The sequence below is a fragment of the Oncorhynchus masou genome, chromosome 3 (genome assembly GCF_036934945.1).
Source record: "Oncorhynchus masou masou isolate Uvic2021 chromosome 3, UVic_Omas_1.1, whole genome shotgun sequence".
In the NCBI taxonomy this organism is placed as follows: domain Eukaryota; kingdom Metazoa; phylum Chordata; class Actinopteri; order Salmoniformes; family Salmonidae; genus Oncorhynchus; species Oncorhynchus masou.
The window spans coordinates 7,924,668-7,996,756 of NC_088214.1; the positions used below are offsets into that span (position 1 = coordinate 7,924,668).

The following is a 72,089-nucleotide window of genomic DNA, read 5'->3' on the forward strand; positions in this document are numbered from 1 at the left end:
AGGAAAGGATGTGACTGACTATCAGGCCTTGAACAGGATTTAAGGGGTTTCAGGGAGACTCTGAGGGCAGCTGTCCATCAATTGTTAACCCGAGGTTAATCGCTTTAAAAACTGTTAATTAGGTGTTAAGTGGTACGGTTGTCCGACCAAATTAGCAGGCGTGACAGATTACCCAAGATAGAGGATTTTCTCAACTCAACCTCGATCTGCCAGGACTGAGTCTTCTGAGAACATTTTAGGAGTCACTGCCTCAGCTCATACTACCTCATCTAGGCCAGGAGATTTCTCAGGTCAAGTCATAATATTGCCTCATCTAGGCCAGGAGAATTTCTTATTGTAGTCAGCTCACATGGTCAGGAAAACTCCTGGCCCTAATATGGAATTCCGCAGTAATAGATGCCTCTCCTGTCCCTTTCCACTGATAGGGGGACATATTGGTCAACAATCCAGCCTGCCATCGCAAGACCACTACAGTGCGAGTTCAATTGAATCCGGAGTATAAATCGATCATCAAAGCTTGATGATAAATTGATCATCAGTTCTGTTTTCACAAGTCACTCAACAAGTTGACAAGGTGCCACATATCCTCTCCATCAGGATGTGTGCCCCCCCCCTATTCAATTGATATCCAGGAAAATAGAGACCATCTTTATACAGAACGTCGTTGTTTTTGTGATTACAATCATACGTGTTGAAGTTGACCATCCTTTATACAGAACGTCTTTGTTTTTGTGATTACAATCACGTGTTGACAGCCTTCATACAGAACATCTTCTCTCCAATGGATCACATGTGCTGCCAGGTTTTATCCAATGAATGAAGGTGCTCCTTAGCCTTCATCCTCAGCGCTGTGATGCTGGAGCTACGTTCCATTTCCTCATGCATAGGGTAGTTATCATTGAAGCTAGGGTGACACTGGTAGGGAGGCGGAGCCATTGACTGCATGCTTTGCCTCCCTTGCATTCCTTGCACCATCCCCTGGTGCACCACACTATGTACTGGGGGGCTGTTGAGGAAGCTGTGGGAGTGGCTGGGGTAGGCAGGCTGAAGGTGAGGGCCCTGCCCTGGAGCCCGGTAGCCAGGGATAGTATGCATGGGGGTGGCACTGGACATGGGCGAGGCCAGCCAGGGATCCAGGGGTAATGGGTTGGACATGGGCCCCATGTTGGAGGGCATGGGCGGCCGGTTGAAGGACAGCATGGGGGAGTCGTGGAGCTTCAAGGAGCTGGAGTCCATCTTTTCCTGACGTCTCCACTTAGCCCGACGGTTCTGGAACCATACCTGGACACGGACAAGATATAGTAATATTAGTCTACGGTAGTCTCCAAGGTAACATAATTACGCTTTAACTTGAAAAGGCCAAACAACGTTTAACAAACCATACAACTATACAGGGCCTTCAGAAAGTATTCATACATCTTAACTTATTCCACATTTTGTTGTGTGACAAGACTGTAACTACCAATTGGATACCACGAAATTAGGGAGAAAATAAAAAATAAATAGATTTAAGTCAAAACTGTATCTCGGCCACTCAGAAACATTCATTGACTTCATTGGTAGCAACTCCAGTGTAGATTGTAGGTCATTGTCTTGCCGAAAGGTGAATTTATCTCCCAGTGTCTGGTGGAAAGCAGACTGAACCAGGTTTTTCTCTAGGATTTTGCCTGTGCTTAGCTCCATTTCAGTTATTTTTTATCCTGAAAAAAACTCCCTAGATCTTAACGATTACAAGTATACCCGAACTCTTTTCACCGTTGTTTAGGTTCGTATTGTGGAGTAACGACAATGTTGTTGATCCATCCTGAATTTTCTCCTATCACAGTCATTAAACTTTGTCACTGTTTTAAAGTCACTATTGGCCTCATGGTGAAATCCCTGAGCGGTTTCCTTCCTCTTCAGCAACTGAGTTAGAAAGTACGCCAGTATCTTTGTAGTGACTGGGTGTATAAATACATTTCAGCTTTTTATTTTTAAATTAATTTGTAAACATTTCTAAAAACATAATTCCACTTTGACATTATGGGGTACTGTAGTTAGGCCAGTAGAAAAACATCTCAATTGTAACACAACAAAATGTGGAAAAAGTAAATGGGTGTGATACTTTTTGAAGTCACTGTACGCACAAGGACATCTTTTTCCCACACAAAAAAGGTACAAACACAAATTTAGTGGAATAACTGTGCAGATGGAAACTTTGGTAAGGGAATTATGGTGAAATATCCATCAGGTTTTTATTGTTACGGTTTTCTTCCTGGGAAGGAGAGAAGGACCAAAATGCAGCGTGGTTATGGTTGAACATCTTTAATAAGAACATGAACAATATACATATACAAACAGTGGCAAAACCGAAACAGTCCAAAGATATCAGTTTGTCTCTGTGAATGGTTTGTCCTTCTAAATTTCGGTGTTCCTCAAGGTTCCGTTTTAGGACCACTATTGTTTTCACTATATATTTTACCTCTTGAGGATGTCATTCGAAAACATAATGTTAACTTTCACTGCTATGCAGATGACACACAGCTGTACATTTCAATGACACATGGTGAAGCCCCAAAATTGCCCTCGCTAGAAGCATGTGTTTCAGACATAAGGAAGTGGATGGCTGCAAACTTTCTACTTTTAAACTCGGACAAAACAGAGATGCTTGTTCTCGGTCCCAAGAAACAAAGAGATCTTCTGTTGAATCTGACAATTCATCTTAATGGTTTTACAGTCGTCTCAAATAAAACTGTGAAGGACCTCGGCGTTACTCTGGACCCTGATCTCTCTTTTGAAGAACATATCAAGACCATTTCAAGGACAGCTTTTTTCCATCTACGTAGCATTGCAAAAATCAGAAACTTTCTGTCCAAAAATGATGCAGAAAAAATAATCCATGCTTTTGTGACTTCTAGGTTAGACTACTGCAATGCCCTATTTTCCGGCTACCCGGATAAAGCACTAAATAAACTTCAGTTAGTGCTAAATACGGCTGCTAGAATCCTGACTATAACCAAAACATTTGATCATATTAATCCAGTGCTAGCCTCCCTACACTGGCTTCCTGTCACATTAAGGGCTGATTTCAAGGTTTTACTGCTAACCTACAAAGCATTACATGGGCTTGCTCCTACCTATCTCTCTGATTTGGTCCTGCCGTACATACCTACACGTACGCTACGGTCACAAGACGCAGGCCTCCTAATTGTTTTCTAAGCAAACAGCTGGAGGCAGGGCTTTCTCCTATAGAGCTCCATTTTTATGGAACGGTCTGCCTACCCATGTCAGGGACGCAAACCTGGTCTCAACCTTTAAGTCTCTACTGAAGACTCATCTCTTCAGTGGGTCATATGATTGAGTGTAGTCTGGCGCAGGAGTGCGAAGGTGAACGGAAAGGCTTTGGAGCAACGAACCGCCCTTGCTGTCTCTGCCTGGCCGGTTCCCCTCTTTCCACTCGGATTCTCTGCCTCTAACCCTATTGCAGGGGCTGAGTCACTGGCTTACTGGGGCTCTCTCATACCGTCCCTGGGAGGGGTGCGTCACCTGAGTGGGTTGAGTCACTGATGTGGTCCTCCTGTCTGGGTTGGCGCCCCCCCCCCTTGGGTTGTGCCGTGGCGGAGATCTTTGTGGGCTATACTCAGCCTTGTCTCAGGATGGTAAGTTGGTGGTTGAAGATATCCCTCTAGTGGTGTGGGGGCTAAGCTTTGGCAAAGTGGGTGGGGTTATATCCTTCCTGTTTGGCCCTGTCCGGGGGTGTCCTCGGATGGGGTCACAGTGTCTCCTGACCCCTCCTGTCTCAGCCTCCAGTATTTATGCTGCAGTAGTTTATGTGTCGGGGGCTAGGGTCAGTTTGTTATATCTGGAGTACTTCTCCTGTCCTATTCGGTGTCCTGTGTGAATTTAAGTGTGCTCTCTCTAATTCTCTCTTTCTCTCTTTCTTTCTCTCTCTCGGAGGACCTGAGCCCAAGGACCATGCCTCAGGACTACCTGACATGATGACTCCTTGCTGTACCCAGTCCACCTGGCCGTGCTGCTGCTCCAGTTTCAACTGTTCTGCCTTATTATTATTGGACCATGCTGGTCATTTTATGAACATTTGAACATCTTGGCCATGTTCTGTTATAATCTCCACCCGGCACAGCCAGAAGAGGACTGGCCACCCCACATAGCCTGGTTCCTCTCTAGGTTTCTTCCTAGGTTTTGGCCTTTCTAGGGAGTTTTTCCTAGCCACCATGCTTCTACACCTGCATTGCTTGCTGTTTGGGGTTTTAGGCTGGGTTTTTGTACAGCACTTTGAGATATCAGCTGATGTACGAAGGGCTATATACATACATTTGATTTGATTTGATTTGAGGTGACACAAAATCTTATTGGAAATTGCTAATTTTATAGGATAATCTATTTTTTTAGGAGAGAGAGAGAGAGAGAGAGAGAAAGAGGGAGTGGTCATCCAGACCCTATGAGCTGAATATAACAGTATGCCAGTGGAACGGAGGACAGTAGCAGGAGACACTATGAGCTGAACATAACAGGAGACACTATGAGCTGACCATAACAGTATGTCACTGGAAGGGAGGACAGTAGCAGGTGACCGTAAATGCGATTGAGCCAATCAGTTGTGTTGTGACTAGGTAGGGGTGGTATACAGAATATGGCCCTATTTGGTAAAAGACCAAGTCCAGATTATATCAAGAACAGCTCAAATAAGTAAAGAGAAACTACTGTCCATCATTAAGACATTAAGACATGAAGGTCAGTAAATCCGGAAAATGTCAAGAACTTTGAAAGTTTCTTCAAGTGCAGTCGCAAAAAACATCAAGCGCTATGATGAAACTGGCTCTCATGAGGACCGCCACAGGAATGGAAGACCCAGAGTTACCTCTGCTGCAGAGGATAAGTTCATTAGAGTTAACTGTACCTTAGATTGCAACCCAAATAAATGCTTCAGTTCAAGTAACAGATACAGTTCATCTCAACATCAACTGTTCAGAGGAAACTGTGTGAATCAGGCCTTTATGGTCAAATTGCTGCCAAGGAACCACTACTAAATGACATAAATAAGAAGAAGACACTTGACTGGGCCAAGAAACATGAGCAATGGACATTGGCTGGTGGAAATCTGTCCTTTGGTCTGATGAGTCCAAATTTGAGCTTTTTGGTAGAGAGACGTAGAGTAGGTGAACAGATGATCTCTGCATGTGTGGTTCCCACCGTGAATCATGGAGGGGGAGGTGTGATGGTGTGGGTGTGCTTTGCTGGTGACACTGTCTGTGATTTATTTAGAATTCAAGGCACACTTAACCAGCATGGCCATTGCAGCAGATGTAACTCTGGGTCTTCCTTTCCTGTGGTGGTCCTCATGAGAGCCAGTTTCATCATTGCGCTTGATGGCAGTAGTAGTAGTAGTAGTAGTAATAATAATAGTATTAATAGTAGTAACTTTAGTAGTGGTAGTAGTAATAACTTTAGCAGTAGTAGCAGTAGTTTTAGTAGTAGTCGTAACTTTAGTAGTAGTAATCGTAACTTTAGTAGTAGTAGTAACTTTAGTAATGGTAGCAGTAGTAGTAGTAACTTTAGTAGTAGTAGTCGTAGTAGTTGTAACTTTAGTAGTAGTAGTTGTGGTAGCAGTATCTTTAGTAGTAGTAGTAGTAGTAGTAGTAGTAATAATAACTTTAGTAGTAGTAACTTTAGTAGTAGTAGTAGTAGTAGTACCTTTAGTAGTAGTGGTAGTAGTAGAAGTAGTAGTAACTTTAGTAGTAGTGCCAGTGCTAATGCTAGTGCTTGCTGTTTGGGGTTTTAGGCTGGGTTTCTGTATAGCACTTTGTGACATCGGCTGATGTAAAAAGGGCTTTATTAATACATTTTATTGATTGACTAATAGTATAGTGATAGTAGACAGCAGGAGGCACCATACCTGGACAGTATTATTAGTGTATTGTACTAGACAGGCAAAGGCAACTGTTCATGCAATATAATTAGTACTCATTAATTGGTACTGGTAGGAGTTGTTAATTGGTACTGGTAATAGTAGTTAATTGGTACTGGTAATAGCAGTTAATTGGTACTGGTAGCAGTTGTTAATTTGTACTGGTAGTAGTTAATTGGTACTGGTAGTAGTCGTTAATTGGTACTGGTAGTAGTTCATTGGTACTGGTAGTAGTCGTTAATTGGTACTGGTATTAGTCGTTAATTGGTACTGGTAGTAGTTAATTGGTACTGGTAGTAGTAGTTAATTGGTACTGGTAGTAGTAGTTAATTGGTACTGGTAGTAGTAGTTAATTGGTATTGGTAATAGTAGTTAATTGGTACTGGTATTAGTTGTTAATTAGTACTGGTAATAGTAGTTAATTGGTACTGGTAATAGTAGTTAATTGGTACTGATAGTAGTAGTTAATTGGTACTGGTATTAGTCGTTAATTGGTACTGGTAATAGTAGTTAATTGGTAATAGTAGTTAATTGGTACTGGTAATAGTAGTTAATTGGTACTGGTAATAGTTGTTAATTGGTACTGGTATTAGTCGTTAATTGGTACTGGTAATAGTAGTTAATTGTTACTGGTAATAGTAGTTAATTGGTACTGGTAATAGTAGTTCATTGTTCCTGGTAATAGTAGTTAATTGGTACTGGTAGAAGTAGTTAATTGGTACTGGTAGTAGTAGTTAATTGGTACTGGTAGTAGTAGTTAATTGGTACTGGTAGTAGTAGTTAATTTGTACTGGTAGTGGTCGTTAATTGGTACTGGTAGTAGTATTTAATTGGTACTGGTAGTAGTAGTTAATTGGTACTGGTAGTAGTCATTAGCTGGTACTGGTAGTAGTATTTAATTGGTACTGGTAGTAGTAGTTAATTGGTACTGGTAGTAGTAGTTAATTGGTACTGGTAGTAGTAGTTAATTGGTCCTGGTAGTAGTTGTTAATTGTTACTGGTAGTTAATTGGTACTGGTAGTAGTAGTTAATTGGTACTGGTAGTAGTAGTTAATTGGTACTGGTAGTAGTAGTTAATTGGTACTGGTTGTAGTAGTTAATTGGTACTGGTAGTAGTCATTAACTGGTACTGGTAGTAGTATTTAATTGGTACTGGTAGTAGTAGTTCATTGGTACTGGTAGTAGTAATTAATTGGTACTGGTATTAGTCGTTAATTGGTACTGGTAGTAGTAGTTAATTGGTACTGGTAGTAGTAGTTAATTGGTACTGGTAGTAGTAGTTAATTGGTCCTAGTAGTAGTCGTTAATTGTTACTGGTAGTTAATTGGTACTGGTAGTAGTAGTTAATTGGTACTGGTAGTAGTAGTTAATTGGTACTGATAGTAGTCGTTAATTGGTACTGGTAGTAGTCGTTAATTGGTACTGGTAGTCGTAGTTAATTGGTACTGGTAGTAGTAGTTAATTGGTACTGGTAGTAGTCATTAATTGGTACTGGTAGTAGTCGTTAATTGGTACTGGTAGTCGTAGTTAAATGGTACTGGTAGTAGTAGTTAATTGGTACTGGTAGTAGTAGTTAATTGGTACTGGTAGTAGTAGTTAATTGGTACTGGTAATAGTAGTTAATTGGTACTGGTATTAGTCGTTAATTGGTACTGGTATTAGTTGTTAATTGGTACTGGTAATAGTAGTTAATTGGTACTGGTAATAGTAGTTCATTGTTCCTGGTAATAGTAGTTAATTGGTACTGGTAATAGTATTTAATTGGTACTGGTATTAGTTGTTAATTGGTACTGGTAATAGTAGTTAATTGGTACTGGTAGTAGTCATTTACTGGTACTGGTAGTAGTATTTAATTGGTACTGGTAGTAGTAGTTCATTGGTACTGGTAGTAGTAGTTAATTGGTCCTGGTATTAGTCGTTAATTGTTACTGGTAGTAGTAGTTAATTGGTACTGGTAGTAGTAGTTAATTGGTACTGGTAGTAGCAGTCAATTGGTACTGGTAGTAGTCGTTAATTGGTACTGGTAGTAATCGTTAATTGGTACTGGTAGTAGTAGTTAATTGGTACTGGTAGTAGTAGTTAATTGGTACTGGTAGTAGTAGTTAATTGATACTGGTAGTAGTAGTTAGCCGGATGTGCCATACCTGTACGCGAACCTCTGGGAGGTTAACCTTCATGGCCAGCTCTTCTCTGCTGTAGACGTCAGGGTAGTGGGACTTCTCGAAGGCCCGCTCCAGCTCGTGGAGTTGATAGGTGGTGAAGGTGGTGCGGTTACGCCGGTGCTTCTTCCTGGGGTGGTCTTCCTCTGGTGGCTCAGGTGACTTCCCCCTGTCGCTGTCCAACCCCTTCTGGAGGTCCCCCAGGTCCCCATCACACTTATCACTGGAGAAGAGGCCTGACTCTGCAGGCAAACAGTAAAAGAGGATGTTTGTCATGAGCCTTTCTGTTAATCCGACAGTGCCAGTTCTACTTACTGTACCAAACGTGGTCTTCCACATGGCTAACATTCCATGTTTAAAGAAAGGCCTCTCTTTAACATGGTTAGAAAGGTGGACTATATGCTATTTTGTTTTCATTTAGTGTAAATGGTGAAAGGTATTGAATATACTGTGTATTTCAGCACTAGCATGCTACTTAAGATATACAGTTGAAGTCAGAAGTTTACATACACCTTAAGCCAAATACATTTTAACACAGTTTTTCACAATTCCTGACATTTAATCCTAGTAAAAGTTAGGATCACCACTTTATTTTAAGAATGTGAAATGTCAGAATAATAGTGGAGAGAATGATTTATTTAATATTTTATTTCTTTCATCACATTCCCAGTGGGTCAGAAGTTTACATACACTCAAATAGTATTTGGTAGCATTGCCTTTAAATTGTTTAACTTGGGTCAAACATTTTGGGTAGCCTTCCACAAGCTTCCCACAATAAGTTGGGTGAATTATGGCCCATTCCTCCAGACAGAGCTGGTGTAACTGAGCCAGGTTTGTAGGCCTCCTTGCTCGCACACGCTTTTTCAGTTCTGCCCACAAATGTTCTATAGGATTGAGGTCAGGGCTTTGTGATGGCCACTCCAATACCTTGACTTGGTTGTCCTTAAGCCATTTTGCCACAACTTTGGAAGTGTGCTTGGGGTCAAGACCATTTGCGACCAAGCTTTAACTTCCTGACTGATGTCTTGAGATGTTGCCTCAATCTATCCACACAATTTTCCTACCTCATGATGCCATCTAATTTGTGAAGTGCACCAGTCCCTCCTGCAGCAAAGCACCCCCACAACATGATGCTTCCACCCCCATGCTTCACGGTTGGGACGGTGTTCTTCGGCTTGCAAGCCTCCCCCTTTTTTCTCCAAACATAACAATGGTCATTATGGCCAAACAGTTCTATTTTTGTTTCATCAGACCAGAGGACATTTCTCCAAAATGTACGATCTTTGCCCCCATGTGCAGTTGCAAACTGTAGTCTGGCTTTTTTATAGCGGTTTTGAAGCAGTGGCTTCTTCCTTGCTGAGCGGCATTTTAGGATATGTTGATTAAGGACGTGTTTTACTGTGGCTATAGATCCAGTATCTTCACAAGGCCCTTCGCTGTTGTTCTGGGATTGATTTGCACTTTTCGCACCAAAGTATGTTCATCTTTAGGAGACAGAACGCGTCTCCTTCCTGAGTGGTACGACAGCTGCATGGTCCCATGGTGTTTATACTTGCGTACTATTGTTTGTACAGATGAATGCGGTACCTTCAGGCTTTTGGAAATTGTTCCCAAGGATGAACCAGACTTGTGGTGGTCTACAATTGTTTTATGAGGTTTTGGCTGATTTCTTTTGATTTTCCCATGATGTGAAGCAAAGAGGCGCTGAGTTTGAAAGTAGGCCTTGAAATACATCCACAGATACACCTCCAATTGACTCAAATGATGTTAAATAACCTATCAGAAGCTTCTAAAGCCATGACATCATTTTCTGGAATTTTCCAAGCTGTTTTCCCAAACCCGCATGCGGGAGCGCAATCATCGCCTGAAACTAATTAGCATAACGCAGCAGACATAAATATCCCTAGAAAATATTCCTATACATGAAAATCACAAATGAAATATATTTAGACACAGCTTAGCCTTTTGTTAATCACACTGTCATCTCAGATCTTCAAAATATGCTTTACAGCCAACGCTAGACAAGCATTTGTATAAGTTTATCATAGCCTAGCATAGCATTATGCCTTGCTAGCAGCAGGCAACCTTGTCACGGAAATCAGAAAAGCAATCAAATTAAATCGTTTCCCTTTGATGAACTTCGGATGTTTTCACTCACGAGACTCCCAGGTAGATAGCCAAAGTTCATTTTTCCCCAAAAGATGATTTTTGTAGGCGAAACAGCTCCGTTTGTTCTTCACGTTTGGTTGCGAAATCGCCCAGAAATTGTGGTCACCACAACGCCGAAAAATATTCCAAATTAGCTCCATAATATCGACAGAAACATGGTAAACGTTGTTTAGAATCCATCCTCAAGGTGTTTTTCTAATATCTATTCGATAATATATCCGTCGGGACAATTCCTTTTTCTCTAGGACCGTTTGGAGTAATGGCTACCTCTGCACTTTACGTGAGAATCTCTCTCGGAGCTACCATGTGATCACTTACGCAATGTGCCCGCATACGGCTATTCTTCAACAGAAATGCGTAAAACTACGTCACAATGTTGTAGACACCTTGGGGAATACGTAGAAAGCATAAGCTCATTGATGGTACATTCACAGCTGAATAGGGAGTCATTGGAACACAGCGCTTTCAAAACCTGGGGCACTTCCAGATTGGATTTTTCTCAGGCTTTCACTTGCAACATCAGTTCTGTTATACTCACAGACAATATCTTTACAGTTTTGGAAACATTAGAGTGTTTTCTATCAAACACCTTCAATTATATGCATATTCTAGCATCTTTTCCTGACAAAATATCCCGTTTAAAACGAGAACATTTTTTTTCCAAAAATGAAAAAATACTGCCACTAGAGTTCCTAGAGGTTAAGGCACAGTCAACTTGGTGTATGTGTACTTCCGACCCACTGGAATTGTGATACAGTGAATTGTAAGTGAAATCATTTGTCTGTAAACAATTGTTGGAAAAATACTTGTGTCATGCACAAAGTAGATGTCCTAACCGACTTGCCATAACTATAGTTTGTTTACAATAAATGTGTGGAGGGGTTGAAAAACGAGTTTTAATGACTCCAACCTAAGTGTATGTAAACTTTCGACTTCAACTGTATATTGCAACAGAGCCTAAAGGCAATGCAAGCTGCAGGCCTCTTCTTTCTCGGCGGGTGATGTCATATTGTCTTCACTGCATTCCTCAGGCCCAGTAATCCCATGAGGACAGATGCCACCTGTTAAACCTGAGTATCCACGTGTGCCTTAGGCTGGCCAGTTCTAATCTACACAGAGACTTTACTTGGCTTCTCCACTCACCCAAGTACCAGATCTAATTTTGTCAGAAAACAGGGTGAGGTTGAAACCCCACTTCACGTGGTTGACAGATGGTAGATCCCATCAGAGTTTGTTAATTCATTAATCCAAATCAATTGAGGCTCAATTGAGATTATCTTCAGATCATTGGCTTGGTAACAAGCGTGCGAGGAAGGCAGCAAAAGTGGTCTCCTTAATTCACTATGCTGTAATGTTAATGTGATAGATAATTGTTGTCATGCCAGTATAGTTCCGGGAGAAATACTCAGTACAACAAATATAAAAGTAGCTAGAAATGTAAAGTCCAGCATTGTAGTTGTACTGTAGTGTTCTAGTCTCTGAATCTTTGCCAAAAATAAGAACCTGAGCAAAGTGTGCTTTCAAATATCCCTGCCTTTCCTCCTGGATGAGGTTACCACAGTGTGCTTTCAACTGTCTCTGCCTTTCCTCCTGGATGAGGTTACCACAGTGTGCTTTCAACTGTCCCTGCCTTTCCTCCTGGATGAGGTTACCACAGTGTGCTTTCAACTGTCCCTGCCTTTCCTCCTGGATGAGGTTACCACAGTGTGCTTTCAACTGTCTCTGCCTTTCCTCCTGGATGAGGTTACCACAGTGTGCTTTCAACTGTCTCTGCCTTTCCTCCTGGATGAGGTTACCACAGTGTGCTTTCAACTGTCCCTGCCTTTCCTCCTGGATGAGGTTACCACAGTGTGCTTTCAACTGTCCCTGGACTTTGCCTTTCCTCCTGGATGAGGTTACCACAGTGTGCTTTCAACTGTCCCTGGACTTTGCCTTTCCTCCTGGATGAGGTTACCACAGTGTGCTTTCAATTGTCCCTGCCTTTCCTCCTGGATGAGGTTACCACAGTGTGCTTTCAACTGTCCCTGCCTTTCCTCCTGGATGAGGTTACCACAGTGTGCTTTCAACTGTCCCTGGACTTTGCCTTTCCTCCTGGATGAGGTTACCATAGTGTGCTTTCAACTGCCCCTGGACTTTGCCTTTCCTCCTGGATGAGGTTACCACAGTGTGTTTTCAACTGCCCCTGGACTTTGCCTTTCCTCCTGGATGAGGTTACCACAGTGTGCTTTCAACTGTCCCTGGACTTTGCCTTTCCTCCTGGATGAGGTTACCACAGTGTGTTTTCAACTGTCCCTGGACTTTGCCTTTCCTCCTGGATGAGGTTACCACAGTGTGCTTTCAACTGTCCCTGGACTTTGCCTTTCCTCCTGGATGAGGTTATCTAAGCAAACATTATGACTATTCCTTCGACTGGAGAAAAGGGAACGTCTTTACTGGTCCAACTATTGTTTTCCAATCTGTGACCAACATATATTCCCCATTAACCCCCCCCATGTCATTGTCCTTGTACTGTTATAGTTTGTCTCTCGTGACACGTCAGATGCCACATCAATATCACATCATTATCACATCAATATCACATCATTATCACGTCAATATCACATCATTATCACATCATTATCACATCATTATCATATCAATATCACACCATTATCACATCAACATCACATCATTATTGCCTCAATATCACATCATTATCACAGCAATATCACATCATTATCATATCGATATCACACCATTATCATATCGATATCACACCATTATCATATCGATATCACATCATTATCATATCGATATCACATTACCACGTCAATATCGCATCATTTTCACGTCAATATCACATCAGTATCGCATCAATATCACATCATTATCATATCAATATCACACCATTATCATATCAATATCATACAATTTTCACGTCAATATCACATCATTATCACACCATTATCATATCAATATCACATCATTATCACGTCAATATCACACCATTATCATATCAATATCACATCATTATCACATCATTATCGCATCATTATCACATCAATATCACATCATTATCACATCAATATCACATCAACGAAAATTGACATAAGTCTCTGAATATGTGAATTCAATGATGTAATAAATGCAATCATTCAATTAAAACCAGTGTACTGACCGTGGAAGTCAGAGTGCTGTGTGCTGTCCCCCAGGCTGGCCAGCTGTCCGTAGGGGTCTGACTTGACCTGCTTCCCCTGGTGGTCCTCCAGGCCCTCAGTGGCCACATTATGGGCCCCCATGTCCCCCACAGGGGTCAGCAGAGGGTCCTGGTCCTTACTGAAGCCCAAGATCACATCGATGCTGTGGACCCGGCCTCCTCCGCTAGACCCCCCTCCCTTCAGCATGTCATGGTAGTTGTCTGGTGACAGGCAGCCGTCGCCCACCATTCCCAAGGTATCCATCGACAAATGTATCCAGAGGACCTCTTCCTACTGCTGAGGGGCCACCCTCAGATATAGTTGGACACGTGACAGACAGCACTACAGGTTGTCATTTGTCACATAGGGATTATATCAAGAGAGAGAAAGCCAGAGCAGATCGTGTCCTTGAATTTCCTGTCAGTCTGCAAAACAGAGTTTGGAGAATTAGACATGTTGGTATCATCAACACACTACTTGCTGAACTGTCAGTTTGGTTGTGAATGTGCATATATGCCACTTGTTAGTATTGTGCAAATGCAATGATATAATGGTTAGAACGTTACTCCAGTAACAAGTAATTAGCCTTTAATTGGAAAACTGGATATATTTGTCGTTGATATGCTTAATTCACATCTGAAATTCCTTATTCATTATGATACATGCATGACTGAAATAAACCAAATCTGAATTTTTTTTCTGTATTGTTTTCATGCAAAAGTTATTTTTCAGCAGAATATTTTTACTTAAGGGTCAAAATCTGACTCATGCATCAGTAAAGAATTGGGTGTTTTTTTAAATGAAAAAGCATATATTAAAATAATGTAATTTCTTTAAATAAATATGTTTAAAAACAATACACATTTTCTGGTTAGTTAAAAAAATATGATCTGAAATGAATTTTTTTAAATGAACTTGTTTTTAACAAGGCAAGTCTGTTAAGAACAAATTCTTATTTTACAATGATGGCCTACCCCCCCCCCGGCCAAACCCTCCCCTAATCTGGACGGCGCTGGGCCAATTGTGCACCGCCGTAAAGGACTCCTGAACATGGTTGGTTGTGATAATGCCCGGAATCGAACCAGGGTCTGTGGCAATGCCTCTAGCACTGAGATGCAGCGCCTTAGACCTCTGTGCCACTCAGGCTAGCTACATTTATCAGCAAAACGGATATAAAATGACTAGATTATATAATACATTATATTTAATATTTGGTTCTATGAATAAATATGATAATTAATTCCACCCCAAAAATGTATTTGTAGGACAAGCAATTTTTTTAATTTAACTAGGCAAGTCAGTTAAGAACAAATTCTTATATATAATGACGGCCTAGGAACAGTGGGTTAACTGCCTTTGTTCAGGGGCAGAATAACAGATTTTTACCTTGTCAGCTCGGGGATTCAATCTAGCGAACCTTTCGGTTCCTGGCCCAACGCTTTAACCACTAGGCTACCTGCCGCTCCACAATATATGCATTCAGATAAAGTACTCTTTATGAAATTGGAAAAACATGAGGCAATGAAATAAAATTCAGAAATATCTTAACAATAATGGCATCTTTAACAACAAGTAGTTGTAACTAAGTAGTAATAGTACTATCAACTCAAAATAAACAGCAATAATCACTAGCAACATTTATAAATGTACTTACCTCTCTACAGGTAGCTTAGTTATACTACACACATCCTCTTTCAATGCTGAGCCGTGAGTTGTGGCTCCTCTGTCCGACAAGTTGCAAATGACAGCGGATGGGAGTTCCGTTTGCTGTGCACCTGCTCCTCCCAACCTCCCCGGATAAAGTCCTTCAAAGTCTTCAACGATAACTACTAAGTAGGAACACTCAATGGAGTTCCTCCCCTCCGGCTATAGTCACTGTCTGTTTGACTGTTCACTAGATACTGAGGGAAACCAAAGTATTTAAGAGGTTTATTAATTGGAATCCTTCCCCTTTAAGAATGATTGGCAGTTGTTTTCTGGTCAAGTAATTGCTGTAAAATGTGGCCTGTATTCAGACCACAGAGGGAGGCCTCGGCTAATGAAGGCTTTGACAAAACTTTCTTTCAGAAAATCTATTGTTTAAAAGATAATGGCTCTTGTAATCCCTTCATTACACACAATATATGAGAGAATATACAGAGATATACAGCGATGTAGTATGCTTTGGCTGGACACATTTGCCCTGCACAGGAAAGACATGAAGCAAATGTATTCTAATAAACCCTTGTTTTAGTGCTTGTGGAATGTGAAAAGAAAGCTGGGTTATAAGAGAAATTAACAATGACTATGTATACATGTGCATTTATAATTGTATATTTCATTGAAAATGATTATACTCTTGAGTACGGCCCTTGTCATGTAAACACAATATAAATATATAATGTTTAATGGAACCTGGGATAAATTAAGTCTAAGGTTAGCCGTTTCAACTTAAAAATAGATACCCCATTGATGTAAAAATGTTAAGTTTTAAAAGCTTAAAACAATGTATGGAATATTGTGTTACCTAGAGTTAATAGCTCACTTACCACGACACAAGTCAGTGTTCAGTTAACATCAGTAATGAATTGAATCATCTTATGTTCATGGCACCAAAGTGACATGATGCATGTTTTAGAAACACGACACCCTCTCTATCACGTCTCACACTCTAATCCAAGGCTCTTCATTTTGGCACAGCTTTTTGAACCCTGATATGGCTTGCTTCCATTATGGTTTGTATAAATTGGCTTTGTTCTCCTCTAGCCAGGCTGGTTTCTTTGACCCTAACCAGGATAGAGTTGCTCAGCCCTTGTTTGAGTACTTGTGCATTTTGAAAAGAATGTTAGGATATAAGAGAAATGAGCAATGCCTGCTTGCATTTACTGCCACACTAATAATGATATATTATATTGAATACGGCAATACTCTGACTAAGGCAAGAGTCATTTAAACATAAAATGAAATGTTTTTGTTGCTTTTTTTATACAGTACCAGTCAAAAGTTTGAACACACCTACTCATTCAAGGGTGAGTCAAAACTATGAAAAAATACATATGGAATCATGTAGTAACCAAAAATGTGTTAAACAAATCAAAATATATTTAACATTTTAGATTCTTCAAAGTAGCCACCCTTTGCCTTATTGTACGTGTATGTACATAGTTATGTTTTTAAATAACCAGAGTTACCTTGCTAATGTGACATGTGAAGTTGTATGAGCTTGTATTTTATTGTATGGAATATTATTACCTAGCTTTGTTAACTAAATTTCCTGAGTTGAGATGAAATAAGTCAGTGTTAAATTAGCATCATTAGGTTATATTTAGCATCAGTAACTTATATTTGAGATCATATCTATCTATGTAGGTAAGTAGCAATGTAAATACTAACTATGTATGTAAGCAAATAACAGATCATATATTTGAATAACAATGCATATATTTTAATAACACTGTATATACTTATCTTGACCACCAACGCCGCCTTAACACAGTCAGGTGGCATGTAATAATGTCATTTCACCATAGTAACCCATGTTTGGCCTCCCAGCCCTGGTACCTTGTCAAAGGTGGAATGGGCTGGACCTATATTGTTCCTAAGGCCTATCTCTTTCTGGCCCCTGCTATGGGTTTCCCTGCAGCCAGCTGGTTGGCCTAAAGCTGAGGAAGCTAAGTGTCACAAAGATCAACCCTCACCTTAATGAGCCTAAGGACTTCACCGGAGATGTTCTCTTATGTCAGAAGTTCAAAACAGAAAATCCAGCATGGAGAAACACACAGGATCATGTGAAATGTGCATCCCTATGCCTGACCACTGACCAATGTCATGTTTTGGTAAAGAAAGGTATATTTATGACAACTCTTTTTATTTATTTTTTATTTTTTTATTTTACCTGGCAAGTCAGTTAAGAACATATTCTTATTTTCAATGACGGCCTAGGAACAGTGGGTTAACTTGGGGGTTTGAACTCCAATGCTCTAACCACTAGGCTACCCTGCCACCCCCTCTCTTGCTGCTGTATGTTTACGGTTGATCTCAAACCCTAAACCTCAACTAAATCTTGTAATAAATAATGTGAAAATTGAGCAAGTTGAGGTGTCTAAACTGCTTGGAGTAACCCTGGACTGTAAACTGTCATGGTCAAAACATATTGATACAACAGCAGCTAAGATGGGGAGAAGTCTGTCCATAATAAAGCACTGCTCTGCCTTCTTGTGTGTTACCTTGATTTAACTAGGCAAGTCAGTTAAGAACAAATTGGGTTAACTGCCTGTTCAGGGACAGAACGACAGATTTGTACCTTATCAGCTTGGGGGTTTGAACTTGCAACCTTTCAATTACTAGTCCAACACTCTAACCACTAGGCTACCCTGCCACCACAGCACTATCATCAAGGCAGGTCCTACGGGCCCTAGTTTAGTCGCACTTGGACTAATGTTCAGTCAGTTGCCACAAAAAGGGATTTAGGAACATTGCAATTGGCTCAGAACAGGGCAGCCTGACAGGCCCCTGGATGTACATAGAGAGCTAATATTAATGTCAATCTCTCCTGGCTGAAAGTGAAGGAGAGATTAACTTCATCACTACTTGTATTTATGAGAGGTATTGACATGTTGAATGCACCGAGCTGACTGTTTGAACTACTGGCACACAGCTCAGACACCCATTCATACCCCACAAGACATGTCACCAGAGATCCAAAATAAATACAAATACAAACAGCTCTGCAATGACTTTAATTATGGGTGTAATTTAATTAGTAGACAATTAAATCAAGATATTGTTAATGGTTCAGTGATATAGAAAGTATGAATATCTTAAACGAGGAGGTGACTGAATGCATGAAATAAAATGTTTGATTGGACAAATAACGTTCATTACTAGTCCTGGATGAGAGATAACGTTTGCCAGGGTCAGTCGGGGACAAGTCTCCTGGGTTTCCTAGATCCCACTTAAATTCTATTATTAGATTCCAGGTACTGTAAGGACATTCAATTACATTGAACAAAAATATAAATGCAACATATAAAATGTGGGTCCCATGTTTCATGAGCTGAAATAAAAGATACCAGAAATGTTTCATACGCACAACAACAACAAAAACATGCTTGTTTCTCTCAAATGTTATGCACAAATTTGTTTACATCCCTGTTCGTGAGCATTTCTCATTTGCCAAGATACAGGTAATCCATCCACCTGACAGGTGTGGCATATGAAGAATCTGATTAAACAGCACGATCTTTACACAGGTGCACCTTGTGCTGGGGACAATGGCCACTCTAAAATATGCAGTTTTGTTACACAACACAATGCCACAGATGTCTCAAGTTGTGGGAGAGTGCAATTGGCATACTAACTGCTGGAATGTCCACCAGAGCTGTTGCCAGAGAATTGAATGTTAATTTCTCTACCATAAGCCACCTCCAACGTCCTTTTTGAGAATTTAGCAGTACGTCAATCCGGCCTCACAACCGCAGACCACGTGTATGGCGTCGTTTGCTGATTGTCAATGTTGTGAACAGAGTGCCACATGGTGATGGTGGGGTTATGGTACGGGCAGGCATAAGCTATGGACAACAAACACATTTTATTGATGGCTATTTGAATGCATAGAGATACCGTGATGAGATCCTGAGGCCCATTGTGAGGCCAATTTTTTTAAAGGGATCTGTGACCAACAGATGCATATCTGTATTTACAGTCATGTAAAATCCATAGATTAGGGCCTAATGAATGTATATCAATTTACTTATTTACTTAACTGAACCTCAGTAAAATATTTGAAATTGTTGCATTTTGTGTTTATATTTTTGTTCAGTATATAATTAATCCTTTGTCTCTCATGTGGCTAGCTTTGCTGATGGTTAAAGCTAGTATGTTGTCCCCATTGACTGGTTGGGCTGGCAGGTTGACAGGGCAGTAGTAACTAGCGTTAAGCTGGGCTGGCAGGTTGACAGGGCAGGAGTAACTAGAGTTAATTAGTTGCTAATTATGTAATCAATTCTGTACAGCATTTGTAGCTAATGGGCTAAAGAGCCCGAGTGAAGTTTGCACTGATACTTTGATTGCAGAGCGCTCACCAACTATGGAAGAATAAAATCTGACCTCTAAATAATATGTTTATATATGGACTTCTATTGTCCTCCAAGAGTTTCACATTTTTTGATGTTATTGTAATTTTCCTTCTTTCAGAGTATGGATCAGCTCTAATATTGCGTGTAGATTGTTTCTTCCATCAATGTAATTGTCTACATAATTTCCAATCGCCCATATATTTTTGGGGAAAATATACATATATACTGTACGTACATATACAAATTTTTATTAGAATATACCTTTTTTAACGGCTGTCGTCGGAAGGATTAGACCAAGGCGCAGAGTTCCTTGAGTTCCACATAATATTTATTGATTGAAGTGAAACTTTTAGACAAAACAAAACAATAAAGAAACCAACAACCGAACAGCTTCGTTGGGCAAACTACCTGGTCACAAACGAAGACCAAGATCCCACATAGAAGGAGGGGAAAAAGCTACCTAAGTATGATTCCCAATCAGAGACAACGATAGACAGCTGTCCCTGATTGAGAACCATACCTGGCCAAACACAAAGAAATTGAAAACATAGAAACATGAACATAGAATGCCCACCCAAATCACACCCTGACCAAACCAAAAATAGAGACATAAAAAGCTCTCTACGGTCAGGGCGTAACAGTACCCCCCCCTCCCCCCCAAAGGTGCGGATGCAAAACCTGAACCTATAGGGGAGGGTCTGGGTGGGCATTACTCCGCGGTGGCGGCTCTGGTGAGGGACGTGGACCCCGCTCCACCTCTGGCTCGGCCCACTTAGGTGACGCCTCTAGAGCGGGGACCCTCACTGTCGACCCTGGACTGAAGGCCCTCGTAGAGAGCCCCGGACTGGAGGGCGCCACTGGACTGAGGGGCTGCACTGCAGGCTCCGGACTGGAGGACGAGTCTGGACTAAAGAGCGATTCTGGACTGAAGGGCTGCACTGCAGGCTCAGGACTGGAGGTTGAGTCTGGAGTGAAGGTTGACTCTGGTAGCTCCGGACAGGAGGCCGACTCTGGCAGCTCCGGACAGGAGGGTGACTCTGGCAGCTCCGGACAGGAGTGCGAACCTGGAAGGAGGAGACGGAGAGACCGCCTGGTGCGTGGGGCTGCCACAGGGCCCACCAGGCTAGGGAGACCTACAGGAGACCTGGTGCATGGAGGAGGCACCGGATGAATCGGGCTGTGGGGGAGCACTGGAGCTCTGGTGCGCAGCCTTGGCACCACTCCTCCAGGTTGGATGACCACTTTAGCCCGGACCCTCCAGAGTGCAGGCACAGGTCAAACCGGGCTGTGGGGGAGCACTGGAGATCTGGTGCTTACCAATCACACCTCTCCTTTAGGCTCAATGCCCACATTCGCCCGGTACGGGCGGAGCGCAGGCATAAGGCAAACTGAACCCTCTCAATGCCCCGGAGTCACAGTACGCAGAGCCGGCGTAGGATACCCTGGACCGAAACAGCGCACCGGAGACCAAACCCACTGAGCTGGCACAATCTGCCCTGGCTGGATGCCCACACTCGCATGGCACTTGCGGGGGCTGTCCTATAGCACTCCGGGCTATGAGAGCGCACTGGAGACACCGTGCGATACACCTGACCAGTATCCCGCTGCTTCTGGTATGCACAGAGAGTTGGCTCAGGTCTCTCGCCTGACTCCGCCAATCTCCCCGTGTGCCACCCCCAAAAAAATGTGGGGGCTGCCTCTCGTGCCTGCTGCGCTGCCTTGCCTCATATCGCCGCCTCTCCGCTTTAGCTGCCTCCAGCTCTTCCTTGGGGCGGCGATATTCCCCAGCCAGTCTCCAGGGTCCCTGTCCGTCTAAAATCTCCTCCCATGTCCAGGAGTCCAGTAAACACTCATTACCTGTATTAACTGCACCTGTTTGAACTCGTTACCTGTATAAAAGACATCTGTCCACACACTCAATCAAACAGACTCCAACCTCTCCACAATGGCCAAGACCAGAGAGCTGTGTAAGGACATCAGGGATAAAATTGTAGACCCGCACACGGCTGGGATGGGCTACAGGACAATAGGCAAAAAGCTTGGTGAGAAGGCAACAACTGTTGGCGCAATTATTAGAAAATGGAAGAAGTTCAAGATGACGGTCAATCACCCTCGGTCTGGGGCTCCATGCAAGATCTCACCTCATGGGGAAGGTGAGGGATCAGCCCAGAACTACACGGCAGGACCTGGTCATTGACCTGAAGAGAGCTGGGACCACATTCTCAAAGAAAACCATTAATAACACATTACGCCGTCATGGATTAAAATCCTGCAGCGCACGCAAGGTCCCCCTGCTCAAGCCAGCGCATGTCCAGGCCCGTCTGAAGTTTGCCAATGACCATCTGGATAATCCAGATGAGGAATGGGAGAAGGTCATGTGGTCTGATGAGACAAAAATAGAGCTTTTTGGTCTAAACTCCTCTCGCCGTGTTTGGAGGAAGAAGAAGGATGAGTACAACCTGGGGATGATTTTCTGCAAAGGGGACAGGACGACTGCACCGTATTGAGGGGAGGATGTATGGGGCCATGTATCGCGAGATCTTGGCCAACAATCTCCTTCCCTCAGTAAGCGCATTGAAGATGGGTCATGGCTGGTGCACTATCTGTGGCCACAGAGGTCACACTGCCGGTCGGTGCCGGCTGGGTTCCTCTGGGAATCGAGGCAGCAGGCAGTGCTCTCTCGTGTTGGTGGTTGGCCCACGTCGGGCAAGGGGCCTTCAGTACCTCGTGTACTGGGAGGGGTATGGTCCGGAGGAGAGATGCTGGGTTCCGGTGCAGGACGTGTTGGATCCTTCCATGCTGAGAAATTTCTACCGTCTCCATCCGGATCGCCCTGGGCCTCGCCCTCTTTGTCGTCCCTGAGGTCGGTACCAATGCGATGCTTGGGCCGCGCGTCGGGGGGGGTGGGGGGTACTGTCACGACTTCCGCCGAAGTCGGTCCCTCTACTTGTTTGGGCGGTGTTCGGCGGTCGACGTCTGGATTGGGCTGCGCTCAGATTATCATGCCTTGGCAAATTGCGCTATTAAGACACTGATGCCCTTTGCTACCAGGTACCTATGTGAGAGTGGATTCTCGGCCCTCACTAGCATGAAAACTAAATACAGGCACAGACTGTGTGTGGAAAATTATTTAAGACTGACACTCTCTCCAAAACAACCCAACGTTGCAGAGTTACGTGCATCCTTCAAGCACACCTTTCTCATTAACCTGTGGTGAGTTAATCACAATATTCGATGAACAAATAAGGTTTTATATGTAAGATGGTTAAATAAAGAGCAAAACTTTTGATTATATTTATATTATTATTTGTGCCCTGGTCCTATAAGAGCTCTTTGTCACTTCCCACGAGCCGGGTTGTGACAAAAACTGTTATTCTTATGTTTAATCAATGTATTGTATAGTGTGTGTGTGGCAGGCTTCCAATGATGGCGAAAAAAACTACATTTGAGAGTGCGCTGACCCTGGTGCTAGAGGGGGTACGCAGCTGGAGGTTGAATGTTTGAAGGGTTACGAGACTATAAAAAGTTCAGGATCCACTGAGCTAGAGCATTCTGTTAGGCTGCATTACCACCTGGTACGGCAACTGCACCGCCTGCAACTGCTGGGCTCTCCAGAGGGTGGTGCGGACAGCCCAACGCATCACCGGGTGCACACTGCATGGCCTCCAGGACATCTACAGCACAGGATGGCCAAGAAGATCATCAAGGACCTCAGCCACGCGAGCCACGGCTTACTCACCCCACTACCGTCTAGAAGGTGGAGATAGTTCAGGTGCATCAAAGCTGGGTCCGAGAGACTTTTAAACAGCTTCTTTCTCCAGGCCATCAGACTGCTAAACAGTCATCACTAGCCGGCCCCCGCTCGCTACCCTGCCCTGAACCCTGTGGAGAGCATTGCTGTTGTGGACGGGACAGTTGCCGTGCACAATTGAGAGCATCCTGTCGGGCTATAACACCGCCTGGTATGGCAACTGCATCGCCCACAACTGCAAGGCTCTCCAGAGAGTGGTGAGGTCTGCACAACGCATCACTGGGGGCAAACTACCTGCCCTCCAGGACACATACAGCACCCGATGTCACTTAAGGACAACAACCACCCGAGCCACTGCCTGTTCACCCCGCTACCATCCAGAAGGCGAGGTCAGTACAGATGCATCGAAGCTGGGACCGACAGACTGAAAAACAGCTTATATCTCAAGGCCATCAAACTGTTAAATAGCCATCATTAACACAGATACTTGAAATCATTGGCCACTTTAATAAATGGATCACTAGTCACTTTAATAATGCCACTTAAATAATGTTTACATATCTTGTGTTACTCATCTCATATGTATATACTGTATTTTATACCATCTATTGCCGCTTTGTCATTGCTCATCCATATATTTTTATTTATATATTCATATTCCATTCCATTACTTAGATTTGTGAGTATTAGGTAGTTGTTGAGGAATTGTTAAATTACATGTTAGATATTGTTGCACTGTTGGAACTAGAAGCACAAGCATTTCGTTACACTTGCAATAACATCTGTTAACCATGTGTATGTGACCAATACAATTTGATTTGATTTGAACTTAGTCAATGTCACTAGCCAGCTACCACACAGTACTTACTGTCTATACTGTCTATACCGTTTATACTGTCTATACTGTCCATACTGTTCATACTGTCATACTGTCTATACTGTCCATACTATCTATACTGTCTATACTGTCCATACTGTCTATACTGTCCATACTGTCTATACTGTCCATACTGTCTATACTGTCTATACTGTCCATACTGTCTATACTGTCCATACTGTCCATACTGTCCATACTGTCTATACTGTCCATACTGTACTGTCCTACTGTCCATACTGTCATACTGTCTATACTGTCCATACTGTCCATACTGTCTAGACTGTCCATTGTCTGGACACAATTTGAACCTGTTTATATAAGACCTTATATAAGGTCCCACAGTTGACAGTGCATGTCAGAGCAAAAACCAAGCTATATACTGTCCATAAGGAATACTGTCTATACTGTCCATACTGTCTATACTGATCATACTGTCTATAGGCAAGATTTTGTCTGACTGTCCATACTGTCACAGATCTGTCCATACTGGGAAGGGTACCAAAGAAAATCTGCAGCATTGAAGGTCCCCAAGAATAGTGGCCTCCATCATTCATAAATGGAAGAAGTTTGGAAAAACAAGACTCTTCCTAGAGCTGGCCGGCCGGCCATACTGTCTATACTGTCCACTGTCATCTGTATATACTGGGGAGAAGGGCCTTGGTCATACTGGGAGGTGACCATGAAACCGATGGTCACTCTGACAGAGCTCTAGAGTTCCTCTGTGGAGATGGGAGAACCTTCCAGAAGGACAACCATCTTTGCATCACTCCACCAATCAGGCCTTCATGGTAGAGTGGCCAGATGGAAGCCACTCCTCAGTAAAAGGCAAATGACAGCCTGCTGGGAGTTTGCCAAAAGGCACCTAAACACTCTCAGACCATGAGAAACAAGATTCTCTGCTCTGATGAAACCAAAATTGAACTATTTGGCCTGAATTCCAAGCTTCACATCTAGAGGAAACCTGGGACCATAACTATGGTGAAGCATGATGGTGGCAGCATCATGCAGTGGAGATGTTTTTCAGTAGTAGGGACTGGGAGACTAGTCAGGATTGAGGCAAAGATGAACAGAGCAAAGTACAGAGAGATCCTTGATGAAAACCTGCTCCAGAGTGTGCAGGGCCTCAAACTGGGGGTAAAGGTTCACCTTCCAACAGGACAACGACCCTTAGCACACAGCCAAGACAGGAGTGACTTCGGGAAAAGTCTCTGAATGTCCTTGAGTGGCTCAGCCAGTGCCCGGACTTGGACCCAATCAAACATCTCTGGAGAGACCTGACAATAGCTCTGCAGCACTGCTGCCCATCAAACCTGACATAGTTTGAAAGGATAAGAAAAGAATAAGATAAACTCTCCAAATTCAGGTGTGCTAAGCTTGTAGCGTCATACACAAGAAGACTTGAGGCTGTAATCACTGCCAAATGTGCTTCAACAAAGTACTGAGTAAAGGGTATTGTCCATTGATGAGGGGAAAAAACTATTTCATCCATTTTAGAATAAGGATGTAACTTAACAAAATGTGAAAAACGTCAAGGGGTCTGAATACTTTCTGAAGGCACTGTACGTAAAAGAACTCTTGAGGACAAAAAAATACAATAAACCCAGAAGGCTCATTTCCATTGTGATCCTCTATGACATCGAGATGGCAGGGAGGAAAAACGGACACGTTTACACTCAATTCAATGTAAAAAAAACACCAAAAAAACAAACCTTAATAAGGGAATATTTGTGTTTTTCTTAACTCTCCAATGCATGGTTTGATTAAGGTGTTTTTCTCATAAATACATTCTAATGGTTGAATCCATCCCCAACGCTTCCCCAAAGAACAGGCTCAGAAATTCCTTGCAGAGTGGCTCTCTGAACAAAGTTTCCCTGTAGAAAGTGAACCTGCATCTGAACAAGCTTACCCCCTTCCCCCCCCCCCCCCAAACACACACACACATTTGAGGAAACATTGGACAGCATACCTCCCACCCATTGCTCTGGCAGCATTGATTTTCTCAACACAGAGACCTAGCTGTTCAACGCAGGGTTTAAATAAATATATTTTCTCATCAATGCATATTTCTAACGAATGCATTTTGATGGTTAACTTCATCCCCCAAGCTTTTTCTTTACCCCTCTTCTTCGTGATGTCAGTCTTGTCCCATCGCTGCAACTCCCGTACGGACTCGGGAGAGAGGCGAAGGTCAAGAGCCATGCATCCTCCAAAACCCAGCATTGCCAAGTCGCACTGCTTACTTAACCCGAACGCAGTGGTGATAAAAGTACCCAATTGTCATACTTGAGTAAATTATTTACCTTTATTTAACTAGGCAAGTCAGTTAATTTCTTATTTTCAATGATGGCCTAGGAACAGTGGGTTTTTGTACCTTGTCAGCTCAGGGATTTAAACTTGCAACCTTCCAGTTACTAGTCCAACGCTCTAACCACTAGACTACCCTGCCTTCTGTTTAGATACCTTAACAGAAAGGTACTCAAGTAAACGTGAAAGTCACCCGGTAAAATACTACTTGAGTAAAAGTCGAAAAGTATTTGGTTTTAAATATACTTAAGAATCAAAAGTAAATTGAATTGCTATAATATACTTAAGTATCAAAAGTAAATTGACTGTCTATTGCATATATATATACTTATAGTATCAAAGTAAATTGAATTGCTATAATATACTTAAGTATCAAAAGTAAATTGAATTGCTATAATATACTTAAGTATCAAAGTAAATTGAATTGCTATAATATACTTAAGTATCAAAGTAAATTGAATTGCTATAATATACTTAAGTATCAAAAGTAAATTGAATTGCTATAATATACTTAAGTATCAAAAGTAAATTGAATTGCTATAATATACTTAAGTATCAAAGTAAATTGAATTGCTATAATATACTTAAGTATCAAAAGTCAATTGAATTGCTATAATATACTTAAGTATCAAAAGTAAATTGAATTGCTATAATATACTTAAGTATCAAAAGTAAATTGAATTGCTATAATATACTTAAGAATCAAAAGTAAATTGAATTGCTATAATATACTTAAGAATCAAAAGTAAATTGAATTGCTATAATATACTTAAGTATCAAAAGTAAATTGAATTGCTATAATATACTTAAGTATCAAAAGTAAATTGAATTGCTATAATATACTTAAGTATCAAAAGTAAATTGAATTGCTATAATATACTTAAGTATCAAAAGTAAATTGAATTGCTATAATATACTTAAGTATCAAAAGTAAAAGTATACATCATTTCAAATTCCTTGTACTGAGCAAAGCATACACCATTGTAGGCACCATTGTCTTGTTTTACAAATGTACGGATAGCCAGGGGCACACTCCGACACACAGACATTATTTACAAAAGATGCATTTGTGTTTAGTGAGTCCGCTGGAGCATAGGCAGTAAGGATGATCATGTGTTCTGTTGATAAGTGTGTGAATTTCAAAATGTTCTTCGTTCTGCTAAGCATTCAAAATTAAATGAGGACTTTTGGTTCAGGGAAAATGTATGGAGTAAAAAGTACAATATTTTCTTTCCGAGCGTTGTGAAGTTAAAGTAAAAGTTGTCAAAAATATAAATAGTAGAGTAAAGTACAGATACCGCCCCAAAACGACTTAAGTAGTACTTTAAAGTACTTTTACCGTTGTACTTTACACCACTGCCCAGGAAGCCAGCCACACCAATGTGTCGGAGGAAACACTGTACAACAAGGACATCCCGGCCGGCCAAACCCTTCCCTCACCCAGACATTTTTGCATCTCCTTATTGGTCTCCCGGTAGCGGCTGGCTGCGACACAGTCTTGGATTGAACCCAGGTCTTTAGTGACGTGCGTAGTGATGCAGTGCCTTAGACCGTTGCATCACTTGGAAGGCCCATCCCCGAAGTGGTTCTCTAAACAGAGTTTCCCATGTGAACAAGCTCATCTTTGTGCAGGTTTATCCTTGTGCAGAAAAGTAACAGCTGGGACTCTCACCACTTACCTACCACTGTTCCTAGGTTTCAGGAATCTCTTTCTGAGAAGCTGTACACTGACAAGCCATTAGAAGTGGATATGAGCGCTTAGCTTTGCATCGAGTCATGATGAAATAATTGGGTTGAATGGTGTGCACTTTGCAGACCAGGTGTACAGGGGATAATCTCCTCACCTTCTTAACCTCCTAAGTCTAGACGCCATGGTACTGTACACTGGCAATTGTTTCAGGCATTATTGCCAGTAAGTGTTTGTCTTAGTGGAATTGGTTAAGCTAGTTTCCATCTTGCATAATACATCAGACTCATGCCTTGCTGGTTACACTGTCTGAAATAAATTTTCCTCTCATGTCCTCTACAAGTCAGAATGTTGACAAAAATTACATTTGATTCTAACTTACTCTGCCAGTTGTCTGGGCTGTTGTTCCTTGCAGGTTTATCCTTGTGCAGGTTTATCCTTTTGCTTACTACATGATTCCATGTGTTATTTCATAGTTTTGATGTCTTCACTATTATTCTATAATGTAAAAAATAATAAGGACAAAGGAAAACCCTGGAATGAGTAGGTGTGTCCAAACTTTTGACTGGTACTGTACATAATGTGGTTTTGAGTGGATCTCTAACCTATATAATGTTGTATAAAGTGGATCACTAACATAAATAATGTGGATCACCAATAAAGCATCTAGTTGATCTAGTTTTCTGCTGCCTCTGAGATGCTGACTACAGCCTTGTAGGTGCCTGCCCACTAGAACAACCATTTGCTACTATGGCCTATTTATTGCCTTACCTCCTCACGCCATTTGCACACACTGCATATAGACTTTCTTTTTTTTAATATTGTGTTATTGACTGTATGCTTGTTTATTCCATGTGTAACTTTGTGCTGTCGTTTGTGTCGCACTGCTTTGCTTTATCTTGGCCAGGTCGCAGTTGTAAATGAGAACTTGTTCTCAGCTAGTTTACCTGGATAAATAAAGGTGAAATATATATATATATATATATATATATTTTTTTTTTAATACTACGATAAGTAAGATACATGAGCACAAAACAGGGTTTTAGCCTATCAGCATATTTCAAAACAAGAGATAGAATATTATAGTTTAAGCTTCAGGACATTGGGTCGTTGATTTAGTTTATTCATGGTAATTATGTGTTTTGGGGTAAATTATATATAGTAATGATTTTGGTTATTGTTAGCAATAATCTGAAGACACTGCGTTCAGTTGTCCAAAATGTTTCTGTCATGAACATCGTCAGGGAAATGACTGGACCAATGTGCAGCGTGGTGAGCGTACATTTCCTCTTTATTCAGACTGGGACCAAGGTGCAGCGTGGTGAGCGTACATTTCCTCTTTATTTAGACTGGGACCAAGGTGCAACGTGGTGAGCGTACATTCCTTTTTATTGTGAATGTCACCAACAAAAACAAACCTGAAGCTTACTAGGGCTATACAGGCCACTAACAAAGTCAACTACCCACAACTAAGGTGGAAAAACAGGCTGCCTAAGTATGATTCCCAATCAGAGACAACGATAGACAGCTGTCCCTGATTGAGAACCATAACATAGAAACAGAAAACATAGAATGCCCACCCCACATCACACCCTGACCTAACCAAATAGAGAAATAAAATGGCTCTCTAAGGTCAGGGTGTGACAGTTTCACTCTAAATGATTAGGTACATCAGGTCCTGTTTACTTCATATCATTGTAAATGTAACGGATGTGAAACGGCTAGCTTAGTTAACGGTGGTGCGCGCTAAATAGCATTTCAATCGGTGACGTCACTTGCTCTGAGACCTTGAAGTAGTAGTTCACTGACTTGCCTAGTTAAATTAAAAACCTTCTATCGCAAATGTGGAAGGTCGACATACGAGGATGCAGTGGATTGAGACGCAGACAAAGAAAAAAACGGATATCTCTATCTTAAACTGACCGATATTACGTTACTTAAATTGACGCACAGTTCCTGTTTATTAAAGGGGAAAGAACAGACCGGTGTTCTAAAGCGTTATTGAAGGGGAAAGAACAGACCGGTGTTCTAAAGCGTTATTGAAGGGGAAAGAACAGACTGGTGTTCTAAAGCGTTATTGGGGGGGAAAGAACAGGCCGGTGTTCTAAAGCATTATTGGGGGGGAAAGAACAGATCGGTGTTCTAAAGCGTTATTGGGGGAAAGAACAGACCGGTGTTCTAAAGCGTTATTGGGGGAAAGAACAGAAAGAACGTTATTGAAGGAACCAGTATTCTAAAGCGTTATTGAAGGGGAAAGAACAGACCAGTGTTCTAAAGCATTATTGAAGGGGAAAGAACAGACCGGTGGGAAAGGAAAGAACAGACCGGTGTTCTAAAGCGTTATTGAAGGGGAAAGAACAGACCAGTGTTGTTATTAAAGCCAGTATTCTGTTATTGGGGAAAGACAACAGACCAGTGTTCTAAAGCGTTATTGGGGGAAAGAACAGACCGGTGTTCTAAAGCGTTATTGAAGGGGAAAGAACAGACCGGTGTTCTAAAGCATTAGGGGAAAGAACAGATTTATTGGGGGAAAGAACAGACCGGTGTTCTAAAGCGTTATTACCGGTGTTTAAAGCGGGGGGAAAGAACAGACCGGTGTTCTAAAGCGTTATTGGGGGGAAAGAACAGACCGGTGTTCTAAAGCGTTATTGAAGGGGGAAAGTTCTAAAACATTGAAGGAGAAAGACCGGTGTTCTAAAGCGTTATTGAAGGGGAAAGAACAGACCGGTGTTCTAAAGCGTTATTGAAGGGGAAAGAACAGACCGGTGTTCTAAAGCATTATTGAAGGAGAAAGAACAGACCGGTGTTCTAAAGCGTTATTGGGGGGGAAAGAACAGACCGGTGTTCTAAAGCATTATTGAAGGGGAAAGAACAGACCGGTGTTCTAAAGCGTTATTGAAGGGGAAAGAACAGACCGGTGTTCTAAAGCGTTATTGAAGGGGAAAGAACAGACCGGTGTTCTAAAGCGTTATTGAAGGGGAAAGAACAGACCGGTGTTCTAAAGCGTTATTGGGGGGGAAAGAACAGACCGGTGTTCTAAAGCGTTATTGAAGGGGAAAGAACAGACAGGTGTTCTAAAGCGTTATTGAAGGGGAAAGAACAGACCGGTGTTCTGGGGGGAAAGAACAGAAAGCATTATTGGGGGAAAGAACAGACCGGTGTTCTAAAGCGTTATTGAAGGGGAAAGAACAAAGTGTTCGTTATTGAAGGGGGGGTGAAAGCGTTATTGGGGGAAAGAACAGACCGGTGTTCTAAAGCATCATTGAAGGAGAAAGAACAGACCGGTGTTCTAAAGCGTTATTGGGGGAAAGAACAGACCGGTGTTCTAAAGCATTATTGAAGGGTGAAAGGGGAAAACAGACCGGTGTTCTAAAGCATTATTGAAGGGGAAAGAACAGACCGGTGTTCTAAAGCGTTATTGAAGGGGAAAGAACAGACCGGTGTTCTAAAGCGTTATTGAAGGGGAAAGAACAGACCGGTGTTCTAAAGCGTTATTGAAGGGGAAAGAACAGACCGGTGTTCTAAAGCGTTATTGAAGGGGAAAGAACAGACCGGTGTTCTAAAGCGTTATTGAAGGGGAAAGAACAGACCGGTGTTCTAAAGCGTTATTGAAGGGGAAAGAACAGACCGGTGTTCTAAAGCGTTATTGAAGGGGAAAGAACAGACCGGTGTTCTAAAGCGTTATTGGGGGGGAAAGAACAGACCGGTGTTCTAAAGCGTTATTGAAGGGGAAAGAACAGACCGGTATTCTAAAGCGTTATTGGGGGGGAAAGAAGAGACCGGTGTTCTAAAGCGTTATTGAAGGGGAAAGAAGAGACCGGTGTTCTAAAGCGTTATTGGGGGGAAAGAACAGACCGGTGTTCTAAAGCGTTATTGGGGGGGAAAGAACAGACCGGTGTTCTAAAGCGTTGGGTTAATAATACTTTCCTACGGATATTTATTCAAAAAATTTCACAAACCTAAGGACCAACCTCCCAGTAAAACGGCGGAGTAAGTTTGAATCAAATGTAATTTTAGCCAACATTCTGGCATGTAGAGGTCATGAGAGGAAACTTTGTTTCAGACGGTGGAACCAGCAAGGTATGACAGTCCTGTGTACTATTTTATGCAGCATGGAAACTAGCTTAACCAATTCCACTAAGACAAACACTTAGTGGCAATAATGCCTGAAACAACTGCCAATGTACAGTACCATGGGCTCTGAACTTGGAGGTTAAGAAGCTGTGCTGGCAAGATCATCCACGGTACATCTGGTCTGCCACCATTCAACCCAGGTATTTAATCCTGTCTCAGCGCCCATATCCACTTCTAATGGCTTGTCAGTGTACAGCTTCTCAGAAAGAGATTCCTGAAACCTAGGAACAGTGGTAGGTAAGTGGTGAGAGTCCCAGCTGTTACTTTTCTATTTTCTGTTCAAGGATGAGCTTGGGCACTTGCAGGTTAACTTTCTGCAAGGTCATAATGGTTTGACCTGTGCATCAATTGATTCTAAGGGGATATTATACATATTCTAAAAGCACATTACATAGGTTAGCTATCTGGGATCCTTGGGACGTCCCTACTCTAAACCATCATCATTACTTTTACCCCTACCATAACCATAATCATTACTTTTACCCCTACCCTACCCTAACCATAATCATTACTTTTACCCTAACCATAATCATTACTTTTACCCTTACCCTAACCATAATCATTACTTTTACCCTTACCATAACCATAATCATTACTTTTACCCTTACCATAACCATAATCATTACTTTTACCCTTACCCTAACCATAACCATAATCATTACTTTTACCCTTACCCTAACCATAATCATTACTTTTACCCTTACCCTAACCATAATCATTACTTTTACCCTTACCCTAACCATAATCATTACTTTTACCCCTACCCTACCCTAACCATAATCATTACTTTTACCCTTACCATAACCATAATCATTACTTTTACCCTAACCATAATCATTACTTTTACCCTTACCCTAACCATAACCATAACCATAACCATAACCATAACCCTTACCAAACCCTAACATGAACTCTTAGCTAAAGCATTTTACATTTCACATCCAATGGGGTAGTGACGTCCCAGGGATCTCAGATAGCAAGGGCCTTATATAGAAATGGACTGTTAATTGGGCTGGCCAAGAACAATAACCATCATCACTGATTGAACTAATTATTGATTGATGAGTAATTGAATGGTTGAACCAGGTGTCCTAGTTAGTTCTGGGGGTATTCATGGAATAGCCTGGGAAACACATTGGGATATAACGTACTGTAGGCTATCATGTCAATAACCATAATCATTACTGTAGGACCTAACTGAGAAAATCAGGCTATTATGTCAAGGCCACCAAACTCCTGAGATACTGTAGGACCACTGAGAAACACTGTAACCACTCCTGAGATACTGTAGGAGCACTGAGAAACACTGTAGGCTATTATGTGAAAGTCACCAAACCTGAGATACTGTAACCATAACTGCCTATTATGTGAAAGTCACCAAACTCCTTACTGTAGGAGCACTGAGAAACACTGCAGGCAAACCCACTGAACACTTGCTATCATGTGAAAGTCACCAAACTCCTGAGATACTGTAGGAGCACTGAGAAACACTGCAGGCTATCATGTGAAATTCACCAAACTCCTGAGATACTGTAGGAGCACTGAGAAACACTGTAGGCTATCAGCTAAAGCATGATGTGAAAACAAACTCCTGAGATACTGTAGGAGCACTGAGAAACACTGTAGGCTATCATGTGAAAGTCACCAAACTCCTGAGATACTGTAGGAGCACTGACACTCCTGAGATACTGTAGGACCATGGGGTAGGAAAGTCACCAAACGTCCCAGGGATCTCAGATACCAAAGGGCACTTATACTCCTGAGAAGCACTGGCTATTATGTTAATAGGAGCACTGGGCTGGATACCACTGAGAAACAATAACCATCATCACTGATTGAACAAATTATTGATACGGACCATGAGAAAACTTAGGCTAATGTTGAACCAAACTCCTGAGTTAGGAGCACTGAGAAACACTGCAGGCTATTCATGGAATCACCAAACTCCTGAGAAACACACTGAGAAACACTGTAGGCTATCATGTCAAGGTCACCAATACTCCGGACATACTGTAGGACCACTGAGAAACACTGCAGGCTATTATGTCAAGGCCACCAAACTCCTGAGATACTGTAGGACCACTGAGAAACACTGTATGCTATCATGTGAAAGTCACCAAACTCCTGAGATACTGTCGGACCACTGAGAAACACTGCAGGCTATCATGTGAAAGTCACCAAACTCCTGAGATACTGTAGGACCACTGAGAAACACTGTAGGCTATCATGTGAAAGTCACCAAACTCCTGAGATACTGTCGGACCACTGAGAAACACTGTAGGCTATCATGTGAAAGTCACCAAACTCCTGAGATACTGTCGGACCACTGAGAAACACTGCAGGCTATCATGTGAAAGTCACCAAACTCCTGAGATACTGTAGGAGCACTGAGAAAACTGCAGGCTATCATGTGAAAGTCACCAAACTCCTGAGATACTGTAGGAGCACTGAGAAACATTGTAAAAGCACAGGCGTAAGAAACTGAATTCAGACCTAGTTGTAGCCTAGTTGTAGCCTAGCATATTATTGGGAGTCATTGAAATATTTTTATTTTTTATTTATTTAACCTTTATTTAACCAGGTAGGCCAGTTGAGAACAAGTTCTCATTTACGACTTCGACATGGCCAAGATAAAGCAGTGTGACAAAAACAACAACACAGAGTTACTCATAAACAAACGTACAGTCAATAACACAAAAGAAAAGAAAAATAGAAAAATCTATGTACAGTGTGTGCAAATGAAGAAGAATAGGGAGGTAGGCAATTTTTAAAAATAAATTATTTAACCTTTATTTAACCAGGTAGGCTAGTTGAGAACAAGTTCTCATTTGCAACTGCGACCTGGCCAAGATAAAGCATAGCAGGGTGAACAGACAACACAGAGTTACACATGGAGTAAACAATTAACAAGTCAATAACACAGTAGAACAAAAAAGAGAGTCTATATACATTGTGTGCAAAAGGCATGAGGAGGTAGGCGAATAATTACAATTTTGCAGATTAACACTGGAGTGATAAATGATCAGATGGTCATGTACAGGTAGAGATATTGGTGTGCAAAAGAGCAGAAAAGTAAATAAATAAAAACAGTATGGGGATGAGGTAGGTAAAAATGGGTGGGCTATTTACCGATAGACTATGTACAGCTGCAGCGATCGGTTAGCTGCTCAGATACCAGATGTTTGAAGTTGGTGAGGGAGATAAAAGTCTCCAACTTCAGCGATTTCTGCAATTCGTTCCAGTCACAGGCAGCAGAGAACTGGAAAAAAAGGCGGCCAAATGAGGCGTTGGCTTTAGGGATGATCAGTGAGATACACCTGCTGGAGCGCGTGCTACGGGTGGGTGTTGTCATCGTGACCAGTGAACTGAGATAAGGCGGAGCTTTACCTAGCATGGACTTGTAGATGACCTGGAGCCAGTGGGTCTGGCGACGAATATGTAGCGAGGGCCAGCCGACTAGAGCATACAGGTCGCAGTGGTGGGTGGTATAAGGTGCTTTAGTGACAAAACGGATGTCACTGTGATAAACTGCATCCAGTTTGCTGAGTAGAGTGTTCGAAGCTATTTTGTAGATGACATCGCCGAAGTCGAGGATCGGTAGGATAGTCAGTTTTACTAGGGTAAGTTTGGCGGTGTGAGTGAAGGAGGCTTTGTTGCGGAATAGAAAGCCGACTCTAGATTTGATTTTCGATTGGAGATGTTTGATATGAGTCTGGAAGGAGAGTTTACAGTCGAGCCAGACACCTAGGTACTTATAGATATCCACATATTCAAGGTCGGAACCATCCAGGGTGGTGATGCTAGTCAGGCGTGCGGGTGCACGCAGCGAACGGTTGAAAAGCATGCATTTGGTTTTACTAGCGTTTAAGAGCATTCGGAGGCCGTGGAAGGAGTGTTGTATGGCATTGAAGCTCGTTTGGAGGTTAGATAGCACAGTGTCCAAGGACGGGCCGGAAGTATATAGAATGGTGTCGTCTGCGTAGAGGTGGATCAGGGAATTGCCCGCAGCAAGAGCAATAAATAGGCCCTAGAGGTGAAAATAATTACAATTTAACAAGTGACATCAATAAGGGATCATAGCTTTCACCTGGATTCACCTGGTCAGTCCATGGAAAGAGAAGGTGTTCTTAATGTTTTATACACTCATTGTATGCCTGTGTGTCTGTTCCTGTATGTGTCTTATGCTGGTGACAAACACCATTTCTTCTCTGCAGACAGCCTGGCCTGAGAGCCATACGAAGGGTATTTTATAAGCATTTTTGTGCAACCTCTCAAACGTATGATAGCTTCTAATGGTCTAGTTACTTTAGACAGAAATTAAAGTAGAGAGGTGGGTCGGGGAGAATGGGTGGGTGTATACCTTTAACGTCTAGCAATCCAAAGGTTGCATGTTTGAGTCGTGTCAGGACAACTGTAGCATTTTAGCTAACCCTTCCCCTAAACCCTTTTCCTAATCTTAACCTAATTATCCTAATCTTTTATGCAAATTCTCCTTACCTTTGTCATTGTATACAAGCAGCCAGGTCTCAGAGAAAGACATAAAATACTATATGTTCTCCAAGATGTGTAATAAGTTATGTTATCCAATTAGTATGATATTGTACGACCGGGTAAGACGTATGATCTATACATCCTCTAATACGAATGAAAATGTACGACTACTATACCATTCATAATGTACCCTAACATAACAGAATGGAGCATACTAAACGGAATGTACGAAATGTACATTTTACATACGAATTGCCCTGAGACCAGGTTGGTGGGGATCAGGGTTGGGGTCAATTCCATTTCAATTCCAGTCAATTCAGGAAGTACACTGAAATTCCAATTCCAGTTTTCTTCAATGCTTTTCAATGTGGAACATTTGGAATTGTGATTTGGTTTTCTTTCTGAATTCACTGGAATTGAAATGGAATTGTCCCCCAACCCTGCTGGGGATCAATGAGGTGTATTAATTTGATTTCAGCCAGCAAACCAAATTTACTGTGTTGAGTGATGTGCTTTGTTGAGTGAAGTGTGACAACACCATGAAACCCCACCTGGCAGATTTAATGATTCCGTAAATAATTTAATGAAGTAACCTTTTAACATTTATCTTTGTCAAGTCAGGTAATAATCCATTTATCACGTTAATTTATTAACGCTGTCCTTCTTTACTTGTTTCTCCATTACCCTAATTGAGTACAAATTGGTTAAGAAGATGCTGCGTAGCAATCAAGCTGCTTAGTTTTTTCAGATGACAGTTTAATCCTCTGAGATCCTATTAGGAAGAAAGCAGCTAACACTTAAAGGAGCAGTGTCAGCTTACAGGGGGAAAGGAGGATAGGACAGGGAGCAAAGGAGGAGAGAAACAGAGAGATGATGATGATGATGATGAAAAGGGAGGGTTTGAAGGATGAGACAATGTCATGTGATCATCTAGTTCAAGTTACAGAGGAGAGATGTGTCGCAATCTGTGGTACTGGATCCTTCTGCTGCCACCAAATGAAAATAGGAGGGGAAGGTTTAGAATCTCCTCAGGAAAAGGTTTAGAAAACTTCAGATAGGCAACATGAATACAGTTTACTAACCTTTATTACATTTTTTTAAGTGAGGAGAATACAAACCTGCAACTTCACTCCAGCAATATGACAGCAGAAACGTTCATGCCCACTTAAAAAGCAAGTTCATCCAAATGTCCTATTCTCCATTTAACTTAGAAACCTGGTTTCATGTTTAGATTGAACTTGGCTCCAGATTGGGAAGCATGCTGGCCCAATGTCAACATACGTAAAGACATTAATGCATGTTTGTTAATATAAGTTAATTCAACTGGCCTAATGACATTATCTCATTGACATGCCTTTCATTCATCCCTCGAGCTTCCATATTTTGATGTACTTAATTATTAAGGATTCTTGCCTTTTGGCGGCAGAACGCCTGGGCATGAATGATGACATATCAGTAATTCCCACAACACACTTCTTATGAAGGAAGCATCATAACGTTTGCATGGGTACTACCACATTTGGAAGGGTCGTTTTTTTAGACTTGTGTGATTCAAATGATTAACTGTGAACACTGAGGCTGTATTCGCTTTAAGTTACAGTTTCAGACAGTGGCCAATAGGCTATTGTGGCTATTTGAGCATAATGTAGGACTATCAGAGTGGCCTATCAACAAAACCAATGGAGAAAATGCCATAACAGTTCCACATGGATATAGCTGATATAACTTCTATAATATCCCCTACAGTAGCCGAAATGTGGTGTTCAATGTAGGCCTACATTCCATGAGACGTTTTAAAACATTATGCATGGCTTGACATGAACTATTTTAGGACTGATGTTTTACTTGTCCCGAAAGCTCAAATCACATCATAAAATAATAATTAAAAAAAAGATCTGTAAGACAATTGGCCAAATAGGTGAAAATTGCACATTGTATTGTGTTACATGATGCAAGAAACCACTTTACAACATTTTATTAAGTGTTATCACGGCCTAAAATAAACGTTTTGGTCCACCAGCCACTGTGGCAGGTAGATTAAAAAATCAACGAGCCACTCTCATTTTTTATCAGCCCAAATATATTTTTTGCCCTAATTACGTTAAAAAAAAAAGAAAGGATGACGCTGCTTTCTAATGTTTCTTAAACAAGAAATGTATTAGTAAGAAGTAATGTGGTATATTATTATTTATAATTTTTTTTATGGTGAACTGAGTCATTTAACCAAAATATCAGATGAGACAAAATGTTCAGCTGCTACTTTATGAGTGGGAGGTTACCGTGGTCACCTGTGTCAAAGTGACACGTGTGTCTGTCTGTATAGACCCCTTTCTGTGCCGCACGAGGGCGATGCACGCAAGTTGGTGGCAGGAAACGGGGGAGTTCTTACAGATCGCCAGCAAAAAGAAGCCTCCATTTACATGTTGCTTATGATTGCTTTTGGATTATAATTGGATTTTAAGGCTTGTATAAATGTCCTGATTAATATAATGTTTGTGTCATCATCGCAAATCAACCGCATTATAGTTCAAATACACTTCAATTAGTAGAATGGCTCTTTGACTAGCTTTTGCTACAGCCTACGTCAATGAGCGTTAGCATAATAGCGAACAACTGCTGCATCCAAAATAGTTATTTTGCAAAGATCACAACCAAATATATTCTTAGCGACTCAAGCAATCTTTTTTTTGTTTAAACATGCAGGTCTTGACATTAGTCTGTTTATCCACTTGTCCTTCAGACAAGGAGGTGACTGAAAATGTTGTTGTGTTGTTTGATGCAAGAAACCACTTTACAAAATAAAATACATTATTTTTCCCACACCATTATTACAGAGAATCAGACAAATTATGCTCCTTCTGTCTAATGGCTTATTTTCTAATTTAAGCCTGTCTCAAAACAGGACACAGTCCCTTTAAGACAAAAAACAAGCTCTTTACCTGACTTGCTTTTTAAAAGATAGTTAGGTATGTACAAGGACACTCTCCCATTGCTGACGAAAATGAGCTATAACCGGGCTAGTAACTCACGAATTAGCACAGGGGTAGGTCCTGGACTACTGCAGGCACATCATATTTTTGATTTAACTATCTGGAAGACCAGGGGTATTGAATTTAGACAATCACTGAACTGATCAATTAGCTCAGTTGGTCAGGGGTAGTGCCTAGTGGGGAAAAAAAATCCTGCACCTGCGTTATTCCACAAACAGGGTTGCCTACCCCTGAACTAGAAACCCCCTGTATATAGCCTCCACATTGACTCTGTACCAGTACCCCTGTATATAGCCTCCACATTGACTCTGTACCAGTACCCCCTGTATATAGCCTCCACATTGACACGACCGGTACCCCCCTGTATATAGCCTCCACATTGACTCTGTACCGTAACACCCTGTATATAGCCTCCACATTGACTCTGTACCGGTACCCCCTGTATATAACCTCCACATTGACTCTGTACCGGTACCCCCCTGTATATAGCCTCCACATTGACTCTGTACCAGTACCCCCTGTATATAGCCTCCACATTGACTCTGTACCGGTACCCCCTGTATATAGCCTCCACATTGACTCTGTGCCGGTACCCCCCTGTATATAGCCTCCACATTGACTCTGTACCGTAACACCCTGTATATGTATATAGCCTCCACATTGACTCTGTACCGGTATAGCCTCCATATTGACTCTGTTCCCCCTGTATATAGCCTCCACATTGACTCTGTACCGGTCCTGTATATATACATTGACTCTGTACCGGTACCCCCTGTATATAGCCTCCACATTGACTCTGTACCGGAACCCCCTGTATATAGCCTCCACATTGACTCTGTACCGGTACCCCCTGTATATAGCCTCCACATTGACTCTGTACCGGTACCCCCTGTATATAGACTCCTCCACATTGACTCTGTACCGGTACCCCCTGTATATAGCCTCCACATTGACTCTGTACCGGTACCCCCTGTATATACATTGACCTCCACATTGACTCTGTACCGGTACCCCCTGTATATAGCCTCCACATTGACTCTGTACCGGTACCCCCTGTATATAGCCTCCACATTGACTCTGTACCGTAACACCCTGTATATAGCCTCCACATTGACTCTGTACCGGTACCCCCTGTATATAACCTCCACATTGACTCTGTACCGGTACCCCCCTGTATATAGCCTCCACATTGACTCTGTACCGGTACCCCCCTGTATATAGCCTCCATATTGACTCTGTACCGGTACCCTCTGTATATAGCCTACACATTGACTCTGTACCGGTACCCCCTGTATATAGCCTCCACATTGACTCTGTACCGGTACCCCTCTGTATATAGCCTCCACATTGACTCTGTACCGGTACCCCCCTGTATATAGCCTCCACATTGACTCTGTACCGGTACCCCCTGTATATAGCCTCCACATTGACTCTGTACCGGTACCCCCTGTATATATAGCCTTCAAATTGACTCTGTACCGTTACCCCCTGTATATACACTCCACATTGACTCTGTATCGGTACCCCCTGTATATAGCCTCCACATTGACTCTGTACCGGTACCCCCTGTATATAGCCTCCACATTGACTCTGTACCGTAACACCCTGTATATAGCCTCCACATTGACTCTGTACCGGTACCCCCTTGTATATAGCCTCCACATTGACTCTGTACCGGTACCCCCCTGTATATAGCCTCCACATTGACTCTGTACCGGTACCCCCCTGTATATAGCCTCCATATTGACTCTGTACCGGTACCCTCTGTATATAGCCTACACATTGACTCTGTACCGGTACCCCCTGTATATAGCCTCCACATTGACTCTGTACCGGTACCCCTCTGTATATAGCCTCCACATTGACTCTGTACCGGTACCCCCCTGTATATAGCCTCCACATTGACTCTGTACCGGTACCCCCTGTATATAGTCTCCACATTGACTCTGTACCGGTACCCCCCTGTATATAGCCTCCACATTAACTCTGTACCGGTACCCCCTGTATGTAGCCTCGCTACTGTTATTTTACTGCTGCTCTTTAATTATTTGTTACTTACAAAAAAAAAATCTTCTCTCTTTTTTTACTTAACACTTATTTTTCTTTAAACTGCATTGTTGGTTAAGGGCTTGTAAGTAAGCATTTCACTGTAAGATCTACTAACACCTGTTGTATTCGGCGCATGTGACAAAAACGATTTGATTTGATTTTAACAAATGTGGCTATAATTGGCTCTGTGATCTCAAATAGGGATCTTGGCTACTCTTTGACAGCAGGTGATGGAAAAACTGCTAGCAGGTAATGGAAAAACCTGCTTCCTTCTCTGATGAGCTGCTCAGTGGGCTCAGCCTACTACAAAAATCACCAACTCAGTCTTAAAATTAGATTTGGTTTGTTGCATTGAAAGGTACTCTTATGATTATGACGCTGATTCAATCTCAATTTTCACAGTGGAGGGAAAATTGTATCTATTTAAATTAAACTTGGCACAGACGTCAATTCAATGTCTCTTCCGCATTGGTTCAACATAATTTAATTGAAATGATGTGGAAACAATGTTGATTCAACCAGTGTGTGCGCTGTGGAAGAAAAGATTCCCTAGATTTTAGTGAAGTTCAATCTCGTGTGTCTCGCGGGCTGGTAATTATTTTGTGCAGGACTGCTGCAGGAGCTTAGAGGCTTATAGCCTTTATCTCTCACCCCCATTACCCCTCACCCCATTTACCCCTCACCCCTCACCCCATTTACCCCTCACCCCATTTACCCCTCATCCCCATTTACCCCTCATCCCCATTACCCCTCACCCCATTTACCCCTCACCCCTTACCCCCATTACCCCTCACCCCTTACCCCCATTTACACCCCATTTATCCCTCACCCCATTTACCCCTCACCCCATTTACCCCTCACCCCCATTTACCCCTCACCCCCTACCCCCATTACCCCTCACCCCATTTACCCCTCACCCCATTTACCCCTCACCCCCATTTACCCATCACCCCTACCCCCATTACCCCTCACCCCATTTACCCCTCACCCACATTACCCCTCACCCCTACCCCCATTTACCCCTCACCCCATTTACACCCCATTTATCCCTCACCCCATTTACCCCTCACGCCATTTACCCCTCACCCCATTTACCCCTCACCCCTCACCCCATTTACCCCTCACGCCATTTACCCCTCACCCCATTTACCCCTCACCCCCATTTACCCCTCACCCCCTACCCCCATTACCCCTCACCCCATTTACCCCTCACCCCTCACCCCATTTACCCCTCACCCCCATTTACCCCTCACCCCTCACCCCTACCCCCATTACCCCTCACCCCATTTACCCCTCACCCCATTTACCCCTCACCCCCATTTACCCTCACCCCCTACCCCCATTACCCCTCACCCCATTTACCCTCACCCACATTACCCCTCACCCCCTACCCCCATTTACCCCTCACCCCATTTACACCCCATTTATCCCTCACCCCATTTACCCCTCACGCCATTTACCCCTCACCCCCATTTACCCCTCACCCCTCACCCCATTTACCCTCACGCCATTTACCCCTCACCCCTCACCCCTTACCCCCATTACCCATTACCCCTCACCCCATTTACCTCTCAGCCCCATTTACCCATCACCCCTTAACAGAAATACCAGCCCCCTCACCCCTCACCCCTTACCCCTCAACACTCATCAACTATTCCCTCCCATCACCTATAAGGCCACCTGCGGGGCGGCAGGTAGCCTAGTGGTTAGAGTATTGGGCCAGTAAACGAAAGGTTGGTGGATCGAAAGGTAAAAATGTGTCATTCTGCCCCTGAACAAGGCCCACTGTTCCTAGGCTGTCATTGTAAATAAGAATGTGTTCTTAACTAACTTGCCGAGTTAAATAAAGGTAAAATCAAAAAATTAACTCCAACCGGATTGGATGGGCGTGTATGGGGAAATGTACAGCATGTTTGAAACCCCTGACCTCTATACAGCAAACAACTGTTTTCACATTACATTTTGGACAACACATATAGTCTTCAGATTATCTATACGGTTTACTTAATCAATAAGACTTGCTCATAATATGTCTTTTATTTTTCGTTACTACGCAGCAGACAAAGAAAAATGTAAAAATAATCTGACAATGAATGCTTTTAACTATAGACAGACCATCTTATTCTAGTTTAATTTATTTGTATTTTAATGTATTGTATGGTTACATGCACGCAATAATACAATTATTGTGGATTGTCAGATTAATATAATAGTTTGTTTGAGATGTTTACATGCTTTGCAATACCCAAATATAACTGCCTGTAGCTCAGGATGTGAAGCAAGGATATGCATATTCTTGATACCATTTGAAAGGAAACACTTTGAAGTTTGTGGAAATGTGAAATGAATGTAGGAGAATATAACACATTATATCTGGTAAAAAATAACACAAAGAAAAAAGCATGCATTTTTTATTTTTTTATTTTGTACCATCATCTTTGAAATGCAAGAGAAAGGCCATATTGTATTATTCCAGCCCAGGCACAATTTCGATTTTGTCCACTAGATGGTAGCAGTGTATATGCAAAGTTTTAGACTGATCCAATGAACCATCTGTTCAAAATGTTGTATCAAGACTGCCCAAATGTGCTTAATTCATCCTCAAACAATAGTATGGTATTATTTCACTGTAATAGCTACTGTTAATTGGACAGTGCAGTTAGATTAACAAGAATTTAAGCTTTCTGCCCATATCAGATATGTCTATCTCCTGGGATTTCTTTTGTTACTTACAACCTCATGCTAATCTTATTTGCCTACGTTAGCTCAATCGTCCCGCGGGGAGGACACCAATCCCATAGAGGATTTTTTTAAATCAAATCAAATCAAATCAAATTTTATTTGTCACATACACATGGTTAGCAGGTGTTAATGCGAGTGTAGCGAAATGCTTGTGCTTCTAGTTCCGACAATGCAGGATAGGATAAACGATTTCCCAAATAATCCTGTTTACTCGTGAGACTTTTATTAATGCAGAAAATCGCGAATCCAAATAAACGTTCTACCCCAGTAGTGACCATGTCATTTTTTCGAAGCCTATTTGATTCTGAGTTTGTACATATAAAGTTTGCATGTGTAAACTACTTCTGAGATGCAGACTTTCAGTATTTCCGAAACTCACTTAACTCGTGCATAAGAGGGAAGCTTGCGCTACCGGTGTATGAGCAGATCAAATACACAGCTGCAATGCTACTGGAATGCCGATTAAGCTGTTTACGTGTCCTAACAATTTGAAAGAATGCTCAGAAAACCAGGTGTTGTAAATGTATGTATGTATGCTTCCTTTGATTTTGACCTCACGCCAATTGACATAAGCAGAGGAAGGTGTTTACATGTCTTTTTCCATTCTCGGCCTACTGCCATAATCAGTTTAATATAGAATTATTAATGTGAAAGTTAAAATACTCAGTCTGGACTCTGTTTCAACCGTTTCGGATGTGGATGCATAAAAATATAATTACTAGAACAGATATTCCCATTGAAGTCAACATTTTGTGATGGGTGGACCGGCGGCCATATTGAGTGTACCAGTCAAATACCCGTGGACTGAGGGGCTTTGTCTATTCTATTAATTCTGTTTCTGTGTGGAAGTTGAACAGAGAGGAGGTGATCGTCATTAGCAACAATATACAGTATGATTTCACAGCGCTTCAGCAATTCACATTTTCTGAGGCAACGGAATAACAGAATGATTAGGTGGTTCTGTGAAGATTAACATGCAATATTGTATAATTATAACAAAGATGTAGGCTTGGTGCTTGTTGGGTAAATCCCACTTGACGTAGAAGTTCACACAATGGACTGCTTAATTGCTGAAGAAAGATCAATGGGTAGAAGAAGTCTGATGATCACTCTTCACATGACGACACACTTCTCCTCAGCCACCTGTTGTATCTCTGTCATGGTGGTCTGGGCTTTGTTCTTCAGCTGGTCCATGTCCATGTTCTGCAGTTGATGTAGCTGTCCTAGTAGTGAGTCATTCACCGCCTCCTCCTCCTCATCCTCATCCACCATCTTGGCTAGGTCCTCAGGGAGATCCAGGTCGTCTCCCGCCATCTTCACCATGGCTTCGTCCTGGCCACTCTGAGAAACACATAGTCAGAAATATATACACTGAACAAAAATATGAACACAACATGTAAAGTGTTGGTCCCATGTTTCATGAGATGAAATAAAAGATCCCAGAAATGTTCCATACATCCCTGTTAGTGAGCATTTCTCATTTGCCAAGATAATCCATCCACCTGACAGTTGTGGCATATCCAGAAGCTGATTAAACAGCATGATCATTACACAGGTGCGCCTTGTGCTTGGTCAATAAAAGGCCACTTTTAATGTGCAGTTGTGCCACACAACACAATACCACAGCTGTCTCAAGTTTTGAGGGAGCATGCAAATAGCATGCTGACTGCAGGATTGCCCACCAGAGCTGTTGCCAGATAATTTAATGATTGTTTCTCTACCATTAAGCTGACACCAATGTCATTTTAGAGAATGTGGAAATACGTCCAACCGGCCTAACAACCACAGACCCCATTTAACCACGCCACCCCAGGACCTCCACATTTTTAATTAAAATTTTTTTATTTATTTTTTTGCTACTTTGAAAACCTTACAAGACTTTTACCCATATATATATATATATATATATATATATATATATATATTGTATATATATGGCCAGAACTGATTGGCCTCTGACAGTCATGTTTCCATTGTCTACAGGGGATCAACGTGATAATTCGGGGCTAAGGGCTAACTCATGTGTTTTAAGTTTCACGTATCTGAAGTTAGTAGTCAGGCCTACACAGAGTTGATTACGTTACTTTCTAAATCAAATCAAATCAAATCGTATTGGTCACGTACACATGATTCGCAGATGTTATTGCGGGTTTAGCGAAATGCTTGTATTTCTAGCTCCGACAGTGAAGTAGTATCTAACAAGTAATATTAGTAAGGAACCTTATAGATTACCCAAATTCAGTAATATAATCAGATTATTTTGTTACTATTGGATTACTTTCCCCTTAAGAGGCATTGGAACAACGTCTCCACTTCGCACAAGGGTGCGTGCTCAGTCCCCTCCTGTACTCCCTGTTCACCCATGATTGCGTGGACATGCATGCCTCCAACTCAATCATCAAGTTTGCAGACGACGCAACAGTAGTGGGCTTGATTACCAACAACGAGACAGACTACAGGGAGGAGGTGAGGCCCTGGGAGAGTGGTGTCAGGAAAAACAACCTCTCACTTAACATCAACAAAACAAAGGAGATGATCGTGGACTTTAGGAAACAGCAGAGGGAGCACAGCCCTAACCACATTGACTGGATAGTGGTGGAGAAGGTGGAAAGTTTTAAGTTCCTCAGCATACACATCACAGACAAACTGAAATGGTCCACCCACACAGACAGTGTGGTGAAGAAGGCTTGTCACCTAAAACCCTGACAAACCCCTATAGATGCACAGTTGAGAGCATCCTGACGGGCTGTATCCCCGCCTGGTACGGCAACTGCACCGCCCTCAACCGCAAGGCTCTCCAGAGGGAGGTGCGGTTTGCACCCGCATCACCGGAGGCAAACTACCTGCCCTCCAGGACACCTACAGCACCGGATGTCACAGGAATGCAAAAAGACCACCAAAGACAACAACCACCTGAGCCACTGCCTGTTCACCCCGCTACCATCCAGAAGGTGAGGTCAGTATAGGTACATCAAAGCTGGGACTGAGAGACTGAAAACAGCTTTTATCTGTTAAACAGCCATCACTAACACGTAACATGTAATCAGTTAGTCACCAACCCTGGGCTGACAGTAAGTCAGCCCTTACCTCAGGTAGGCGGTACTTGTCCCGCAGGCAGGACCTCAGGTTGGCCCTCTCCGCCTTCTTTGTGGCAAACTCCTTGTCCCGCTCCATCCTGCAAGGGGAAAGAAAGTCACTTCGATTTAACTCCCTCAAGTGTGTTAATTCTATAGATATGGAAGCAAACTCACATCAATTAATACATATAAAAACCAAAAGGCTAGGAAATGTTTACTGACAAGCTAACCTGACCAGGAGAATCCTTGGGCCCTAGATATATCATATATAGGATATGGTCAGGTAGGTGGAGATAAAGATGGTCCTGTCTAGAGATAGGGTTGGGAACAACAGGTTCATGGAATTCCAATGGCGGCCAGGTAGGAAGGGATTATTATGACAGCAAGAACATGACTAAGCAAGATTACAGTATTTGCCTCAATATATTACGGTATACTATTTGAGTATTTAGCATCTTTTGGTGATGTTTTTTTCTTCTTCATATAAGGACAAAGTAAATTGTCCCTCATGTCTTTGATTAGAGGGGGACTAAGGTCAGACTGTATGCAGGTCCTTGGGTTTCCTTTAGGGAAAAGATAGATAGACTTATAAGCGCTATTTTAACCATGTTGTTACGTATGGAAGTAGATGTTCCTCCATACCAAGTCAGTGTAGACTTGAGGGATAGAACTCTGCCTCTGTGACCCAAATCTGTCCTTAAAGTGACAGTCTCTAATTCTGACTGTAATTTTTATTGTTAAATATTTAACTTGATTTTTAAGAATACGACTTATAAATACTGTACCTTACTGAGACTATTTTGTTCAACATATTTTCTACTCTTCAGTGTGTGTACTGTATTTATACCTGGGATATCACTTTTCAACAAGTTCAAAAATCACTGGAGGACGTCTTTAACAAGCGACTTCCCTTAAAAAGTAACTTCTCGTTTTGAAAATAGCCTATGTGGCATCGATATGAATCTGAAACATTTACTCAATTGTCAAAATTGACTACAAAATGTAAATAGGATAATTTTGGTCAAATAGTCAGTCTCGTCCAAAACTGAGATTTGTGAGATGATACAAAAAATGTTTATGTCACATAATGAAGGGTACCGGAACAGTTTTACTTGGGTTGGGTTTATTTCTATCCTGTCCACATGTCCATAGGAGCACCCAATTAAACCTCTTTGGAGCACAGCTGCATGGACCTGATCATAAGGCTCATGGTCAATTTGGTTTGACATTCGATATCCCTTTGGGGAACGTTAGGGACCAACATTAAATTACACAATGTTTTATAATGTCATTCGCCCCAAATTTCAATGACCTAAACAACTCAAACCAACTACAAATTGTAGAAATGCATATACAAATATTGAAAGCATTTAATGAGACAACTAAAAGATGTGCAACATTAAAATATTGTCCCATTTACATTGTGTAATTTCGGTCCCTAACTTGCCCCAGAAATAGTCTATCGAATGTCAAACCAAACCAAACCGATCTACAACTTTTTGAGGATCTGAGGTGCCATGCAAAATCAACTCCTGAGGGGGAAGAGGAAATGTGGCGCCTTCTTCACGGCTGTGCTCGTGTGGACCATATTAAGTAATTAATGATGTGGACACTGGGGAACTTGAATCTCTCAACCCGCTCCACAAAACTTTGTCGATGTGGATGGGGGTGCGCTCGCCCGGAGAGGTTATCGTCCTGGCACCACACTGCTAAACACCTTCCTCTGCAACTGGATCCTGGAGTAAGCAACAACAACATCTGCAACACTGATCCCCTCCTGTATTCCCGTTCACCCACGACTGCGTGGCCAAACATGACTCCAACACCATCATTGGGTTTGCTGATGACACAACAGTGGTAGGCCTGATCATCGACAATGATGAGACGGCCTATAGGGAGGAGGTCAGAGAACTGGCAGTGTGGTGCCAGGACAACAACCTCTCCCTCAATGTGAGCAAGACAAAGGAGCAGAACGTAGACTACAGGAAAATATGGGCCAAACAGGCCCCCATTAACATCGACGGGACTGTAGTGGAGCTGGTCAAGAGTTTCAAATTCCTTGGTGTCCACATTACCAATGAACTATCATGGTCCAAACATACCAAGACAGTTGTGAAGAGGGCACGACAAAACCTTTTCCCCCTCAGGAGACTGAAAAGATTTGGAATGGGTTCCCAGATCCTCAAAAGGATCTACAGCTACACCATCGAGAGCATCCTAACCGGTTGCATCACTGCCTGGTATGGCAACTGCTTTGCATCTGACTGTAAGGTGCTACAGAGGGTAGTGTGAACGGCCCAGTACATCATTTGCCATCCAGGACCTATATAATAGGCGGTGTCAGAGGAAAACCCATAAAATTGTCAGAGACTCCAGTCACCCTAGTCATAGACTGTTTTCTCTGCTACCGTACAGCAAGTGGTACCGGAGCGCCAAGTCTAGGACCAAAAGGCTCCTCAACAGCTTCTACCCCCAAGCCATTAGACTGCTGAACAACTTATAAAAATCGCCACTGGAAAATTTACATTTTCACCCCCCTCCCTCCCTTTTGTACACTGCTGCTACTCACTGTTTGTTTGTTACCTATGCAAAGTCACTTCGCCCTCACCTACATGTACAGTACCTCAACTAGCCTGTTCCCCTGCACACTGACTCAGTACCGGTTCCTCTGTATATTGCCTCGTTAATGTTATTGTTATTGTGTTACTTTTTATTATTATTTTTTATTTTAGTCTACTTGGTAAATATTTTCTTCTTCTTGAACTGCACTGTTGGTTAAGGGCTTGTAAGTAAGCATTTCACGGTAAAGTCTACACTTGTTGTATTCGACGCATGTGGCAAATAAAGTTTGATCTGAATTCATATGAGTCATGCATGGCCACACAGTCATTGGTGAACAGGGAGTACAAGAGGGGACTAAACACACACCCCTGAGGGGCTCCAGTGTTGAGGGTGGCAGATGTGTTATTACGGGTTGGAGCATGTGTGGTTACCAGTTGCTGACTCTGGAGCAATAGCAGTGGAGCAGGAAAAGGAAGAGAGGAGGAAGTAAAAGAAGAAGAATGCAAAAGAGGAAGAAGAAGTAAAATAATTACAACAAGAAGAACAAGGGTTGTCTGGAGCACAGCGCTGGTCAGTTATTACACCAGAATTGCATGATCTTATTTCAGAGTTATTGGAGGGACTAGCACCGACATGTTGCAGTAGTGACGTCACCTGTCGGAAGACAGTAACCCAGACCCTAATCCCCCTGACCCCTGCCTGGCCTGGCTTACATGAGCCTAGTGAGCTACAGCCCCCAGTCATTACAATAAGCCATGCTGCCTGGAGCCTACAGCCTACAGTTTTTATACCTGCCTTCCACTGACATCACCTGAGCCTCTCACACACACACACACACACACACACACACACACACACACACACACACACACACACACACGCACACACACACACACACACACACACACACACACACACACACACACACACACACACACACACACACACACACACACACACACACACACACACACACGTACACACATATTTGCTCTCATGCACACCAACACACACATGTATGTATGCACACTCAGGTATGTATGTGTAGGTGGGCAGAAACATGGGGATACATGTGCTCGTAAACATGTAACACCATGTGCCTGTCGTTCTGCTCTACCCACCCCTCTGTGAGAGACAGACACTCGTGGCTTGACAGGCAGCTAGTGTTGAAACTAGGCTAATCACTAAACCACTCAACCAGTGTTTATATGATACACAGCAGGGCTTTATATACCTCTTATACACCTCTACTCTGTGTAGAAGATGTCAGACACATGATGTGGTACTGTGTTAGTTATTAGACATGATGTGGTACTGTGTTAGTTATCAGGCATGATGTGGTACTGTGTTAGTTATTAGACATGATGTGGTACTGTGTTAGTTATTAGACATGATGTGGTACTGTGTTAGTTATTAGACATGATGTGGTACTGTGTTAGTTATCAGACATGATGTGGTACTGTGTTAGTTATTAGACATGATGTGGTACTGTGTTAGTTATTAGACATGATGTGGTACTGTGTTAGTTATTAGACATGATGTGGTACTGTGTTAGTTATTAGACATGATGTGGTACTGTGTTAGTTATTAGACATGATGTGGTACTGTGTTAGTTATTAGACATGATGTGGTACTGTGTTAGGTATCAGACATGATGTGGTACTGTGTTAGTTATTAGACATGATGTGGTACTGTGTTAGTTACTGTGTTAGGTCAGACATGATGTGGTACATGATGTTACTGTGTTAGGTTATGATGTGGTACATGATGTGGTACTGTGTTAGTTATCAGGCATGATGTGGTACTGTGTTAGGTATCAGGCATGATGTGGTACTGTGTTAGGTATCAGACACTGTCACGACTTCCACCGAAGTTGGTCCCACTCCTTGTTCGGGCGGCATTCGGCGGTTGAAGTCACCGACTTTCTAGCCATCGCTGATCCTCTTTTCATTTTCCTTTGGTTTTGTCTTGTCTTGTAACACACCTGGTTTCAATCTCATCAATTACATGTTGTGTATTTAACCTTCTGTTCCCCCTCATGTGTTTGTCAATGATTGTTATTTGTAAGTGTTTGTCCTGGCGTGCGTAGGGTATTGTACCCATTTGTTATATTTGTAATGTTGTCCGGTGAGTTTTTGTTTAATAAACTACGCTGCTGGAAACACAGTTTTCTCTCCTGCGTCTGACTTCTCTGCCGCCCCCTTACAGAGACACTCTGTGGTACTGTGTTAGTTATCAGACTGTAATGCCACTACCTCTGCTGCTCTTAGACAGACCCCTGGAAGATGGTTGTGACTTTAACATTGACACACTCTACACTCATGTTATGAAGCTAGAAAGGTCTCAGAGTTGTAGTAGATGCTATTGTCTGTAGCATCAAAATGTTTTGCTGGTAAATTAGGCCAGCTAGCACCTTTTGCATTATTCATTTAGGCCAGCTAGCACCTTGTACATTATTCATTTAGGCCAGCTAGCACCTTGTACATTATTCATTTAGGCCAGCTAGCACCTTTTGCTTTAATCATTTAGGCCAGCGAGCACCTTTTGCAATATTCATTTAGGCCAGCTAGCACCTTTTGTATTAAGCATTTAGGCCAGCTAGCACCTTTTGCATTGTTAATTTAGGACAACTAGCACCTTCAGCGTCATTCATTTAGGACAGCTAGCAAATTATGTATTAATCATTTTGGCCAGCTAGGAACTTTAGCGTTATTCATTTAGGACAGCTAGCACCTTTTGTATTAATCATTTAGGACAGCTAGCAACTCTTGGATTAATAAATTAGGCCATCTAGCACCTTTTCATTATTCATTTAGGCCAGCTAGCACCTTTTTTATTATTTATTTAGGACAACTAGCACCTTCAGCATTATTCATTTAGGACAGCTAGCAAATTATGTATTAATCATTTTGTCAGCTAGGACCGGTTGTGTTATTCATTTAGGCCAGCTAGCACCTTTTTCAATATTCTGTTAGGTCAGCTAGTACCTTTTGCATTTTTCATTTATGCCAGCTAGCACCTTCGCATTAATCATTTAGGAAGCTAGCTCCTTTTGCATTACTCATTTAGGCCAGCTAGCACCTTTTGCATTACTCATTTAGGCCAGCTAGCACCTTTTGAGTTATTCATTTAGGCCAGCTAGTACCGTTTCAGTTATTAATTTAGGCCAGCTAGCACCTTTTGAGTTATTCATTTAGGCCAGCTAGCACCTTTTGAGTTATTCATTTAGGCCAGCTAGCACCTTTTGAGTTATTCATTTAGGCCAGCTAGCACCTTTTGAGTTATTCATTTAGGCCAGCTAGCACCGTTTCAGTTATTAATTTAGGCCAGCTAGCACCTTTTGAGTTATTAATTTAGGCCAGCTAGCACATTTTGAGTTATTCATTTAGGCCAGCTAGCACCTTTTCAGTTTTCATTTAGTTATTAATTTAGGCCACCTAGCACCTTTTCAGTTATTCATTTAGGCCAGCTAGCACCTTTTCAGTTATTCATTTAGGCCAGCTAGCACCAGTTATTCATTTGAGTTATTCATTTAGGCCAGCTAGCACCTTTTCAGTTATTCATTTAGGCCAGCTAGCACCTTTTCAGTTATTCATTTAGGCCAGCTAGCACCTTTTCAGTTATTCATTTAGGCCAGCTAGCACCTTTTCAGTTATTCATTTAGGCCAGCTAGTACCATTTCAGTTATTCATTTAGGCCAGCTAGCACCTTTTCAGTTATTCATTTCGGCCAGCTAGCACCTTTTGAGTTATTCATTTAGGCCAGCTAGCACCTTAAGCATTACTCATTTAGGCCAGCTAGCACCTTTTCAGTTATTCATTTAGGCCAGCTAGCACCTTTTTTCATTAAAGTTCTGAAAGGTTACTGGAAGTAGCAAGTTCAAGTTCAACAAATCTTCTGTTTTCATTGTATGATATCACTCAGCTTCTTGTCCACAGTTGTTTTCTAAATGTAATCCGTTACAGTTTCTAGTTACCTGTACAAAATTATAACCATTAACGTAATTTCTGGATTACCCAAACTCAGTACCGTAATCTGATTACTTTCCAGTTAACTTTTAATTACTTTCTCCAGAAGAGCCATTTGAAGACTACAAAAAAAGGATCCATCAAACACATGTGATGTGCCATCATAGTGGTCTCTGACTTGTGGTCAGATTTGCTCAGGTGGAACTTAAACATGCGCCTTTTTTTTCAATTCTGAATTGAATGTCATTGAGAAAACAGAAAACGTGTCATGATGTATTGTTTTTTTCTCGCAAAACATCCTTTGTGAATTTAAAAGTAATCCAAGAAGTAATTATCTAGTTTTTTTTTTTCAAAGTTTGGGTGGTAACATAACTGATGACATGTGATCAGCCACTTCCAAACCCTGCCGTCTGGTATGTTAATATAGCATGTAAAAACATACGTCTTGAAACATAAATATTTTTTGACTAGTTCCACTGACTTGCCTCATCTGCTAATATGCTTTTGTGAGAAAATTAGCCTTCCCTAATATTAGCCTAAATCTGGATTTAGGTTCAGATATAAAGACACATTGATACACTTTGCTCTTTGGGGGTTTTAGCTAGGGTTAAGGGGTAATGAATTGGTACACTTTGCTCTTTGGGGTTTTAGCTAGGGTTAAGGGATAATGAATTTATCATGAATTTGTCAAAACACTATGCAAATAGAACTTGATCAGTTGATTAATTGATTGATTGGTTACTCACTTCTCCTCTATAAGCTGTCGCTGGTAGTCCTCAAACTCCTCTCTGGACATTCCTTTAGACTCAGGGGTCTCCTTCACATCGCCTGCTGGCACCTCAACCTCTCCTCCTCCTCCTCCAGTCATATCCTTCAACTTACTCCCCAACATGGCCTTCATCATGAACGACATCCTGGACCAACTGATGAGCTACGGAACTACAGCAGAGCACTACATGGGAAGGGGAAGGCAGCAGGTTGTTAGAAAGAGGCCCACTACTGCCTCAAATGTAGAGTGAGAGAAGTAGCTAAATCAAGTTTTAAGAAAAGGATTCCAAAATGTTGACCTGCTCAGTGCAAAAATATGTTTTTTTGATTTGAAGAGTTTAAGAAGAGCTGGGATGATGTTGTTGTTCTGTAGAGTATAACTTTCCCTGGTGTCACCATAAGCTGTTGTCTGTCAAGGTGAGGAGATCTGGGTGTCTATGTATTCCGTCTGGAGGAAAACCGCTCAAGAGATTAGCTTATTACAGGTAGCCTACTGACCAGTACTGACCAGGAGCTGGCCAGCCAGACCTCACCACTAGATCGCACACAAAGTCAGACGACGTGGACCTCACAGACACAGTCAGACTACCTGAACCCCACATAGACAGTCAGACTACCTGAACCCCACATACACAGTCAGACTACCTGAACCCCCCACACACAGTCAGACTACCTGAACCCCCCACACACAGTCAGACTACCTGAACCCCACATAGACAGTCAGACTACCTGAACCCCACACACACAGTTAGACTACCTGAACCCCACACACACCGTTAGACTACCTGAACCCCACATACACAGTCAGACTACCTGAACCCCCCACACAGTCCCTGAACCCCCACACACAGTCAGACTACCTGAACCCCACACAGTCAGACACATAAGACATACACAGTCCTGAACCCAGTCAGACTACCTGAACACAGTCAGACTACCTGAACCCCCCACACACAGTTAGACTACCTGAACCCCAGTCACACACCACACAGTTAGACTACCTGAACCCCACACAACCGTTAGACTACCTGAACACGTTAGACTACCTGAACCCCACATACACAGTCAGACTACCTGAACCCCCCACACACAGTTAGACTACCTGAACCCCACACACACAGTTAGACTACCTGAACCCCACACACACCGTTAGACTACCTGAACCCCACACACACCGTTAGACTACCTGAACCCCACACACACCGTTAGACTACCTGAACCCCACACACACCATTAGACTACCTGAACCCCACACACACAGCTAGACTACCGGAACCCCCCACACACAGTCAGACTACCTGAACCCCCCACACACAGTTAGACTACCTAAACCACACACACACAGTTAGACTACCCGAACCCCACACGGGGTGGCAGGGTAGCCTAGTGGTTAGAGCATTGGACTAGTAACCAGAAGGTTGTGAGTTCAAACCCCCGAGCTGATAAGGTACAATTCTGTCATTTTGCCCCTGAACAGGCAGTTAACCCACTGTTCCTAGGCCGTCATTGAAAATAAGAATGTGTTCTTACTCACTTGCCTGGTTAAATAAAGGTAAAAAAAAATATATATATATAAAAAAAAACAGGTCCAGTGGTTATTTGGGAAGGGTGATAGTTCTATGTGGAACCATACTGACTAAAATAATCCTTTGAGCCCTTCAATGGTTCTTTGGAGTTCAGAATAGGGTTCTTTCTTCTTTTAATGGTTATTAAAATGTAGGGGCAGTGGCTAATTATAATATTTTGGGGGCGTGGTTTGCTCACAGATCTTTTTGTGCAACCATTAGTGAGTGTCAATCCAGTTTATGGAATCTGTTGACCAGTGATGGTGTCTTGTGAAAGACTCACGTACTGTATGTCCTTGTGTCAAAATGAGAACAGTTGACTAAATGAGTGATTCTCAATTCTCTCCAGAGACTCCCAGTGATTCCAGATCTAGCACACCTGTTTCAACTTGTCAATTAACACAACAATAACACCTAAGGAATAATAAACTCTGTATGGTTTCTTCACAAGGATCTACAGAGAACCATTGAGATTAACAAAGGTTCTTTATAAACTCAGCAAAAAAAGAAACGTCCCTTTTTCAGATCCCTGTCTTTCAAAGATAATTCTTAAAAATCCAAATAACTTCACAGATCTTCATTGTAACAGCTTTAAACACTGTTTTCCATGCTTGTTCAATGAACCATAAACAATTAATAAACATGCACCTGTGGAACGGTCGTTAAGACGCGAACAGCTTACAGACGGTAGGCAATTAAGCTCACAATTATGAAGACTTAGGACACTAAAGAGGCCTTTCTACTGACTCTGAAAAACACCAAAAGAAAAATGCCCAGGGTCTCTGCTCATCTGCGAGAACGTGCCACAGGCATGCTCCAATGAGGCATGAGGACTGCAGATGCGGCCAGGGCAATAAATTGCAATGTCCGTACTGTGAGACACCTAAGACAGAGCTACAGGGAGACAGGACGGACAGCGTACTTGCAGTGGCAGACCACGTGTAACAACACCTGCACAGGATCGGTACATCCAAACATCACACTTGCGGGACAGGTACAGGATGGCAACAACAACTGCCCGAGTTACACCAGGAACGCATAATCCCTGCGTCAATGCTCAGACTGTCCGCAATAGGCTGAGAGAGGCTGGACTGAGGGCTGGTAGGCCTGTTGTAGTAAGGCAGGTCCTCACCAGACATCACCGGCAACAACGTCGCTTATGGGCACAAACCCACCGTCGCTGGACCAGACAGGACTGGCAAAAAGTGCTCTTCACTGACGAGTCGCGGTTGTGTCTCACCAGGGGTGATGGTCGATTCACGTTTATCGTAGAAGGAATGAGCGTTACACCGAGGACTGTACTCTGGAGCGGGATAGATTTGGAGATGGAGGTTCCGTCATGGTCTGGGGTGGTGTGTCACAGCATCATCGGACTGAGCTTGTTGTCATTGCAGGTAATCCCAATGCTGTGAGTTACAGGGAAGACATCCTCCTCCCTCATGTGGTACCCTTCCTGCAGGCTCATCCTGACATGACCCTCCAGCATGACAATGTCAGCAGCCATACTGCTCCTTCCGTGTGTGTGTTCCTGCGAGACAAGAATGTCAGTGTTCTGCCATGGCCAGCGAAGAGCACGGATTTCAATCCCATCGAGCACGTCTAGGACCTGTTGGATTGGAGGGTGAGGGCTAGGGCCATTCCGCCCAGAAATGTCCGGGAACTTGCAGGTGCCTTGATAGTGAGAGGACGTTGCTTTTTTTGCGGAGTTTAGAACCATTCTCCATAAAGGTTCTATAAAGAACCATAAAGAGTTGAAAGTATTCAGACCCATTGACTTTTCCCACATTTTGTTACTTTACAGCCTTATTCTAAAATGGATTGAATACTTTTCCCCCTCATCAATCTACACACAATACCCCATAATGACATCACAATACCCCATAATGACGAAGCAAAAACAGGTTTTTAGAGTTAAAAAAATAATTTATAGAAAATATAAAACTGAAATATCAAATTTGCATAAGTATTCATACTCTTTCCTCTGTAATTTGTTGAAGCACCTTTGGCAGCGATTACAGCCGCTACAAGCTTGGTACACCTGTATTTGGTGAGTTTCTCCCATTCTTCTTTGCAAATCCTCTCAAACGCTGTCAGCTCAATTTTCCGGTCTCTCCAGAGATGTTATACAGGGTTCAAGTCCGGGCTCTGGCTGGGCCATTCAAGGACATTCAAAGACTAGTATCGAAGCCAGTCCTGCACTGTCTTGGCTGTGTGCTTAGGATTGTTGTCCTGTTGGAAGATGAACCTTCGCCCTCGTCTGAAGTCCCGAGTGCTCTGGAGCAGGTTTTCATCAAGGATTTATTTTGTGTATCTTTCCCCCGATCCTGACTAGATCTCCCAGTCCCTACCGCTGAAAAACATGACAGCAGCATGATACTGCCACCACCATTCTTCACCGTAGGGATGGTGCCAGGTTTCCTCCAGATGTGGTCCTTGGCATTCAGGCCAAATAGTTCAACTTGGTTTCATCAGACCAGATTATCTTGTTTCTCATGGTCTGAGTCTTTAGGTGCCTTTTGGAAAACTCCTAGTGGGCTCACATGTGCCTTTTACTGAGGAGTGGCTTCCATCTGGCCACTCTACCAGAGATGGTTGTCCTTCTGGAACTTCCTCCCTTCTCCCCATAGGAACTCTATGGCTCTACCAGAGTGCCCTTCTCCCCAGATTGCTCAGTTGGACCGGGCGGCCAGCTCTACGAAGTGTCTTGGTGGTTCAAAACTTCTTCCATTTAAGAATGATGGAGGCCACTGTTCTTGGGGATCTTCAATGCTGCAGATTTTTGCTGATATCCTTCCCTAGATCTGTGACACGATACAATCATGTCTTAGAGCTCTGCGACAATTCCTTCGACCTTATTGCTTGGATTTTGCTCTGACATGCACTGTCAACTGTGGGACCTTATATAGACAGCTTTCCAAATCCTGTCCAATCAATTGAACTTACCACAGCTGGACTACAATAAAGTTGTAGAAATATCTCAAGGATGATCAATGGAAACAGGATGCACCTGAGGTCAATTTTCGAGTCCCATAGCAAAGGGTCTGAATACTTATGTAAATAAGGTATTTCTGTTTTTTATTTTTAATAAAATAGCAAATATTTCTAAAAACCTGTTTTCGCTTTGTCATTATGGGGTTTTGTGTGTAGATGGATGGGGGAAATAAATATTTTGATACATTTTAGAATAAGGGGTCTGTACATACAGTGTACATACATTTTTTTACATGTTAACTCAATTCCTGACATTTAATCCTTGTACAAAGGTCAGTTAGGATCACCACTTTATTTTAAGAATGTGAAATGTCAGAATAATAGTAGAGAGAATTATTTATTTCAGCTTTTATTTCTTTCATCACATTCCCAGTGGGTCAGAAGTTTACATCCACTCAATTAGTATTTGGTAGCATTTCCTTTAAATTGTTTAACTTGGGTCAAACATTTCAGGTAGCCTTCCGAAAGCTTACCACAATAAGTTGGGTGAATTTTGTCCCATTTGTCCTGACAGAGCTGGTGTAACTGAGTCAGGTTTGTTGGCCTCCTTGCTCGCACACACTTTTCAGTTCTGCCCACAAATTATCTATAGGATTGAGGTCAGGGCTTTGTGATGGCCACTCCAATACCTTGACTTTGTTGTCCTTAAGCCATTTTGCCACAACTTTAGAAGTATGCTTGGGGTCATTGTCCATTTGGAAAACACATTGAAGACCAAGCTGAAACTTCCTGACTGATGTCTTGAGATGTTGCTTCAATGTATCCACATAATTTTCCTGCTTCATGATGCCATCTATTTTGTGAAGTGCACCAGACCCTCCTACAGCAAAGCACCCCCACAACATGATGTTGCCACCCACGTGCTTCACAGTTGGGATGGTGTTCTTCAACTTGCAAGCATCCCCCTTTTTCCTCCAAACATAACGATGGTCATTTGGCCAAACAGTAATTTTTTGTTTCATCAGACCAGAGGATATTTCTTCAAATTGTATGATCTTTGTCCCCATGTGTAGTTGCAAACCTTAGTCTGGCTATTTTTATGGCGGTTTTGGAGCAGTGGCTTCTTCCTTGCTGAGGGGCCTTTTAAGTTTTGTCGATATAGGACTCGTTTTTATGTGGATATAGATAATATTGTACCTGTTTCCTCCAGCATCTTCACAAGGTCCTTTGAGGTTCGGGGATTGATTTGCACTTTTCGCACCAAAGCACATTAGGAGACAGAACGCGTCTCCTTCCTGAGTGGTGTGACGGCTGCGTGGTCCCATGGTCTTTATACTTGCGTACAATTGTTTGTACAGATGAACGTGGTACCTTTAGGCCTTTGGAAATTGCTGAACCAAACTTGTGGAGATCTACAATTGTTTTTCTGAGGTCTTGGCTGATTTCTTTCGATTTTCCCATGATGTCAAGCAAAGAGGCACTGAGTTTGAAAGTAGGCCTTGAAATACATCCACAGCTATACCTCCAATTGACTCAACTAATGTCAATTAGCCTATCAGAAGCTTCTAAAGCCATGACATAATTTTCTGGAATTTTCCAAGCTGTTTAAAGGCACAGTCAACTTAGTGTATGTATCACAATTCCAGTGGGACAGAAGTGAAAGTGAAATAATCTGTCTGTAAACAATTGTTGGAAAAAATACTTGTCTCATGCACAAAGTTGATGTCCTAAATGACTTGCCAAAACTATAGATTGTTAACAAGAAATGTGTGGAGTGGTTGAATAACGAGTTTTATTGACTCCAACCTAAGTGTATGTAAACTTCCGACTTCAACTGTAGAACCTTCACATAAAGGTTCTATATAGCACCAAAATTGTGTACACTATGGTTACAAGCCAAATCTATTATTTGAGGACGACGAGCACACAGATGAGTTTCCCTGAGAAGATGGATGTGGAGGTCCTGGGCTGGCTTGGTTACATGTGGTCTGTGGTTGGACGTACTGCCAAATTCTCTAAAATGACATTGGAGGCAGCTTATGGTAGAAAAATTAACATTAAATTCTAGTGATTGGACCAAGGCGCAGCGTGAGTAGAGTTCCACATATTTTAATAAATAGAAACTCACCAAACAAAAGAAACAAACGAAACGTGAAGCTACTGGTGTGCACACATGCAACTTACTGTAGACAAGAGCACAATGAGGAAATGGCTGCCTAAATATGATCCCCAATCAGAGACAAAGATAAACAGATGTCTCGGATTGGGAACCATACCAGGCCAACATAAACCATGAATCACCTAGATGACCCACCCTAGTCACTATCACGCCCCGACCAACAGAGAATAAACAGCTCTCTATGGTCAGGGTATGACAGTTTTTTTCAGGTACGCATGATGAAGCTTGCTAACTGGGCTAGGTTTGTATTTTTGGGACTATTCCACTGGCTTCGATTCAGCTGGTAAGTTAAATGAATTCATGTTTTGAATTACTGTAATGAATTACTGCAGATTTAGACCTAGAGGGAAAAGAATGCATTGGTTCTATACGTTACTGTTATGCAGGAATATTCAAGGTTACAGGCAAGACACAAACAGTAGATCTACTTACACTTGGATGGATAGGAGGATTAATTCAAATCACTACCTATAATCCTCCTACCCATAAACCCCTGTGCGCCCCCTCCCACACACACACACACACACACGCACACACACACACACACACACACACACACACACACACACACACACACACACACACACACACACACACACACACACACACACACACACACACACACACACACACACACACACACATGGCATACATATGTTTATTACTGTCCTGGGAACAGTGGGATGTGGAATATATTTTGTGTGTAAGTTTAACTATCTGACAGGAGCTCACCTGTGGTCCTATAGCTAATCGATTCTGACTCTACTTATCAGCTCTGTCTGTACTGTAGTGGGATCCATGCCAGGGAAGGGTTTTCTGTCTCTACTGTAGTTGGATCCATGCCAGGGAAGGGTTTTCTGTCTCTACTGTAGTTGGATCCATGCCAGGGAAGGGTTTTCTGTCTCTACTGTAGTGGGATCCATGCCAGGGAAGGGTTTTCTGTCTCTACTGTAGTGGGATCCATGCCAGGGAAGGGTTTTCTGTCTCTCACTGTAGTTGGATCCATGCCAGGGAAGGGTTTTCTGTCTCTACTGTAGTGGGATCCATGCCAGGGAAGGGTTTTATGTCTCTACTGTAGTGGGATCCATGCCAGGGAAGGGTTTTATGTCTCTACTGTAGTGGGATCCATGCCAGGGAAGGGTTTTCTGTCTCCTGTAGATGGATTCATGCCAGTGAAGGGTTTTATGTCTCTACTGTAGATGGATCCATGCCAGGGAAGGGTTTTCTGTCTCTGCTGTAGTGGGATCCATGCCAGGGAAGGGTTTTATGTCTCCTGTAGTTGGATCCATGCCAGTGAAGGGTTTTCTGTCTCTACTGTAGTTGGATCCATGCCAGGGAAGGGTTTTCTGTCTCTACTGTAGTTGGATCCATGCCAGGGAAGGGTTTTCTGTCTCTACTGTAGTGGGATCCATGCCAGGGAAGGGTTTTCTGTCTCCTGTAGATGGATTCATGCCAGTGAAGGGTTTTATGTCTCTACTGTAGATGGATTCATGCCAGTGAAGGGTTTTATGTCTCTACTGTAGATGGATCCATGCCAGGGAAGGGTTTTCTGTCTCTGCTGTAGTGGGATCCATGCCAGGGAAGGGTTTTATGTCTCCTGTAGTTGGATCCATGCCAGTGAAGGGTTTTCTGTCTCTACTGTAGTGGGATCCATGCCAGGGAAGGGTTTTCTGTCTCTACTGTAGTTGGATCCATGCCAGGGAAGGGTTTTCTGTCTCTACTGTAGTTGGATCCATGCCAGGGAAGGGTTTTCTGTCTCTACTGTAGTGGGATCCATGCCAGGGAAGGGTTTTATGTCTCTACTGTAGTGGGATCCATGCCAGGGAAGGGTTTTCTGTCTCCTGTAGATGGATTCATGCCAGTGAAGGGTTTTATGTCTCTACTGTAGATGGATCCATGCCAGGGAAGGGTTTTCTGTCTCTGCTGTAGTGGGATCCATGCCAGGGAAGGGTTTTATGTCTCCTGTAGTTGGATCCATGCCAGTGAAGGGTTTTCTGTCTCTACTGTAGTGGGATCCATGCCAGGGAAGGGTTTTCTGTCTCCTGTAGTTGGATCCATGCCAGGGAAGGGTTTTCTGTCTCTACTGTAGTAGGATCCATGCCAGGGAAGGGTTTTCTGTCTCCTGTAGTTGGATCCATGCCAGTGAATGGTTTTCTGTCTCTACTGTAGTGGGATCCATGCCAGGGAAGGGTTTTCTGTCTCTACTATAGTGGGATCCATGCCAGGGAAGGGTTTTCCGTCTCTACTGTAGTGGGATCCATGCCAGGGAAGGGTTTTCTGTCTCTACTGTAGTGGGATCCATGCCAGGGAAGGGTTTTATGTCTCTACTGTAGTGGGATCCATGCCAGGGAAGGGTTTTCCGTCTCTACTGTAGTTGGATCCATGCCAGGGAAGGGTTTTCTGTCTATACTGTAGTTGGATCCATGCCAGGGAAGGGTTTTCTGTCTCTACTGTAGTGGGATCCATGCCAGGGAAGGGTTTTCTGTCTCTACTGTAGTGGGATCCATGCCAGGAAATGGTTTTCTGTCTCTACTGTAGTTGGATCCATGCCAGTGAAGGGTTTTCTGTCTCTACTGTAGTGAGATCCATGCCAGGGAAGGGTTTTCCGTCTCTACTGTAGTGGGATCCATGCCAGGGAAGGGTTTTCTGTCTCTACTGTAGTGGGATCCATGCCAGGGAAGGGTTTTCTGTCTCCTGTAGTTGGATCCGTGCCAGGGTTTCACGCTCATCATAACGAGGAGACCAAGGCGCAGCGTGATTTGAATACATCCTTATTTTATTAACGAAGAACACTAAACAAACTACCAAAAATAACAACCCGAACGTGACGCTATATAACAAGAGTGCTGAAACAGGCAACTACACATAGACAATAACCCACAGATAAACCAAGGAATATGGTTCCCAATCAGAGACAACGATAAACTGATTGAGAACCAATCTAGGCAACCATAGACATATAAACCCCTAGACTAGATAAACCCCTAGACATACAAACCCCCCTAGACAATACAAAAACCAAACACGCCACCCTTGTCACACCCTGACCAAACCAAATAATAAAGAAAACAAAGATAACTGAGGTCAGGGCGTGACACAGGGAAGGGTTTTTCGTCTTTACTGTAGTGGGATCCATGCCAGGGAAGGGTTTTTCGTCTTTACTGTAGTGGAATCCATGCCAGGGAAGGGTTTTTCGTCTTTACTGTCGTGGGATCCATGCCAGGGAAGGGTTTTTCGTCTTTACTGTCGTGGGATCCATGCCAGGGAAGGGTTTTCTGTCTCTACTGTAGTGGGATCCATGCCAGGGAAGGGTTTTTCGTCTTTACTGTAGTGGGATCCATGCCAGGGAAGGGTTTTCTGTCTCTACTGTAGTGGGATCCATGCCAGGGAAGGGTTTTCTGTCTCTACTGTTGTGGGTTCTATGCCAGGGAAGGGTTTTCTGTCTCTACTGTAGTGGGATCCATGCCAGGGAAGGGTTTTCTGTCTCTACTGTAGTGGGATCCATGACAGGGAAGGGTTTTCTGTCTCTACTGTAGTGGGATCCATGCCAGGGAAGGGTTTTCTGTCTCCTGTAGATGGATTCATGCCAGTGAAGGGTTTTATGTCTCTACTGTAGATGGATCCATGCCAGGGAAGGGTTTTCTGTCTCTGCTGTAGTGGGATCCATGCCAGGGAAGGGTTTTATGTCTCCTGTAGTTGGATCCATGCCAGTGAAGGGTTTTCTGTCTCTACTGTAGTGGGATCGATGCCAGGGAAGGGTTTTCTGTCTCCTGTAGTTGGATCCATGCCAGGGAAGGGTTTTCTGTCTCTACTGTAGTAGTGGGATCCATGCCAGGGAAGGGTTTTCTTTTCTGGGATCCATCCAGGGAAGGGTTTTGTCTCTAGTTGGATCCATGCCAGTGAATGGTTTTCTGTCTCTACTGTAGTGGGATCCATGCCAGGGAAGGGTTTTCTGTCTCTACTATAGTGGGATCCATGCCAGGGAAGGGTTTTCCGTCTCTACTGTAGTGGGATCCATGCCAGGGAAGGGTTTTCTGTCTCTACTGTAGTGGGATCCATGCCAGGGAAGGGTTTTATGTCTCTACTGTAGTGGGATCCATGCCAGGGAAGGGTTTTCCGTCTCTACTGTAGTTGGATCCATGCCAGGGAAGGGTTTTCCGTCTATACTGTAGTTGGATCCATGCCAGGGAAGGGTTTTCTGTCTCTACTGTAGTGGGATCCATGCCAGGGAAGGGTTTTCTGTCTCTACTGTAGTGGGATCCATGCCAGGAAATGGTTTTCTGTCTCTACTGTAGTTGGATCCATGCCAGTGAAGGGTTTTCTGTCTCTACTGTAGTGAGATCCATGCCAGGGAAGGGTTTTCCGTCTCTACTGTAGTGGGATCCATGCCAGGGAAGGGTTTTCTGTCTCTACTGTAGTGGGATCCATGCCAGGGAAGGGTTTTCTGTCTCCTGTAGTTGGATCCGTGCCAGGGTTTCACGCTCATCATAACGAGGAGACCAAGGTGCAGCGTGATTTGAATACATCCTTATTTTATTAACGAAGAACACTAAACAAACTACCAAAAATAACAACCCGAACGTGACGCTATATAACAAGAGTGCTGAAACAGGCAACTACACATAGACAATAACCCACAGATAAACCAAGGAATATGGTTCCCAATCAGAGACAACGATAAACTGATTGAGAACCAATCTAGGCAACCATAGACATATAAACCCCTAGACTAGATAAACCCCTAGACATACAAACCCCCCTAGACAATACAAAAACCAAACACGCCACCCTTGTCACACCCTGACCAAACCAAATAATAAAGAAAACAAAGATAACTGAGGTCAGGGCGTGACACAGGGAAGGGTTTTTCGTCTTTACTGTAGTGGGATCCATGCCAGGGAAGGGTTTTTCGTCTTTACTGTAGTGGAATCCATGCCAGGGAAGGGTTTTTCATCTTTACTGTAGTGGAATCCATGCCAGGGAATCCATGGGATCCATGCCAGGGAAGGGTTTTTCGTCTTTACTGTAGTGGGATCCATGCCAGGGAAGGGTTTTCTGTCGTGGGATCCATACTGTACTGTCGTGGGATCCATGCCAGTGGGATCCAAGGGAAGGGGGTCTTTACTGTAGTGGGATCCATGCCAGGGAAGGGTTTTCTGTCTCTACTGTAGTGGGATCCATGCCAGGGAAGGGTTTTCTGTCTCTACTGTTGTGGGTTCTATGCCAGGGAAGGGTTTTCTGTCTCTACTGTAGTGGGATCCATGCCAGGGAAGGGTTTTCTGTCTCTACTGTAGTGGGATCCATGACAGGGAAGGGTTTTATGTCTCTACTGTAGTGGGATCCATGCCAGGGAAGGGTTTTCTGTCTCCTGTAGATGGATTCATGCCAGGGAAGGGTTTTATGTCTCTACTGTAGATGGATCCATGCCAGGGAAGGGTTTTCTGTCTCTGCTGTAGTGGGATCCATGCCAGGGAAGGGTTTTATGTCTCCTGTAGTTGGATCCATGCCAGTGAAGGGTTTTCTGTCTCTACTGTAGTGGGATCGATGCCAGGGAAGGGTTTTCTGTCTCCTGTAGTTGGATCCATGCCAGGGAAGGGTTTTCTGTCTCTACTGTAGTAGGATCCATGCCAGTGAATGGTTTTCTGTCTCTACTGTAGTGGGATCCATGCCAGGGAAGGGTTTTCTGTCTCTACTATAGTGGGATCCATGCCAGGGAAGGGGTCTCTACTGTAGTGGGATCCATGCCAGGGAAGGGTTTTCTGTCTCTACTGTAGTGGGATCCATGCCAGGGAAGGGTTTTCTGTCTCTACTGTAGTGGGATCCATGCCAGGGAAGGGTTTTCTGTCTCTACTGTAGTTGGATCCATGCCAGGGAAGGGTTTTCCGTCTATACTGTAGTTGGATCCATGCCAGGGAAGGGTTTTCTGTCTCTACTGTAGTGGGATCCATGCCAGGGAAGGGTTTTCTGTCTCTACTGTAGTGGGATCCATGCCAGGAAATGGTTTTCTGTCTCTACTGTAGTTGGATCCATGCCAGTGAAGGGTTTTCTGTCTCTACTGTAGTGAGATCCATGCCAGTGAAGGGTTTTCCGTCTCTACTGTAGTGGGATCCATGCCAGGGAAGGGTTTTCTGTCTCTACTGTAGTGGGATCCATGCCAGGGAAGGGTTTTCTGTCTCCTGTAGTTGGATGCCAGGGTTTCACGCTCATCATAACGAGGAGACCAAGGCGCAGCGTGATTTGAATACATCCTTATTTTATTAACGAAGAACACTAAACAAACTACCAAAAATAACAACCCGAACGTGCTATATAACAAGAGTGCTGAAACAGGCAACTACACATAGACAATAACCCACAGATAAACCAAGGAATATGGTTCCCAATCAGAGACAACGATAAACTGATTGAGAACCAATCTAGGCAACCATAGACATATAAACCCCTAGACTAGATAAACCCCTAGACATACAAACCCCCCTAGACAATACAAAAACCAAACAGGCCACCCTTGTCACACCCTGACCAAACCAAATAATAAAGAAAACAAAGATAACTGAGGTCAGGGCGTGACACAGGGAAGGGTTTTTCGTCTTTACTGTAGTGGGATCCATGCCAGGGAAGGGTTTTTCGTCTTTACTGTAGTGGAATCCATGCCAGGGAAGGGTTTTCTGTCTCTACTGTAGTGGGATCCATGCCAGGGAAGGGTTTTCTGTCTCTACTGTTGTGGGATCCATGCCAGGGAAGGGTTTTCTGTCTCTACTGTAGTGGGATCCATGCCAGGGAAGGGTTTTCTGTCTCTACTGTAGTGGGATCCATGACAGGGAAGGGTTTTATGTCTCTCTGGGATCCATGCCAGGGAAGGGTTTTCTGTCTAGTAGATGGATTCATGCCAGTGAAGGGTTTTATGTCTCTACTAGGATGGATCCATGCCAGGGAAGGGTTTTCTGTCTCTGCTGTAGTGGGATCCATGCCAGGGAAGGGTTTTATGTCTCCTGTAGTTGGATCCATGCCAGTGAAGGGTTTTCTGTCTCTACTGTAGTGGGATCGATGCCAGGGAAGGGTTTTCTGTCTCCTGTAGTTGGATCCATGCCAGGGAAGGGTTTTCTGTCTCTACTGTAGTAGGATCCATGCCAGGGAAGGGTTTTCTGTCTCCTGTAGTTGGATCCATGCCAGTGAATGGTTTGTCTCTACTGTAGTGGGATCCATGCCAGGGAAGGGTTTTCTGTCTCTACTATAGTGGGATCCATGCCAGGGAAGGGTTTCCGTCTCTACTGTAGTGGGATCCATGCCAGGGAAGGGTTTTCTGTCTCTACTGTAGTGGGATCCATGCCAGGGAAGGGTTTTCTGTCTCTACTGTAGTGGGATCCATGCCAGGGAAGGGTTTTCCGTCTCTACTGTAGTTGGATCCATGCCAGGGAAGGGTTTTCTGTCTCTACTGTAGTGGGATCCATGCCAGGGAAGGGTTTTCTGTCTCTACTGTAGTGGGATCCATGCCAGGAAAGGGTTTTCTGTCTCTACTGTAGTTGGATCCATTCCAGTGAAGGGTTTTCTGTCTCTACTGTAGTGAGATCCATGCCAGGGAAGGGTTTTCCGTCTCTACTGTAGTGGGATCCATGCCAGGGAAGGGTTTTCTGTCTCTACTGTAGTGGGATCCATGCCAGGGAAGGGTAGTCTGTCTCCTGTAGTTGGATCCGTGCCAGGGTTTCACGTTCGTCATAACGAGGAGACCAAGGCGCAGCGTGATTTGAATACATCCTTATTTTATTAACGAAGAACACTAAACAAACTACCAAAAATAACAACCCGAACGTGATGCTATATAACAAGAGTGCTGAAACAGGCAACTACACATAGACAATAACCCACAGATAAACCAATGAATATGGTTCCCAATCAGAGACAACGATAAACTGATTGAGAACCAATCTAGGCAACCATAGACATATAAACCCCTAGACTAGATAAACCCCTAGACATACAAACCCCCCTAGACAATACAAAAACCAAACACGCCACCCTTGTCACACCCTGACCAAACCAAATAATAAAGAAAACAAAGATAACTGAGGTCAGGGCGTAACACAGGGAAGGGTTTTTCGTCTTTACTGTAGTGGGATCCATGCCAGGGAAGGGTTTTTCGTCTTTACTGTAGTGGAATCCATGCCAGGGAAGGGTTTTTCGTCTTTACTGTTGTGTGATCCATGCCAGGGAAGGGTTTTTCGTCTTTACTGTTGTGGGATCCATGCCAGGGAAGGGTTTTTCGTCTTTACTGTTGTGGGATCCATGCCAGGGACGGGTTTTTCGTCTTTACTGTAGTGGAATCCATGCCAGGGAAGGGTTTTTCGACTTTACTGTAGTTGGATCCATGCCAGGGAAGGGTTTCTTCTTCTACCTCCTCCATGGAGAATAGGGCATCATTTCACAGAGCCTTCGTAGCCTTAAGATCGTTGTAAGAACCTTGATGTGTCTTTGGTAGCCAAAGTGTTTCCTAGAGCCTTTGTTAGTAACGTGGCTCCTAAAAAACGTTGCACACCTACGTGTGAAACAGACCACTCTACGAGTGATCCAGAGTCCAGACCAGTCGTAGAACAGCCAAAGTACATTGTTGGAAGCTTTTTTTTTGCTCTTCTGCCTCACTTTATTCACAGAAGATCTCCTCTAAACGTAGAATCAAGATGTCGAGGCTATCTCTCTGACTGTGACCGCCTTTAACTTCAGAACAAAGTTGGCGACAAATAGAAAGTCGACAAAGTATTTGCAATTGTTACAAACAAGTGAAGCATTCAATTATGCTTTTAAATGAAAACCAAAATTATCCCATTAAAATATACATTGGCCTATTCTATTCATATTGAAATAAATGTTCATGTTCAATCAAAAGCCCATTTGCAGCCGTAGCTGGTAGTATCTCTCTAGGAGCTGATCCGTTGTCAGTCTTGTGAAAAAATTATAATGCAAAAGGTATGATGTGAATGGAGAAGGCTGATCCTGTCAGGACCCGGTTACGAACCTGGGTCTCCGGAGTGAGAAACTGTCACTTAACCAACTGAGCCACGAATAGTCAGCAGAACCCAGAAGATGAGGCAGACACAGCAGTACTTAAGACGGTGTATTTAATAAAGTAAAAAGGAGAAGTCCTTCAATACAAAATGGCAAATCCAAAAGGTGGTAGGTATAGCACAAAAAAGCCTCAAGAGATACTCAAAAATCAAAAACAGAATTCCACAAGAGCATCCACCGGAATCGACAAGAAAACACAGAACACTAGGGCTGGGTGCTAACATACAAACACAGAGCACAGAACTGAGGGAAACTAAGGGTTTAAATACAATCAGGGAAAACGAGGTACAGGTGCAAATAATAATGGGGAACAAGGGAAAAAACATAAGGTCAAAAAGCACAATGGGGGCATCTATTGACCAAAACCCGGAACAACCCTGGCCAAATCCTGACAGAATCCCCCCCCTAGGAACGGCTCCTGACGTTCCTACCAGCTCTCTCAGGGTGGAGGGCCCTGAACTGACGAATGAGGTCAGGATCCAGGATGTCTTTGGCAGGAACCCAGGAGCGCTCCTCGGGACCGTAGCCTTCCCAGTCCACCAGATACTGCCAGGACCGCTGCACCCGGCGGGAATCCAGTATCCGATGGACGGTATAAGCCGGCTGGCCTCCAATGACACGAGGCGGAGGGGGAGGTCTGTCTGCCGGGACAAGGGGAGAAAAAACAACAGGTTTTAACAATGAAATGTGAAATGTGGGATTAATCTTAAGGGATCTGGGTAAGTGTAGGCGATAAGAAACTGGGTTAACTCTCCTGGCAACCTTGAAGGGACCGATGTATTTTTGGGACAGCTTGCGAGACTCCACCCGTAGAGGTAAGTCTCTTGTGGAGAGCCAGACTCTCTGGCCGGGGCGCAGGGTAGGCCCGGGACGGCGACGTCTGTTGGCTTGTTGTTGGTACCTCTGTGAGGAACGCATAAGATTAAGACGGGTCTTCCTCCACATAAGCCGACAGCGTCTGACGAACTTCAAGGCTGAAGGCACTCTGACTTCTGCCTCCTGGTCCGGGAACAATGGAGGAGCATAGCCAAACTGACACTCGTGCGGGGACATACCAGTGGAGGAGGAGCGCAAGGTGTTGTGCGCGTATTCGGCCCAAACAATAAAGGATGACCATGTGGACGGGTTGTCACGAGTCATACATCGGAGGGTGGTTTCCAGCTCTTGATTCATCCTCTCTGTTTGGCCGTTGGACTCCGGATGGTACCCTGAAGATAGACTGGCAGAAGCCCCCATGAGTTGGCAGAAGGCCTTCCAAAACCTTGAGGCGAACTGGGGACCTCTGTCAGAAACCATATCTTGAGGAATGCCGAAGACTCGGAACACATGATTAATTACCAACTCAGCCGTTTCCTTGGCAGAAGGTAACTTAGTCAGAGGGACGAACCTGGCCGCCTTTGAAAACCTGTCGATTATGACTAGGATAGTAGTATTGCCATGGAATGGAGGAAGTCCAGTAATAAAGTCCAATGAGATATGGGACCAG

At 43.0% G+C, this 72,089-nt stretch overlaps 2 protein-coding genes across 2 annotated transcripts; both read right to left on the reverse strand.

The window, feature by feature from the left end:
- Positions 1-786: 786 nt before the first annotated feature.
- Positions 787-20,988, reverse strand: LOC135518796 (retinal homeobox protein Rx2-like). The gene is made up of 6 exons (XM_064943824.1): positions 20,910-20,988; positions 20,182-20,532; positions 16,953-17,062; positions 13,394-13,703; positions 8,053-8,309; positions 787-1,281 (listed from the first exon to the last, which is right to left on the reverse strand). Exons 1-6 carry the CDS (start codon positions 20,986-20,988, stop codon positions 787-789), a joined length of 1,602 nt encoding a protein of 533 aa, XP_064799896.1.
- A 24,618-nt stretch (positions 20,989-45,606) lies between these two features.
- On the reverse strand, positions 45,607-55,013 carry cplx4c (complexin 4c). The gene is made up of 3 exons (XM_064927211.1): positions 54,847-55,013; positions 47,581-47,668; positions 45,607-45,834 (listed from the first exon to the last, which is right to left on the reverse strand). The coding sequence occupies exons 1-3, from the start codon at positions 55,011-55,013 to the stop codon at positions 45,607-45,609; spliced, it is 483 nt and encodes a 160-aa protein (XP_064783283.1).
- Between the last annotated feature and the right edge of the window lie 17,076 nt (positions 55,014-72,089).

Bases quoted from the DNA above. Each gene is read 5' to 3' on its own strand.
- LOC135518796 (XM_064943824.1), bottom strand. From the start codon at position 20,988: ATGCGAGTGTGGGCATCCAGCCAGGGCAGATTGTGCCAGCTCAGTGGG. The intron at 20,533-20,909 runs GTATCCTACGCC...TCCTCCTTCCAG, and splicing joins GTGCGCTGTTTCGGTCCAGG to GTTCGCACTCCTGTCCGGAG. The intron at 1,282-8,052 runs GTATGGCACATC...GTCCGTGTCCAG, and splicing joins TCCCAGAGGTTCGCGTACAG to GTATGGTTCCAGAACCGTCG.
- cplx4c (XM_064927211.1), bottom strand. From the start codon at position 55,013: ATGTCGTTCATGATGAAGGCCATGTTGGGGAGTAAGTTGAAGGATATG. The intron at 47,669-54,846 runs GTGAGTAACCAA...TTCCCCTTGCAG, and splicing joins CGACAGCTTATAGAGGAGAA to GATGGAGCGGGACAAGGAGT. The intron at 45,835-47,580 runs GTAAGGGCTGAC...TGTGTTTCTCAG, and splicing joins ACAAGTACCGCCTACCTGAG to AGTGGCCAGGACGAAGCCAT.